This window comes from Melopsittacus undulatus, chromosome 2 (genome assembly GCF_012275295.1).
Source record: "Melopsittacus undulatus isolate bMelUnd1 chromosome 2, bMelUnd1.mat.Z, whole genome shotgun sequence".
NCBI classification, from domain to species: Eukaryota; Metazoa; Chordata; class Aves; order Psittaciformes; family Psittaculidae; genus Melopsittacus; species Melopsittacus undulatus.
The window spans coordinates 87,375,941-87,446,415 of NC_047528.1; the positions used below are offsets into that span (position 1 = coordinate 87,375,941).

Sequence of the window (70,475 nt, forward strand, 5' to 3'; positions counted from 1 at the left end):
CAGACGGGGAGGGGGAGTAGCTTATTATGTCAATGGTAGACTGGAGAGTATGGAACTCTGTCTGGGGACAGGTGATCAGTAAACAGAGAGTTTGTGTGCCAGGGTCAAAGGGAGAACAGTGCTGGGGGGTGTTACCATGGGGATCTGTTCCAGACCGCCTGATCAGGAGCTTAGATATAAGGAAGAAGTTCTTTACTGTGAGGGTGGTGAGGCACTGGAACAGATTGTCCAAGGAAGTTTTGAATAGTCCATTCCTGGCAGTGCTCAAGGCCAGGTAGGATGGAGTCTTCGGTGACATGGTTTAGTGTGTGGTATCCCTGCCCATGGCACGGGGGTTGGAACTAGATGATCTTAAGGTCTTTTCCAATCTTAACCATTCTATGATTCTATGAATAGCATAGAGTATAGATGGAAATAAGTCCTAGGTTTGGTCATTATTTTGGTGGCTCTATCTCTGCACATCAACAGGTCTACCCAAGTTAAGAAAAGACTCCATTTAGTACACATTATTTTAATCTTTGATTAGTTTTTAGCATTTGAATAATAGCTTTTGTAACAGATGTGACATGTCACATTTCAGGCTTTTACTGGGGCATGATGAGTCTCATGATTTTTCACTTCTCAGGGGTCCCTCAGCCACTGAACTCTGATGCTGCACACTACAAATTCAGCTGGTTAGGGCTGGGTAATCCCAGCATAACATTTCATATCCAGTTCACTTTTCAATGATTTATTTGTAATTTCTGCTAAACTGCACTTAAAGTTATCCAGCGCTTGACTGCTAGATCAGTAACAGGTAACCCTTGTCAACAACACAGTTTGTTTTGAAGGCAAATATAACTAGGAGACTGAGAATAAATTGATAGGTTAAGAGATTGTGGGTGAGAACTGATGCTCATCCTCTGTCTGAATGCCAACTTCCAGAGCATTGTGCTGTCATCCGGCTGACCTTCCTCTCTTCTGCTGCCTGTGGCCTAAAGTAAGAGCACCTCTGTAGTCAGAGCTGAGCCTGAAAAAGAAGAAACTCACCAAAAAATCCTTTCAGAAAAAAAAAAGAAAGGCTTCTTAAAAACAAGTCCTTGTGCTTTCACCTTTGTCATAACCCACACTTCAGTAGTGGTACCATCCAGGGCCCCATGACATTTTTATCCCTCAGATCCAATCCAGCCTGGTTAGTGCTGTCCTTGCTGCAATTGTACTCTGGGAACATCGGCCTCACCTTGGATTACTTCTTGGGAGCCTTCCCCACCAGCAGCAACCCAGTCCCCTCTCTGCTGTGGTAGGTACATCCCTAAGAGTTGCACTCCTCACAGTGGCAGGAGAGGATGTAGCGGTAGGTGGCAGTGAGCCGCATGCCCCCTGAACATCGCAACCGCATGGCCTTCAGCTTGGAGGTCTGGGGCCGGCAGCAGTGGCAAGTGGAGCGGAAAGGCTGCTTCAGAACAGTGCTGAAAGAAACCATTGGTTCTGAGCGTGATGTCTGGCTGCAGCGGCCTTCACAGCGAGCCAGCAGTACCATCTGCAAAGGAAAAGAGACAAGTTAGGAAATATGCCCTCATGGCTGCCAGCACATAGCTAACACCAGCAGATGGGTACCTCCTTCCATTCTGGCTGGTCTTTCTCCTCTTGCTGCATCCCCCACACCGTGGCTAGGGCAGCCAGCCCCACATAGTGCATTGCTCCTGAGCAGAGGAGGTAACATGGGCAGGAGGAAAAGCAAGGCTTCTGAAATCCCCCGCACCAACACAAATAAGGACCAGAGGGGGTTGGATTTCTGAAAGCTGGAGTTGGGACTCCATGACTTTCCAGGCATAGTGACTGCAACTATGACTTTCTGACCCCAGATCTGTGGCAGCCAAGCCCTTAATTCATCAGCCATACTGTTACTTCAGTTGGATTATTCTCCAGTGTTTTGAGTGTATTTATTGATGATCAGCAGGACAAGTCCTCAGGGCTAGTGAACCTCTCAAATGTTTAGATATATAAAGTACAAATATAAATATGATACTGTTTATTGCTTCTAAAGGAGTAAGTTTCTAGCTCCTTCCTTTTACAAAGATCACCTTGAATATATATTTGAAATTCTGTCTCTGTGTGTATATAGATATAATTGCATCAGTTGTATCTATATATAATGCCCTGCATAATGTAAGATAGTGAAAGTGTAAGGGAGTGAAAATGTAAACAAGATGAACTCATTGCCAGACATGAGGGTTCCCTAGTAAGATATTCCAAAAGCAGTAGAGGCTGAGTGGTTCTGAGTTCAGTAATCTGTGACCAGAACCAGGTAACTTGCACAGCAGGAGGCACTAAGAAAGGAAAGCTCATAAGGAGTCACCTGCTCCCCTTCCCAACACCTTGTTGAGCAAAGGAGACAGATAGTTCTCTAAGCCCTATAGAAAACATGGAAAGGATCTTCTGAAGCTCTGAAAATAATGTGGAAATTATCAAGGTAGTAACAGCTGTTACAGAGTTTGAACAAACTCTTGTACCTTCACGGGAAATTAAATATTCAGTCCACATTAGCTAATTCTGCTTAACCAATAGAAACTTCAAAATGAACTTATTATATAATCCAAACAAGGTCAAAATTTGACAGAGGTAGGAAAGTAAGCAGTAAAGCAGTCATAAATTTATTCTGTAACCAAGGAAGAAAATTGTATTTTAACCATGCTACACATCTCATGTTTTTTCCAGACAATCTATATGGATAACTACAGATGTGACAGCAAATATTTTACAATGTCAAACCTTTTTGAGCTTCTTTCACTACACATGCTGAATTGACTGCCGATCTCCAAGTCTTGCAAGCATGTATGCCAACTGTTTAGCCACAACCCAGCTTTGTATGTATCAGCTATGTCTAGCTCCTTAATACCAGTATCTAGTGTACCTGAGAACAGAGAAATGGACGATCTTTACAGTGCTAGCACCATGTTACTGATAAAGATCCACTTTTTTTCACTTAGTAAACAAAACTCACTTCACATAGTGACATGCAGGCAGCTGGTAAAGAGCTACACAAGTACCTAATCCCACCTGTGTTGCAAAGGGAAGACAGCAGATTGGGACATTCAAAACAGTTAGTTTGCTTCCCAGCATCTTGACAGCTCTCGCTAGGTCCCCCATTTTGACCAGTTCACCAGCACTGTCTGTCACAGGCCATTCCCAAGCATTTGGCTGGAGAGTAAAAAGTACTACAATGGGAGCTGGCAACTGCTTGAAGATTGCAAAGACAATGGTGTCAGACACTCCTCAGGGGTAGCAAATGGGGACATGCAAAGGACACATATTGCTTTTGGGGTGTTCAGAGTCCTTTCCAAACAACATTTCTATGATTCTATGATTTCAGCCCAAATAAGTCAGCATGCATTGCTATATGGTGGTGATTTCTAATGGTTGATGCCTCTGGAGCTGGAGCAGTTAGTTATTTCTGATACTGTTATTCTAAGGACTTCTTATGGCACACATCAGCTCCTGAACCTTCAGGTACTTTCAGAAATGCCAGGGAAGGGGAGGAACCAGACACAAAAAGAACCTCAAAAGACACAAACAGCCAAGGGCAGGATTAAGGAGTATGGAAGAGTTACAGCAGTGTAATTATAAGGTAGCATTATCTGACATGACAGCAACTGTATCTCAATACATTTCTTATAATGCTCTCTAATAAAAGCTTTCTAGAAAAACTTTCTAATGTAAACCCAGTCCATATTTCTCCAATGTGCAACTACATTTATAATTTCTTATCAAGCCTTGTCTTTAAAAACATGTATTAGTCTTTGAAGACTAATTTTAAACTCAATTTTATTAAACTCAAGTTTTATTTTGTTTTCATAAGGATATGGTCAGTATTCATGTCGTGTAAAATTACACCGTATTGGGTTTATGCCCTGTGTTTGGATGACAAATGGCACAGTACCATAGGTCTTAATTCAGTTTTCCAGGATAAAAAAAAAAAAAATCAGATTTTCCAAACTTCTGGGCTAACCTGAAGTTCTCAGTAAAATATAACCTCCTCGTCCTCATAAAACCAGAACAGTACCAGTAGATTTTGGCAAGTGTGCAAATGAGCTGGAAATAGCATGTACTTTAAAAGCTCTGCTTTGCCATTTAATCAATTGCACCAGCTGCTGATTACATCGTATACTGTAGCACAATAGAGATTATCACCTAAATAATTAGTAATGCTATGATGGCATAGCACAATAATACAGTGGGTATATATATAGTAAAAATCTGAGGGAAATTTATAACCTGATATGCATGCCTCTTGGCTCCCCTGATCCTCTGCACATGTGAGCTTGTGTGTGTCACCTTGTGATGCTGGATCCAGAAGCACAGCATGCTACAGCATGAGAGTCATGGGGGTCTAGTTTGTGAGCAGCTAGGGAAGAACAGGTTTTCTTACTTAAAGTTGTCAGTCTAGGCCAGTATCTGGAAGGTCACAAAAACCAGCAGCTTGAATGTGAGGCACCATTTGACTGATCATTCAAGCTCTGTTCTGGAAATTCAAAAGCTGTGAAGTGGTTTGTTATTAATGGTGTTTATAGATTCTTTTCCACACTTTTCAGCAACAAGTTGAGGCCTGAAAGCAGATGGGCTGAGATGTCTGAGAACAGACTTGTACACATTATCTGTGGTCTGGATGCAAGCGAGCATTACTGAAAATTTACTGAGCTATCTCATGAGTATATCATCAAATATTTGCTAAATCTCTCTTCATGTGGTCCGTGTCTGTCTGGGATGAACTCTTTAGTGCAAAGCTGTCAGTGGTAGCACACTTCTGGCACATCTGAAGGAAGCACTTTTGACAGCCAATACTGTAATTTAGCAGTCTCTGGTTGCAGTGGCAAGGCAATCCAGCACATCAATGAAGACCAGTAGGTCTCTGTGACAGAGGTCAAGCAGAATCCAATATAGTCAGGAAAGGCAATACCTCATCAGCTGATACAAACATTTCCTTGAAGTCAAAGGAAAACACTGTTTTTCAGGAACAAATAACCTTCTTCCACCTTTCTTTTGTTGTACATTCTGTTACTATAATGGACTACATTTCTGAAGGCTTTGGAAACCTGTTTTCAACATCTGCCTGAGGTCACAAGCAAGAGGGATTTTAATGATTAAATTAAATTGGATGGATGTTTCCAAATGTAACAAAACTACTTCCCATGTGAGTACAATTGGCAGCCTCCACATAGAAGCACAGTGGACATAATCCTTTTTTAACCAAGACAGACAGCAAACATACTATGTCTTGCAATTTCTGAAGCCATTTTTAACTTCTGTAATTCTATGCTGCACTAAAAGAGAAAACACATGGAGTGAAAAAGAATGGCTTGGTGGAACCAATGTATAGTGCCAAAAAAGGGCAAAGTCTCTGACATCAGTTGGCAGTCCAAGCTTCACAATGGAAACTCAGTGAAAACAAGAGGTACCACAATTCCCACAGCTACTCCCACAGAACGTTCCTTTATTTAACTTGCTTATATTTTATCACAATATATATAGGGACAGACATTACATCTAATTTTCATTAGCAAGTCTAATATTGGTCTGTGTTTATATGCTAGATCCAGAACAGAAGCCATATGTCTACCAGCGTGATTCAGATCCCTGAGACCTCAAAAAAAAAAAAAAGAAAGAAAAAAAGGAGCTTGATTTAACAAACAGAAGTTTTCTAGGAAATGTCAAAATTATTTTGTTTTGTATGGAAACTGTTTTCAATTTCCACTTCATAAGAAAGTCCATACAACTTGCAGTATTGTTAAAAAACTGTTCCTGAAACTGTTGCAGAATTTGGCATGTCAAGAGATGTGATAATATTTTTAAACATGATTTCCATTAAAGGCTTGAATTTAAAAAAAATCACTGACATTTTTACAGTCAGTTACAAATGTTTATGTCAACAGCTTTTTTCTTAAAGCTCAGTTTTGAAATAATGTGGTTTTCATTATAATGCATTCTGTGTTCTCATTTCTATCAGTCCCAATCCTAAAGGCCTGATTGCTTTTCAGTGTCACTAGGGATGGTAAGAAATTGAGTTCTTGTTGACTTTCTGTCTGTTTCTCTTTTTCTTTCTCTCGTCTCTTTTTTTCTCTTTCTCTCTCTCTCTTTCTTTCTTTCTCTCCCTTTCTCTTTTTCTCTTTCTCTCCTTGCATCCCTCCCTTCCTCTTTTCCTCAGAAAAATAACCCTCTATCTGATGTCTGTGGCAGCCCAGAGTGTAGAGGGGAGAGGGGGATCAAGTAGTACATGAGGTTACTGGTCAAGCTCAAGAGCAGTAGGGCCAATGTCTGATTTCCCACCACTGTGGATCAGCCATGGTTACGCCAAACTGGCCAGGCAGCACTGCTGTTGAGACCAGTGTAAGCAGAGAGGGGTTTTCCCCAGTGCCCCATTTCAAGGCTGTCAGCCCCTCTCTGGAGAGCAGGCACAGGGCAAGCCCCACTGAAGATTCACATTGCACTGAACAGGTCTCATTTTCTGTTGACCCTTCTTTCTGTGCTTTTTTTTTAATTCTTATGGCCTGCTACCACCTCTGGTATTACCTTACCCCTGTGCTAATCATGGGAAGAAAGTAACTCACTCTGCACGCAAAGGCATCTGGGGATCTTCTCAGTTAGTGCTGCATCCATCTGAACTGCACAGATCCTCCCTCCTTGGAAATCCTCTCAGGATAACCACTGCTGGGGTCTGTTATTAAGTAGCCCTTTTGTCCTGAAACCCATCACATAACTATCTCCCATTGCTCTCTCACCCAGCACAGGGCTGGCAAAATCGTTGGTGCTGGCAGTTGATCTCTTTCATTAATCCAGGGATGTGGATGCATAAAGCAAAGCTACTTTCTGCTGGAGAGAGGAATGGGCCAGTTGGAAGCTGTACATCTGAATGTACAGTATGTGTTACCTCAGCCAGAACAAATTAGGACAAAAAAAAGGGGGACCAGTAAGGATTTTTCCATTGTTTTTTCTCCATTCTTTTCCTTCACACAATGAAATAGATGACTGTAGGGTACATGTGCAGACTGCTAAACCATTTTGACAGAAAAAAAATCAGGCTTAAAATCTCAAATGAAAGGCAGTCTTTTATTTCGTTCTGCTTCTAACCCTGACAGTAAACATCTGATTGTCATTTTGCATTTAAACGAAGGCCTTGAAACTAAATAGGGGGAAAAAGTAACACTGGTTTTCACATTTTATTTTCGCTACCATTTTACAGCTTGATTCTTTATCTCTGTATTTCACCTCGAAATTTGTAAGTTTACATACTCTATATTAAAGACTCAGTTGAAGGACAGGGTGACTGGAATGGTCTAAACTTCCAAATTAGCCCATCTCCTTGGCACTAGTGGCTGAGTCCCCAGTGTGCTCCTTTGAATATTATCATTTAGCACATTAGCCTTACTATCATGGTGTATATCTCCTTCTGAAAAGGTGAAAAGAGAGTCAAGAGCCTTTCTCTCCAGTGCCAGTTCTAATGTATACACTCACATAGCGTACATCTACATGTCTTTGCAACTAGATTTTGGTAGTAAGAAATCTGTGTAGAGAAAATCACCCCAAATGGCTCATTTTAACAACCCCTGTCAATGCAGCACCGTGCTGTGAGGGGGTAAAGGAAGTCCTTACCTTCGAGCTACACTTGTAGAGTGGGTGGCTGATGGAGTCAACATAGTGATGCCTCATACAGCGGCTGGGGTCGGGGTCGATCATGAAGGAGCTGTCTGTTTTACTGTCTGCATCTCCCATCATCGCCAGGAGTGAAAGCATAGAAATCGAAGCCGCAAGTACACGATTTCCCATTGTCGAGGAACTTCTCGCTGATAACAGCAGAGGGAGGTAGAGCATTAAAAAAACTCCAAACACTGGAAGCCAGTTCCTTTCCAGGATGGTGAAAAGTCTGGTTTAAGTGTCTTAGCTGTCATTCTTCTTCTCAAGTTGGAGTTAGCTGAAATTGTAATCCGTCAAAGAATCTCCTTCATAGCTGGAATAAAAACAGCATCAATCACAATCCTGACCAAAAAGACCTCTGAATTAAACCAGACATAAATAATATGAAGGCACACAGGATTTTTGCTAGCCAAAATACATGCTCTAAGTGAGCATCATTCCCACATTAGGGAGAACATGTTAAGGCCTTGTTACTTTAAGCATTGCTCTATCATTTCACTGGGGAGAACCTTTTGACTTTTAAGAGAACAAGTGGTGTAATGCTAATCTTTTTCACTGGCTGATGTCCCTGATGGGTTCCCCTCAAAACTGGTGATTCAGAACAACATCTGAGATTTCTGTAGATTGAAAGAACTATGTATCCACTCAAGGCATCCAAAGGGGGCAAAGCTAGGCTGCCTCTTGCATTAGAGATGGAGATTTCTTTCCTAGGTAGCACATGGGAAGGATGAAGGCAGATTGACCTCTGGCCTCAGGGCCTGTATGTAGGCCTCCTGCAAGGAAAAAGGAAGCCCCAGGATGGAGGGATGCTGAGGGTCTGAGTCCAGGCATGAGCAAAGTGGTCCCCAGAAATCTTGCTGAGCAATGACGTGCACTACACGGAGAACTGCTTATGTCTCTCTTACTGCTTATGGCTTCCCTGCCCTCCTGACTACCAAACTCAGACGCATGTAGGTCGGCATGCTTTATTTGGTTTCCCATCAGCCTCCACTTGCTCAGTGTCAGTCTTTTCCCCATTAACTAAAGAGCAGCATCTGAAAAATATACTATATTCCATAACATCCAAATATTATGGATTCTATAATATCCAGCTGCCAGCTGGGAAAAAAAAAAAAAGGCAACATATGCAGGTGGAATCACGTGTATATCCATCCAGTCATCCAGATTTCTGGTGCATGTTGGAGACCAGGAGATCCCCCAGAATAGGTGCAGGATAGCCCCTGAAATGCTGCCTGGGGCTCTGTGCCAGCAGGGAAATGGGGGGGGTATCTCCTGCATCTGCTTCATTACAGGCCCTTGATCCTTCTCACAAAGCCTGTAACCTCAATGAATGATTTAATTTCTCTTTTTCTAGAAACAGCTGTAGCTTGAAAAAGTTATGAATTATCCACCTAAATACAACCTGATGAAGCAAAGGATAATCATAAGTAAACTTAAAAGCATGAGAACTTTCTGAAGAAATGATAAAACAGTTCCCTAGTCACAGAGAAATGCTCCCCCAGAGCCTCTTCCCTATTTAAAGACCTGATGTGTGCTTTTATTGCCTTATACAAGCCTCTTTCCAAACTGTTTTCTGGTTTTCTGACAATACTCTAAACCAAACGATACTCACCTTCCAAACAGCCTGAAATTACAAGGCCTCCCCACCAGAGTGCTTGGCGATTTGTGTACTGCTTTATAGCTTGCTCAAAAAACTGTTGTGAGAGGAGTGCATAGCAGTGAAAACACTTCAAGAGTTCATCCAAGATGGGAGTCAGGACTTGTCGGGCTAAAGTGACAGAGCCTGGTATATTTTCCTCAAGCAAATGCTTTTCAATGTATATGGCATTAAAAAAGTGCTATGTCTTTGCAGTATAAGGAGCTTAAAAATCATTCACACTGAGGATCTTGGATACATTTATGCACAGTCTCATGCATGTCAATAAATATCTCTCCAAACATTTTAGGAGGGTAAGAAAAATTTCTTGGTCATGGGAACCGGGACTTCTTCCCAGAACTGAACTGTACTACTCTGGTTCAGGCAGATGATGCCCAAGCATTAGCTAACAGGAGGAGTGATGCACTTTTATTTTTTTTATATTTAACCTTTTACCTACATTCCTATTCTTCTTTAGAAAGAGGCTGACCAAAACATGCTGCTTGGCAAGGTCTCTCTCCAACTTAGTTAATCAGCATTACACACCCAGTAATTCTTTCTCTGTCCAAATAAATTTGTTTGATATTGGACAGTCTCAGCTCATGTAATATTATGTCCAGGGATCCCCATTTCCCACTCTCACTGTCCCACTGTTAATTTTGTGCTTCTATATCTTTCTATGGTTTTGATCAGTATGATTTAATACAGTGAGAGAAGTCTGAAGTCCTGGCTTGGTTTTCAAAGGCTTATCGTTCTAGTTTTCTTCAGGAAATAATGGAATGACATAGAGTCTGCCTCGTGAAAACACTTTGAAAAAGCTGGAAAGAAGTGGGGAAAAATGTGAGAAAAGGAAGATGTCTGTACCTTCTTCAGGGTAAGCGCAGCACAACACAGAAAGTATTAACACTTTCACAGCCTTTTAAAATTTCCCCAGTACCTCCCTGACAAAGAAATGTAGCAGGGTTTAGCAACAAAACTTTGAAAGAACAAAAAAGTGCTATTATCACATATTTGTTAGTAAAAAGAGAGACCATAGATGTAAATTGGACGCGTATTTTGTAAAGAATCTGTGTACAGTTGTTGACAGACATACTGCCAAAATGCACGTGCAGATATTGGAAGCAGGACTGCAGACAGCACCAGGCTGTTTGCACATGCTGGTATCTCTTAACATACATATGTAAAGTATACAAATACATTTTTCAAGTACATAAGCCATGTATAACTGAGATACATGGGAAAAAATGCATCACAGGGACATTTAAACATATAGAAGTTAGGATGTATGTTTTTCATTGTGCAAAAAAGTCTAAATATCTTCACTCAGGTACATCACTGTGATGAAGTATGTTGACATGTCATTTATGACATCTTCCATTTCCGGTTGATATTGTACAACATTTCCTTTTAAATTAACATTCTGTTGTTTGGGCTTGGGTTTTGGTTTGGTTTTTTTGTTGTTGTTGTTTGTTCTAAACAAGGTTATATTCTTTTTGAAATGCTGTCTGAAATTATAAAATTCTATGTTATTGAGTCATATATGTAGCTTCCAGTTTATCCTTCTGTCTAAACCAGAAGCAAGACCTGTAATCATTAATCACTATAGCTATACTTACAGTAACATTTTGTTTCCTTTGAAAAATATATTTTTTAAATAAAAATCAACAATTTCACATAGAACTTTTTTCTTTTATTTAAGTTGGTTTTCCCTTAATTTCTTTTCATGTGAAAAACTGTAGCAAAGAGCTCACTTCCCAGGCTAACAAAAAGGAAGCTAAAATGCTTCCTCTTTACAACATCCATTAAAGAAAAAGATGCAAAGGTGACTTCATGTACTCAGGCTGAAAACTGGCTACAGAAATATTTGGCTTAACAGTGGATGAAAGCCACTAGTTCCTATTTTTTCACAATTCACTGATATGGGCATTACATGTTGTCAGTAATAGGCTTATACTGTATTTTCCATATAACTAGTATTCAGGAATTCATAAAGACATAACATGCTAAAAGCTGTTACAGCTGTTACCTAAAACTGCTACAGCTGTTCCCTCAAAACTGCAGTGAAAAATAGAAGACATCTCAAAGAAAGACCGTATGAACATACAATCTGACACTGTATTGCATGTGGACATAGGGGTAGAATTAGGGTTATTTTCCCAGCTTCATGTTATTATTAACTGCTTTTGAATGTCGAAATAAAGATTTTTTTTTCTAATAGTCTTAATATCATTTAGAGAGTGGTGAAGGTTAAGATTTTGTTTTGCTTAAAGGACAGAAGAAAATTCCATCATCTGGAATTATTTAGCCAGTCACTTTGTGAGAACATAAACAGAAATTCCCTTTTTGCTATGTATCTTGGAAAAAATAAAGAGCTGAGCAATTCTCCAAAGGTCTATTGGATCTGTACCGCTTTTACCCTGGAAGGTAGGAAGGGAGCAATGGAAAAGCTCATTTATAGTGTATTTCTATTTAGCTATTCCCCACTCCCGAGCCCCCTGAATTAGGCATGCACGTATGTTCAGCTTGGCCTTCATTTGATGTGCATTTTGTCTGTTTGAGACTCCTGCTTGACAATGAGGGTACAATTCAAGTCACTCACTGCCTTTTATGTTTTGGAGGCTGCCAAAATGCCCTTGGAGCAGCAGTGTGTATATATAACTAAGCCTGGCCTTGCACGCTGTGCATATTTAGTAAACACAATTACTTGGATCCTACCATGTGGTTCCCTCATTCTGAATTTGTTATGTAAACAGAAGAGTTACAAGACTACTCAGTTTCTCCAAACTCCAGCCCTAAAAAAGTGTTAGTAACCATGTATGTGTATACATATGTGTATGTGTGTGTAGTTTGGAGCTGCTGTTTGGAGAAAAAAGCCACAAAGATCTTCATGAGACCAAAACAGATTTCTGAAGAACTTTACCCAGCCTGGAAAAGTTTAGGCCAGAAAGATGAGGATGTGGGGGTTTTGTGCTCCAAGATCTGGACTAAAGTGGAAATGAGTGTTGAGCAAACTACACTGTCAGGTTATACCAGGGTTTCTTCTGCAGGATTAAACCCTCCATGAGGAGGGCCATGAAAGGAATGGGGATGGGAAGGCATGGGGTAGTGCTGTCATGCTCCACTGCTGGGGATTTCTGAATAATGGATCTGTGCTTTCAGGGTATTTGAGGAACTATTGTTTCTGCTCCTGCAATAAGTTGCCAAGACCTCAGCTGGCCTGTCAGTTGGGGGTCCCTAGAGCTATTCCATGCTCCACCAGAGCTACCAGATGACAACAGCAGCCGGACTGCCCTATTGCCTGGGCTACCCTTGTGAAGGAGTACCTGTGTCCCAAAGCCATGCACTGTTCTTTATATCCAGAGCTCAAATCTTGCTCTAAGGACACATCTGTGCTGTCACATTAAACCCCCTTGTAGTGGCTCTTCAGCCCTGCAGCCACATCACATGGAGAGGTCTGTTCTCAGACCTCCACCCTCCACAGTAATCAGAAGTCTTTCAGCTCCCACAGCCACCGACACCATGCCTGGAAACCTCTTGGGAAGCACTGTGGGCTATGGGACAAAATTGTATGAGTGACTTAGCAATTTAAGAGAACAGTTTATCTAGTAGGAGAGACCACCTAAGATGTTGTGCCTGATCCTGCTTTCTGTTGAAAACTTAAAGGTTTTATCAGCTCCAGTGTGTGTTTTAGCTCTGTAAATAAATGTAGCTCTCGTCTCATCTAGTTACTTTACTGTGGTCTTCTCTGTTCCAGCAGTGAAGTGGCTGGCGTCCTATACATGCTGTCAAAATCCTCTCTCTGCTCTGCAGCTGCCTTTCAAAACACCTGACAAAGTCACCAAGCAGCCACGTGGCAACCGTGAAGCAGCAGGTGAGCACACAGAACTCCAGTTGTTTGTGAAATGTCTCCATGCAGCATCTGAACAGGTTCCTTCCTCTCCCGAGACAGGGTAAATACCAAATACCTTCCAGGTATAAGTAACTGAAAAGCCTGCCCAAGGCCTCATTGTGCCAAATGAGCGTTTGCTCTGCTGACACCCAGCTGTGTTGAAGCTTATCCCCTCTGACACCCAGGGGAATGTTCTCCCTCATTGTACAGGTGCTTCATCCCCCCGTTGCACAGTAGGTTGCAGGGCAGCATTCACCTGCATGGAAGGTACACAGATAACACACACTCCTGGCACAAGCTGACAACAGCAGGTGGGCAAGAGGAGAGGGGAAGAAAAAAAGCAGTAGAAAAGAAAACAGGCTCAAAAGAAGGGACTGAAGCCTCTTCACCTTGTGTCCACAGGAGGGGAGCACATCTTCTGGTCCTAGCGAAGCTGTGCTGTCCTACTGCCTGCCAGCCAGCAGCTGCAGAATATTGTCCCATAAAAAACAAGAAGATAAAATAGACACTACCTCTGAGCAGTCAGAAATGTCAAACATGCTGATGGTATTTGAGAGAAACTCCTGCACATCATTTCTTGCTGCGAGGCTTCACTAAGTCTTTTAGTATTTCAGGAGATGAATATCTGTGACTGTAAGCAGACTGAAAAAATAAAAAGACCATTGTATTTGAAGCATAAAAAATAACATAGTAATTGCAGCAAATGTAATGGAAGAACACACTGCTGCAAGCACCCTGGGAGCACGAGCGGGCATGGGATGAGCATGTATGGGACGGGTTCCCCAGGCTTTGATGGGGCGACTTGTGCAAGGCTCCCATAAGTGTTCACTCAGCAGGGACCTGATGCATGAGGTGGAACAAATTAAGCTGAACAGCACTTGAGCTGGCTGAGTTTCCCTCTCCTTTTGAAGTTTCCAAGCACATTTCCAGTCCTTCAGGTAGCTAGGAGAGGGGGAGCTAACAGCGCCTTCCTGCTCGGGGGCTGAAATAACAAACTCTAGTGGGTACTGCAAGCTGGCACCCTGCCAGCAGACAGGACAACATGGAGAAAAGGTTTTTAATATACTTGCAAAGAATAACTACTGGCGGACAAAAGAGCACTTGTATTTTTGTTCTTTCCTTTTCCTGCTTCCAGGAAACTTTAAATAGATTGATTAAGGGCATGCATGGGATCTCTCTCTAATGAGCTAGTAGAGCCATTTAATGGTGAGGTGATGCCAGCCTTAGGTTCTTTCTTTATTCTTGTGTCTCGCCGAATATCAGAATAGTCATGGTCTTGAGTCTGAGACAGGAATTAAGAGGAATACAGTTTTCCACTTGCTCATCCAGAGAGTGCCGGATGGGATCACTCCTCACTGAAGCACCAGGTGCAGAGCTGAGCTAAGTAAGGTTGCCCATCCCTCTCAGAAGGCAAACCAGCAAAGGTGGCACCTGGGTAAAGTGCAAATATTCCCAGCAAAGCATTAGCTATAGGATTTGTTCCAGTAATTACCTCTGCTTTAGTCTTATGACCCAACATGAGGCAAAATGACTCTTGGCCAAATTACAAGTTGCTGAGAGGCCTAGGGCATTGAGGCATGTCCTCTACCTGTTGGAGTGTGTTACAACCAGGTGGGCAGTTTTTATTCTGTCTTTTGCATATTTTCTAGAGAACACAAGGGACTATAGTGGTCAGTAGATGCAGCAATAAGAATGGTTTTCTTATTCTTTAAAACTAAGCAAAGACATCCCTGCCACTGGCACCAGCAGACAGTGCTATGCATGCTGGAGATAGCACATCATTGAAGGGCATGTTTCTTCTTTCCTGACCCGAGGGGCAAAATCCTTTCTTCTTTTATACACAGGCAAAATTCAGACCACCATCCATATACCTCAGCCTCTGATAATTAGGGAACCTAAATATTTGGCTCATGGTAACAATTTAATGTCTTCTAACATGGGAAACAGCGTTCTCCTAGGTCCCACTCTCTTTGAGCGTGCTGCTATGACAGTAATGCGATTGTCACTGCCATGGTATGCTTAACCTTTGCCAAACCAGAGCTGAGGCATTAACTCAGATCCTCAATTCACATGTCTTAAAGGGCAACATAACCTGTGCTGCCTCCACACTGCCAGACCGACACAGTTTGCAGCTCAGTAATAATAAGCACATAAATGTGACAAGTGTAAGCTGTAACAGTGATTGATGCAAGTAGAAAAATAACAAAGAGAAGCTGAAAATTAGCGATGCAGTGGAATTCCTAGGACCAGTGTCTCCATGGCACCAGCAGCCTGCTACCCGGACACCAGAAGAAAGGCTACACTTCTCTATGCTAGAAAGGAACTCCATGCCATGCAATGAAATTCCAGCAAACAGGACAAGGACTAATGGTGTCTGGAAGTGGTAGTGCCACAGCTACCCAGATAATAGTCTGAATTAGATTATGTGAAAAAAGGAGGAATATATAGACAGCCAGCTGCTCAAAGGCTTACTACAACCTTGCTTTTATTGTTCTGCTAAGTTAGAGGTGGGGCATCAGAGGGATTCCTAACATACCACTACTGAGAAATTTTAATATGTTCCCCTCTGACACATATAAAAAGGAAATAACAGCTGATCATAGTCAGCACTGAAGCATCTCTTCATATGCATGGGCAGAAGTGTGAGCAAAGTGGGGTACTCTTGACCAGGGAGACTCAGGCACCCACGCTAACCTGACCCAACTAAACTATTCTTCTGCCATTGAACTGAGTTTCAGCTAAAGGGCTGTCAAGTAGGAAGCAAGACAGCAGAAAATAAAAGCAATCTAGGCATGGCTACTCACCCCATCCTGAGATACAGGACATGGAGAAGGGCAGGGGAGCTGAGAGGCTGCACATTTAACACTGATGAAAAGAAACACATGTTTACACAACTGACAATGATCCAGTGGAACAAGATATCACAGAGGGCAAAAGTTTAGCTGGGCTCAGCAAAAGGACCTGTTATGTATGGGAGGGTTACAGTTGCAAGGGTTTTATTTTTAAAGAGTTTCTGAAAGGGATATAAACTCTTAGGACTCTGAGAATTCAATTGATAGGGTTAAGGAAAAATCCTTCACCACAGCAAGTTACACTGTAGCTGCCTACCACAGGGTCTCTAGGACCTTCTTTGATGTGGCCACTTGCAGCCACACTCAAGAGGTGGATTGTTCAAATAACATGGGACTGTGCACAGTCTCATGTAGCAAAACTTCTCTAAAACTCATAGAGAAAACTCTCTCCTCACACTCATTTGAGGCAGAGGAATTTCTGGTATTTATAATACATCTATCTAATATTTGCAATTGTAATGACAAGAGTAGTATTTGGGGGGGGGGGGGAGGGAAAGAGTGGGGGTTTTTTTCTCTTTTTTTTTTTTCAGTTAAACAACCAACCACCAGGCTTGTTGCAAAAACAAAAGTCTCAGTGGCTTCATGCAAGTTTTGCACCACGGATAGTCAACTCACTTCGAGGTCCAAGAACAACCTTGAGCACTTCCTAGTGCATCTGAGAGCAGCCAGGCCAGGAAGGGGACACAGCTGGTCCCAGGAGAAATGAAGCAGATTCCAGGAAGAGTCCCTGCCAAATGAGTCAACAAAGGCATCAACACAAGCCCCTAAGGAGCTAGCTCTCTTTCCTGCCACCAGGGCAAAAAAGACTGCTATCCTGGCAACTCAAGCAAGCAAAATGCTGCCACAAGCCTCAATGGCATGTGAGAGATTATTCTGTTGGGGCAGATAGCTTTTGTGGAGATAAGCCATGCATAGGAAGCTACCTGTATTGCTACTGTAAACTGTACCCATTCTACCTGTAACAAGTATCCCTCTCTGCAAGGGAGAATCATCAGCATACATGCATCCAATCAAAGCCAGGTGCTATGCAAACCCAGGAAACCTACATGGGATACTTTCAGGTGAAAATCTGAGCTTTTAAGTAATCAGCAGCAGCCCTTAATTATACCGCTTCACTAAATAAAATTGCATTTCATTTTATAAGCTTGAAATACCCATTGCTTCCATATTTGCTTTTAAATGGAAAATCTTAAGACATCTTATAAAACTAGTATATTTAATTAATCCAGCAAGAGCATGTCTATATAAGTCACATTAGGAACCCCTGATTCAAGCTGGATATGACTCACCAAATAAATAGTTCTATTTAGGCTGAGGGAAATTATTCATGTGTATAACTGCTCACAGATATGAGTAAGGTCCTACAGCCTGAACATCTTTGGTAATTCAAAGGAGAAAGAAAGAAGAAGGGAAGGAAGGAAGGAAGGAAGGAAGGAAGGAAGGAAGGAAGGAAGGAAGGAAGGAAGGAAGGAAGGAAGGAAGGAAGGAAGGAAGGAAGGAAGGAAGGAAGGAAGGAAGGAAGGAAGGAAGGAAGGAAGGAAGGAAGGAAGGAAGGAAGGAAGGAAGGAAGGAAAGGAAGGAAGGAAGGAAGGAAGGAAGGAAGGAAGGAAGGAAGGAAGGAAGGAAGGAAGGAAGGAAGGAAGGAAGGAAGGAAGGAAGGAAGGAAGGAAGGAAGGAAAGGGAGAGAGATGAAGGGAGAAAGAGAAGAAGAGAAGAAGAGAGAAAGAGAGAAAGAGAGAGAAAGAGAAAAAGAAAAAGAGAAAGAAAGAAAGAAAGGAAAGAAAGAAAGAAAGAAAGAGAAAGAAAGAAAGTAAATAAAAGAAAGAAAGAAAGAAAGAAAGAAAGAAAGAAAGAAAGAAAGAAAGAAAGAAAGAAAGAAAGAAAGAAAGAAAGAAAGAAAGAAAGAGAAAAAGAAAAAGAGAAAGAAAGAAAGTCCCAAAATGTAACTGCTCTTTTGAGGAGAGACAAATAACAGCACTGTGCTTATTACATCCACATTTATTGACCCCACCAGGCAGCTGGGCTGCTTCTATCAGAAAATAGCTTTGCAGTAAGGAGCTGATTTGAAGCAAACCACTCTCTGTTTTAAATAATCATTTGCCTGTCCTTTTTTAATATGCAAAGTTCTCACCACTGGGTGAGCAACTCTATCAGCCACTGGGACAATTACAAAGCTTTAGGAGCTGTTAGTAACATTTAGCATATAGAAGGTTTGATTTTTTATCTTTGAAGAGCTGCAGAGACCCTAACAAGTTATTTGTCATGCCATCTGTCCCAGGCAGAAATAAATAAGATGTGTTATGGGGAGGCCATGGGAGAAATTCTAATGAACTTGAGGGTTAGGATGAGTAATCTGCCTGACAGTTCCACAAGAGTCAGAGCACACATACACCATCTTGCGAATGCAGATTAGCCACAAGAAAATTACTGCATCCCCCCCGCCCCAACATGTACTCTGTGTGAGCCTGCCTTACTGACATTAAAAGTTAGTTAATATTGAACTGAGATTAGTCTTCACATGGTTCATCTTTGTTACTCTTTTTTTGCTGCTGGACCTATTAATTTGAACTCTTACAGGATGAATTCACTCACCTGAATCCTAGCAGGGAGACAGGGCTTTTGTCTTCAGTCAGGCTCTCTCAGGGTAGTGTCTGTTCCTCTGCCTTCAGTTACACTACACCTTATCACTGGGCTCAAACCAGGTAAAACTCTTCTGTTGTCCCAAAGACGGAGAGAACAGTTATGCTTGTGCCTCTGATGCTGATACACAGTGAAATATCTGCCAGCAAATGAGGAGAGTCTCCCTCTCTCCTTCAGCAGGCGGTCTGGGGTCCTGCAGCATCCTCCTGTGTCAGCTACCGACTGCACAGCCACATTGCATTACGAGTTGCACTGACAAGAGTCGACTTCCCACTAAATATACCCCTCGGCAATACAGCAAAGGCAAACACTGTGGCTTTCCTCATCTTTCAGCCAGCCAACAGTGTACGTTAAATCTGTTCTGATCCATAACCAGTGCTGTCCAGTCCATTGGAAAGGTTTCCAGAAGTTTGGATAAATAATAATGTGCAAATTAAGAGTGCTCCTGCAAAGCATGACACACAAAGCTAGAAATAAATATTGCCTGTTGTTTCAAATTATTCTAAGCACTCTGACAGATGACTGGCAAGAGAACAGCATGCATAAATAGTGATAAAAGTAAACAGTCCATCTTTAAACTAGCAGGCTTGACTGTGGTCACAGAGCCCTATTGTAATGGGACAAAGACAGTGCTGGCAATATCACTGCTCTCTCGAATTCAGAGCAGAGTCCAGCATGTCCATTCACTCCAAAGCCATACAGCTAGGACCAGCTCAGAACTGCAGATGTGATTGCAGCATGCTCATGACAATAGACGTTTAACCAAGTTACACAGAAGCACACCAGACTACCTATTGAACTGCATAGAGTCATTCTTCAGCCAGGAGAGATAAAGATAGAATTCCATATCAACACATTTTAGTTTTAAAAATGGTACAAGGAGTGCATGCATTTGTCAGATAAGGAGATTAAAAGCTCATTTTAAGTCCCTATAGTACTCAAAACCTGGAGGAATCTATCTGTGTGCTTACCTTTGGAAAATGCACTGCTCCTTCTTCCCCTCGAAATCTTCGGAGAGCTGAAAAGACGTCCTGTTACTTCCAAATGCTTTTGTTCTTCTGTCCCTCTGTCACATGGCTTGCCTTTTATATTTGCAACACACAAAAGTTAGGGCTGTTGTTTAAGAGAGAGAGAGAGAGAGGGAATGTCAAATGGAAAAGTGCCATTGCAGTCATATATCAATCAGGGCAGCAGCAGCAGCAGCTCTCTGGCAAATGGGAATTCCACAGAAATGTGAAGCTCTTGTTATCTGAGAAATCACAAAACACCACCAGCCAAGCTCCCCTCTGCAGGGACTTCTTATTATTGGCAAGCCAGGAAATAGAAGGAAATGTAGGCGCTTTTTTTTTTGTTGTTGTTATTGTTTTGGATATGGAGATACGTATGCTGCAGCATGTGTAAGCCAGTTGAATATAAATCAAATTCCTTCTTAAACAAATGCACTGCGTGCAAGATAAAGCAAACTACTGAGAAGCAAGGTAACAGAGCTAAGTGAAGAATATGAAAGTAACAATTTAAAAAAATTTATATCCCCTGCACTTTGAAAATATCCACCTTTTCCTTGGTTTGCTCACTAATCTCCTTTCTTCCTGGCAGGCTTTTCTCAACATTTTTGTGACTGCAATTGATCTCAGATACCTTTAATTCAAGCAGTGCTGCTTCACTACAATTGGTCACCTAAATCATCTGACATTCCCTGGCTCTCCAGTTGGGTAGGCAGACAAGCATTTTCTGTGTAAATACTTGTCTGCAAATCTGCAATTCTGATGCTTCAGATAACCTGCCCTGAAAGGCTGAGGTTTCTCTCAAATAAACTCAAAAGTTTGCTCACAGAAGCAAATAACACCTTTCTGCTTTACCCACCTTCCTCTGAAGAATGCCAAGTTTGAAAATTGTTATTATTCAAACCTTTTATATAAATACTGTGGGTTTATGCAAATAAAAAAAATAAAAAAAAAAAAGAAAAACAAAAACAAGGGGCTGAAAGCAGACTCCATCCACTGGAAAATCCCACTTATAACAAGCACATTACCACACTGGAAGCACCAAATGCTCTTCTCTCCACATTTCCCTTTGGAGTGCCCCCTAGTTGTCCTGTGGCATCATGGGAAACACAGACCTTATCTGCTTAATTAAAAAATAAGCAACATAGTTGGTCATTCACAAGCTGGATCTGTTCAGAGGCACTGTCCAGCAGATGGACAGGGTCCTGTGTCAATTGCATTTGAACTGTAAAGGAAAGTTGGTATTTGATGGATGATGTTATTAGCTAAATGTCTTATGTGGTATAAGATCAAAGAACAGATGGAAATTATGCCTTAAAAATAGACTAATCTAAAAGGGGAATGGCTAGTAGATGATTAAGCAGCATGGAAACAATAAAGGAGACGTTCTTTGGCTTGCTTTGCCGCAGAGCCAGGTTTGGTGGTGGGATAAACAAATGATCCACTTAGGACCCAGATTCTCAGGATGTGAGTTTTGGCAAATATTTTCTCCCTTATATTCAGTGTTTATTGTTTTGCCTCTTAAGTCAATCCTGGGTTTCTCTCACCAACCATATGTGTACCCACTCTCTGCTTCCCTTGCAGATGCTACTGCAGCCACGCAGGGTGGATTAGGGCAGAGCTCACCAGCATCTTTGCCTTGCTGTAGCTGCAAGCTGAAATATGGCACTACATTTACCCTAAACAGACAGACTACACATAGCAATCTTTTTTAATTTAGACAACACCATCTTTTAAAATTGAAGCTATCTGCCCTTTGCTGATTATACTGCCAGGTTGTCTCTCTTTTTCCATGGGCAAGAGAGTGGCTCACATATTCCAGTTGCTTTCACTAAGGCCTGCCATGTGCAACAGACAAAGGCCTGACTAAGTAGCTCCTGGATTAAATTATCCAGGAAAGAATAGATATCCTACTCATGGTCCTTACTGAAAATGATGCTTACGTTTTTTACTGGTGCAGCTTAGATTTCTTATCATTAAGTCATCTACAGGTAGCAATATCTGTACTAATTGTTTGCTGGGTGCTAAGCATACTTTAAATAACACTTATCACTAGTACCTCAAACAGTGGTATTTTTGAGAAGTAATGCTCAGCAGTTTGCTACCACAGCTACAAATTCCTAATACAGGAAAATCTGCAGATATTAGACTAAAAATAAAAAATTAAAAAAAAATGGCTTTCAATTTTTTATCTTCAGCTTCAAAGCCATGTTTAGCAGAAGGTGGAACTTAGCTGGAAGTTAATTGACCTCATAGGCTGGTGAGTTATAAAGTGACACTCTTTATGATCTTCTGAATGAACTTACACATTATCACAAGCACAAGAGTAGGGACATCAAATGTAGCCTGCCGCCACCTCAAGAACACTATGGCCCATAACTTTTTCATAGCTGTTCATAAATCTTCAGGCTCTCTCAACCACAATGACTTAATCCCATCCATAAAACCAGTCATTTTAAAGAAACAAATAAAAGCGGAAAGCACAGGACCTCAGAGCTCAGTTTTCAAAGACGATTAGACATCTGAGGTGACCCCAGATATTAGATAAGGTTTCCAGAAGACCTAAGGTATTCTACTCCCATCAGTTCTGATCTGAGTTCCCTTCAAAAGGAGTTTATCTCACTTAACAGTAGTTGCCTGAAAACTAAGTTTAGGATTTCCCAGCAGCAAATTGAAGTTTCCTTCCCAAATTATCTTGAATTCAGACCCATTTCAGGTCAGCATCAATAATAGTTTTTCTCTCTGTGAACAACCAGATATTCTGCTGACTCAGCTGGACAAAATACTTATTTTCTTAAAGAGGTAAAATTAGGGTGAGACAAATCCATCCCTCAAAGACTCAGAATGTTTTTTAAGAGGTGAAGAACTCCATGCATTCACCTCTTCATGGAGTTCTACCAACCTGCCTAGTTCCATCCTCATGAAATGCATTGCAGACATGGAACCCTAATTTCCTAGTTTCCTTATTCAACCACTGTATGACCTACAAAACTCATGTTTGTCCTCAGAAAAGCATTGTACTACCATCACCTGCAATTCAGTGGGACCAAATTGTTTGCCCCATTGTCATCATCATACACCCTGTTGCTTCCTCAAAGGAGCAGGATTCCAACTCTCCATCATGTGCATGTTGTGAAATGCATTCAGACTTCTGCAGCAAAATCAATCTTCTGTTTTCATCTACAGGGTTTTCAAGTGCTGCCATTTTTTAGTTTTCCCCAGATAATTTTTACATTCTGAGACAGTGGGTAACAGACCTCCATGCCATCAAATGTACTGTCAGAAGAGGCATTACCTGGTATCTGTGCTGGTTGTGTCTACAAAGATCACAAATTGAGTATGCATGCAAAGATAATTTTTAAGTGCAGTTATATACTCACACACAGAAAATAACATGCATGCTGTTGTTGCCAGCAGTTAGAGGGAGTAGGATGTATAAGAATGCAGTTCAGGGAAGGATGATCCTTGTGCCATTACTGAATTGTTAAAGGGTGGTTTATATTTGGGTCTTGGTTATTGGTGTTCTTTCTGTAGTTGGGAATGTAGAAGGAGCTGAAAGTGCAATGATGGTCTACAGTAAAGAGCATCATAATACTTTTATAATGAATACATACTTTGTGCAGACAAGAGGTACCCATAATTCTTAGAGAAATTATTTTCTATCACAGAAGTCTGTTTCAATACTCAATGCTTTACTCAATGCTTTTAATTTCTTCTTTCTCCCCATTGTGTGATATCTCAGATTCATTTTGCAAGGATATTTTATGCTTAAACATATATATTTTTCTGTAACTTAGATGGGCTTCTTCTTTCAATGTTTATATGTATCCATGAATGTGTGTTGTTAAGACACAGTATCTGGAAATGTTTATTCAGTGCCTTACACATACACCTTTATTACAGCAAGATTCCCTTCATCTTGGAAATAAGATGGAGAAGGCAGGGAGAATTTGGTCCAAACTATTATTCATTTTACGACAAAAGTCAAAAAGACATCTTGCCTGTGGACTACACTCTAGACTTCAGATTGACTTGAAAATGTGGATGCAGGAGGACCAGAAGGTGGTGTTCCCTTGTCTCCTTCAGCAAGAAGGTGTAGTCAGTCAGGTTGGACTCCCCTGAGGTGTGCTACTTACAAGGAATAAATGACATTGGAGTATCGATGCTTAAAAAAGACAAGCTGAAGAGCTTGGAAAGGAAAACAATATACCAAGGAGAGATCTTGGACAAACAGTGGCTTGAACACGTCTGTGGGAGAGAGACAGGTGGCAGTCAGGCAGAAGGTTAGCACTGACATCAGGGCAGGCAGACAAAATGGCAACTCAATCCTATGAGAAAATCATAAATAAAAGAGTAAATGTCCTTTTTTCTGCCTTCAGACTGCTGGTAGGTAGAGTCTCTTTCTCATAGAGAAGACTGTGGCCACCATGATCCCTGTCCTCATCACCTTTGGAGTGACCAGCTGCACCTCTCTGGTGTCCTTTGCCACTACTTTATACCCAATGGAGAAAAACTACTGTGTTTCTCTGAATCTCACCAATTTGTATCAGCAGTTCTGCAGACACCCGTGGGATTTATCTGCCCTTCCTGAAGCTGGATATCTCAATCCCAGCTAGGATTCTTTCATTGTCAGTAAAAATCACAAATAGGTACTGCCCGAAGGGATGAGGTGGAATTGCCTTTTGACAGTATCTATTTATTAATAACAAAGGGAGCCAAGAGTGAGTAGTTCGGATTTAGCCATCCAGATGTTGAATGACTTGGTTAGGGCTGATGAATTCCACCTTTATGGCTGTTTCAAATTATTTTACAAGCATATGTGGTTGATACATAACGTACCAGCTATCTGTAGTTGTAAGTAGATCAATGCTACAGATCTTGCTTTTTTGCCAAGGCTGCAGGGACAGTTTTGTGTCAAACTGTGGGATAATGACACTTATGTGCACTATGCAATTTGCAGTGTATTTCTTCCACCTGATAGAGGTAGAAAGAGTCTCTTTATGAACATTTGTAATCTGTCAAATATTTATCTGCATATCAAAGAACAGTTATGATGTGTTCTACAAGATCCCTAAACCACATCTAGAAGCAGTCTGTATCAACTCTAGTCTCTTGTATGAATAACTTACAATCATGCCCTCCAGGTTTCCAACAAGGAGTCTGGGACCTTGGGATATAGGTTACATGTAGTGTCTCTGGCAATTTCTCCCATGCTTCTCCAGCATTAGCATCTCCACCTCCCTATGTGGGTGACATATGGCACACCTTGGGTACCAATGTTGGTCTCTACTCCACCATGCCAATGACAAACAATAGCATTTCTGCTGTTTCCTGTCCATCATATTCCTGAAGAGGTCAGAGTTTGTCAGAAAGTCCTAGACAGCACCCAGTGCCACAACTGGATTCAGTGCCACTCGGTTTTTCCTGAGTACAAACTGAGGTTAATGTTTCTAAATGTGATGTAAAGCACCTTCACTGAGCATGGGTCAGATCCTGAGGGCTTCCTTGTAGCTCGCATATCTCTGAGGGTCAAATATAGCTTCATTTCTAGGATGGTTTGCATGAGAGAGAGAAAATGCTAAGTTGGCAGGAGTATCTCCACTTACCTGAAAAAGGCACCATTGCCTTCTTCAGTATAATATCAGGTTAGGACTGTGATTTGAATAAAACTTTCATAATGACAAAAACCTTTCCATAAATTCACTTAGAGCTGCCAAAACAACATGTCAAGATACAACCAGATACTAATAATGGCAACCTTATTTTATTGCCATATGATGTGAATTTCTGGAGGTAAAATTGCAAAAAACAAAATGGAGAAGACTTTTTCTCCGCTATTTGCCATGAAAAATTAAAGCCAATTTATGTGTCTACCACTCAGGTTTGTAAGGCCACTCCCTGTGCAAAATCTGATGTTTAAAAAGGAAACATTAAATAAAAGTCAGTCTCAGCTAAATAATTTGGGTTAAAATTGCAGAGGAGTTTGCTGTATGCAAAGTTGCTGAAAAGATATGCTATTTAGAGCAGGAAATTGGTGATTCATAATTGACATTAACTCCAGTTACCTTCCAATGTGCATGCTGTACTTCATGTGAAATTATTATAAGCAAAGAAAGGCCATTCCCTTGAGCAAGTTCAAGTTAATGTTTAGGAAACCATTTAAGTTATTATTAGGACAAAAGTCATTACAGTGGAATGGTCAGATGCTCAGACTGCACCCTCAGCTACAAAACCTGTGCATTTTAATACCTTTTTGCAGCTAGCTCTTCAGACATATGGTCATTTTGGCCAATTCACCAAAGCCACAGTTTCATAAACGTCCCCACTCGAAACTCCCACCTACCAAGCCAGGCCAGAAAAAAAGTACTTTTTTTCGGCTCTCCTTGTGGGCAGCTTTCTAATTGCCCTGAAATCTATGCTGGTCTCTAGTTTTATACAGACACAAGTCCCTTTGAACTCAGGTGAACTCCTGGAGCTGCAGCAGTTGGTGGGAGCAGAGCCACAAGGACATGTCTGTACACAGCTGCCTGTGGACCCCAGCTTCTATGCAATCTATGCCTATATTGGTAGATGCCAAAATTGCAGAAGGGAGATTGCAATAATTCACACTATAGGAAGAGAGCGGGATCCTCACCTAATGAGACAGCAATACTCTGTGGCTTTTGGTGCAACCTGTGACCTTGCACCAGGTCCAGATTTGGTGCCATCACTGCCTGGTCCTTGACAGCTCGGGGCTTTGCTTTCAGTTCTCCACAGCAGAAGGGAAGCTCACTGAATTTCCTTAGAGTATTGCAGCTTATTCAGTGAAATGAACATATGAACTTAATTATTCCACAATACCATAAGCCCAGAATAGGAATTTAAATAGTTTTTATTATGTATTTTGATTTGAGTGATGTTCTGGCATCTTATGCAAATTTTTATGATTTTTTTTCCCCAAAATAAAAGCAAGAACATTTTTCTTATATAGAATATGCCTCAAACTACAAATGTAAATCAGAGGCAGACTTTAGGTACAGAAAGAGAGTAAAGACTCATACAGTTACAAATGTAAGCACCTTTGAACTTGAGAAAAACACTTTAAACCACGGCCTTGTTACTACCTTTACAAAAGAGTGATTTGGATTCCTCTCTACAAAGAGAGACACTCTGCAGGTCCAACACTGCTCATGACCAAGGACCCCAAAGGAAATCCAGTCACTCCCTACAGCTGGTCAAGTACCTGGGGCCCTGCTGGCTGTAGGGGGTTGCTCAGGGCACAGAAGGGTGAGAGGTCACAGAAAACCAAGGGGCTCACTGTCCTCCTTGGCCCTAGCTTGGGCTGTGATGAGCAAGCCAAGAGGGACTTTTGCGGTCACAAGGACATCAATACACAGCCCCGGGAGCAAAATAAATGTAAAAACACATACTTTCTGTAAGACCAGTGGTGGCGAAAGACCTGGCAGAGCTGAAACACACTGGAGCTGAATAGGACAATGAAAGAGGTTATAAACTGTGGTGAATTGAGAGTGAGAATAGTAAGGCTAAGAGAGGTTGCGGCATAAGACAGGAGAGGCAAGAGCCATTCCTTGGTGTTTCCAAATAATCCTCAAATCTGCTGGGCAAAGGAAAATAAAAAGTAGAAATGCAAGACCTGTAATCTAAAAGCTAAAAAAAATAATTTGAGGGTTTCAGAGAGAGGGTACAAAAAGGAAAGTTTGCCCTCATGTGGCAGAGCCAAAGCTACAGCTTCAGGAGCCTCAGGAGCTTCAGGAGCGGACCCTATCAAGTACCTCCCTTGCAAATGCTGTCTGGGGCAGAGACTGCAGGCTACTGAAGGAAGCAGAATTAACTCTGGAGAAAGGAATTATGATTTGCCAAGCAAAGGAAGTGAACTGTAACAGAATGAGGCTGGTGTAAGCATGTCAGAGACTCTGAAAGGAGCCCTTAAATTAAATATCTACTGAGCTGGAAGACACTGAAAGATCATGTATGATACACATGCCTTGACAAGACACAGCTATGCACACCATTTGGGAAAAGATGCAAGAATAGCAACAAATTACATTGCCTGAGAAAGAAGCAGCATTAACTTATGGCACAGCACGGGTAGAGAGGCTGGTGACAGCACCATTAAAGGGAAGGGGCTTACTCACAGGAGCCATGAAAGATGCTGTGCACAAGATAAAAAGACAACCAGCCCGAGGCAAACAGCAATAACCAGTTTTCAGCTGGACAGAGCAGAACAAGTTGATAAGGTGTCTGACAGGGTTATGAGCACTGAAAGAAAAGCTACAGGCAACAAAAGGTAAGGAGAGGAAGGGCTGAGAAGGGCTATTCTACACTGAAGGAGATAGAGGCACATGCAAATGAAAGAGGAGTTCATAACTGTGTCAGGGATTTTTAACATGTCACATCCCTTGATCTCATCCTCCAGGTGAATGTACTCGGGTCAAAACGGTAGCAGAAAAGTCTGAGGGACTTTAGAGGGTGGAGATACTCTCTTCAAACTGCAGAACAGAGCACAAAAGCACCTCACCCTTCTCATCTCTGCACTGGGGCGGGGGGAATGGAGTCTTTCATCACCAGACCTGCAAAGATGGATATAAGTGCACTGCTCTGGGAATCAGTGGTCCAGGGAGAAACTCAGCCCTGAAGGCACTCCACATCCATCCACAGGAGGACATGTCACTTCCTTAACAAATAAGGTAAATGAAGTCAGTATGTGAACGGAGCACATTTTCCCCTCCTCCAAAGGGGAATGGACTTTAGAAGATAGTTGATACCACACACTACACCTGACACACCAGAGAATGCATACAGCATTCTCATTTCACTGTCTGGTGAGGTAAATTAGAGGTGTTTCTCAGGAAAAGAAACCTCTCAAGAAAAGCCACCTTTTGACTATATAAAGCTTCCTGGTCTCTATACACAGTCTATATTGTCTGAAGGGAAGAAAGTCTAGAAATCTGAGCTTGGGAAATGGCTCAGCCTCCCAGGGCTGACAACTGCCAACTCCATGCAACAGAAATCACATCCTTGGCAGGGGGAATAGCACAGTGAGGGTGCAGGCAGATCCTGTTAGAGCTGAAATCATAATACATCCCAGCAGACAAGGACAGGATGCAAAGAATCTTTTGAATGGTGACCTGTATGGGGAGCCTACCTGCAGCACCAGCAAGCTGACAAGGGCAGCTCAAGGGCAGCTCAATGCTCACAGTGTGTATATTCTGGTAAAAACTTTGTGAAAGAAAAAGAAAGCTTTTAAAAATCCTTGACCTCGCACCACTGTGAGAATAAGCTGAAAACTAAATTTCCCACAGACACCTCCAAGGAGATGAGTGAGTCTCCTGCTTGGAGATCAGTATTTTGTGCATTGTGCACTAAATGTGCCTGTCCATAGCACCACGAGCAAAGGAAAAGACATCTGAATGACATTTTACAGACCATGCACTGATTGCCAAAGCCTGCCCAGGCTCTCACCCTACAGTTCAAGATGTTGGCCAGGATGAGGGGACTGGGTTTTCCCATTACCTATGAAGCATTAAAGGGAAAATTTTCGGTCCTAAAAGAAATCTTTGAAGGCTGAAGGACACAGGAAGGGCATGAAGTGTCTGGGCATGCTGCTAACTAGAAGAGGCTGATGCAGCAAGCTTAGGTGGGGTTTCCTGCTGGTCCATGCTACACTCCTTGACCACCCCAGCTGGCTACCTCCAAGACAAACCTCACAGAGAAGGAAAAAGTATTTACCAGTGTTACTGTGAGCAACATTAATTGAAAATCCTTGGAAAATGGGTGGAAAGATTTGAGATTTCCCACAGGCATAGTACCTCGTCTAGGAATATCTGACAAGGGCACAGCCTCATGATGACAAGCCAGACCCTGAGGTATGTGTTTGGAAATGCAACTGTCCATCCTTGTAAGCCCCTACCCAGTTGTCCCATTGCAGCAGGCTGGGGGTGAGCTCCAGGGCTCTTAAGGTCAGAACAGCCAGTGGGTTTGCTGCTTTCTAACATCACTGGTGCAGATATCTCAGGCAAAGTCAGCAGCTTCACTCAACAGCCACAATGCAAGCAAGCACCACTAATTAGTACATTGCTTGCATGGCAGTAATTTCTGTGTTGTTGGTTACTCCTTGTTACTTTTATTGTTTAACCTGGTAGGAAAGAAACAGGAAACTTGTTTGGGATGCTTTTCTAAAAGCTGGTTGGAATTATGGTTGTGAGTTACATACTTCCTTGCTGGACTAGGCCAATCACTTGGCAACTCAGCCACTACATGAACAAATAAATGAATGAATGGAGAAATTAATTACACAGGTCTTTGTCAGATCCCCTGGTTTCTGGGCTTCACAGACATGGCTGTGGCTGCCAACAGCTCTGACTGTGGACTGGCTTAGTCATAACTGGTCTAAAGCTCATAAAAGCTTCTGTTATTCATCCCCTCCTCAACTGCCCCTTCACAGTTCCCTTGTCTGCACTGAGACCCTGGGTAGCTACACCCTTTGTAAGATTAGGTTGAGGTTGTAATCTTCTAACAGCCTATAAGATCTGATCATAATCACTATAAGAAATGCTCTGGAACTTGAGTGCCTCATCCTGCCAAGTTCACCCTTTCCATTTCAAAAGGCCATTCTGGCAATTAAAGTGGCAAGGCCATAGCCCTAGTTTGCAAAATCTGAAAGCTTGAATTAATCCTATCAGGGAGACTCCTAAATTTACACCAACATAAAACTTACCCTTTCAGTCACATAGTGTTAATATTTAATTTGGTGGTTTCAATATTTTGATCTACCTAATAAAATTAATGGGATGATGCAGTTGTATTTTTTCAGTGTTTAAAATGTAGTGCTGTAGGATGTTGATTTCTCAATATAAGTTTGGGAAGGAATCATGGCTGTGCTCTAAGCTTTCTAAAAAAGCTCTGGAGTTTGGGAACATGGTTCTTGCAGTTTATTGTACTACTGTTCAACACAGGAAAGGGATGCTCAGTCTAATATATTGTTGCCATTTTGTTCTTTATGTGTTCTTCTGGCTTAAAACAAGCAGCCTTAAAAATAGGTATCAAAAGAGAAATAAACTCACAACCAGCAAGACCAGTCATTTCAGTGACACTGAACTGTGAACAACACTATGATAGAGCTGCAGCAGCCAGCAGAGCTGTCTGTTAGTGCGATGAAGGCACTCTGAGCTGTGCATGCCATAGGTGCACCTCAGCCTCTGCTGTCACAGCTTCACTCCCTGTGCATGCCTGAGCTGCCCATTCCTGCGTTTGTCATCTGCTAATAGTCATGCAAAACCACCCTTCTATTGTATCTGAGATATAAGTTAATGCTATAGAGCCACACTGGAAGTAGGGCAAGCCAATTCAGCTATCTGGAGGACTAGAAGCTGTAGCTTAGACAAGACACTAGTATTTTCGGTACTGTTTTCTAAAGCTGCTTACAGCACAGTTAAATAACTTGGCAGGAGAAATACCCATCTTCCTTTCTTTATCCAGATCTCTCCCCTTTGAGAAAGGGGGTGAATTGCAGCTTCCAGATCTTCCACAGGAGTGAAGTCATGGTGACAATTAATTACTGCTGGAGACAGGGCGCTGGCTGGGTGGACACCTGCCTGGGGCAGTGCAGCCATGCTTAGGGTTCTATGGATGATATAAGAAGATATGTTATAGCTTGACACAACATGGCACAATATTTTGCTGAATAAAGTGAAGCAAATAATGAAATCCAAATGAAATGTTTTTGCTTCTTCATAACAGAACATCTCTAAATGATTGAAATCAAACTTTCTGACAAAGAAAGCAATGTATCATGGTTTCTTGGTTTTGTTTGTCTGAGATAGCTGAGATTTGTAGTTCTCACAGAACATTTCATTTGCATTTATGTTGTACTTTCCTGGAGAAAATGATGCTGTTAGAAAACAGAAATTATGTCTTTTGAAGGTCTATAATACTAAAATTACAAGTGAGATTCCCTGTTATTGTAAATCAAATCCATTTATTTAAATAGTCTAGTCTACAGTCTGTAACTAAGGAGCATCTTTTTCCAGCACAGCAGTCTCAGACTGCTCAAGCATTGATGTCCTTCTGTACAAGCAGTTACTTTAGATACTATTGCCAGTTCTGATTTTGCAGGTGAAGGCAGCCCCTTGCTAAAAATGGTGAAATCATTTATCACCTGTCGTAAAGGAGAGAGTTTGTTGATATCCTCTAGTGCTTTGATCCCAAAGTATTCCATCTATGGTATATTAAAGCAAAGCTATGAAGCTTGGAAAACTATAAAAAGTTTAATTCATGTACATTACCATCTTGTCTGACATAGGAGCATCATGGAAGAGAATAAGAATAATAATTAAAAAAAAACTATAATTTTTGTGGCACACACAATATCTAATTTATGGCAGAGAGCTGATAAGATATTTTTTCTTCCAAATAAACAACTCCCCTCAGAAGCTGTGCAGTGACCTCATTTGTATGGTCTTGGTCTTGAATGAAAAGATTGTCTGCAGTCAACAAATCAACTTAATGCTACCAAATCAAAAATGCAAAGATCCGGAAGATCTGATAAGCCTGTGTGGTAATTCGGCTGTGTCTAAAGCACCAGAAATCTAAAAATAAGAACTAAGCCCACCAGTCAACTGTTAATTCATTTGCAGGTCTCCAGCTGGTAGAACTCCATCAGCAGCAATACCCCACCACCCTCCCAGATGCACAGAAACAGGCAGGAGCATCATTTGGAGAGACAAGCTCTAGTGCTCACTAATACACATGACCATGTCCAAGTCTACCTGATGCTCCAGAGTTGCCATTCAGGTGGTGGTGGGATCCAAAGGCAAACTGAAATCCTGCTGCTCATTAGCAGTTTCTAGATGGGCAGGGGACATCATAAGAAAAGTGGTTGTTACTGTAGCAAGCTGGTGAAAGAGGCTTGGGGTTTGGGGCTGCAGTGGCAGGGATGGAGCAGTCCCAGCACCACTTCACAGCCACTTCACTATGTTAGTGCAACTCCTCATAGCACCCAGAGTACCAAGATCCTGCACTTCCATTCCTTCCATTCTTCCATTCATTCATTCATTCTTCCATTCCTTCTTCCACTTCCTTCTGTTCATTCTTCCATTCCTTCCATTCTGTAGGGCAGTGTTTATCAGACACAGACCAAAGGCATTAATTGCAATGACTTGGGGTATTACCTTGTCATCCCTGCTGTGTCCCTCAAATTGTTTGGCTTTGTACCTGAAGTTAGGGGGTGAAGGTCCGTGATAAATAGCAAATCCCTACTTGCCATCATGCACACTGCAATACTCAAAGCTGAGACACTGCATAGGCTTGTGAACCTCATTTGAAAGTTTTTATTCTTGTCTTTAACTCATGAGGAGGATGAACAACCACTTCAGCCTTCATGTGGGGAAGTCTGGCTGAAGCGTGGTCTGCCATCATGCTTCACCTATATGAAGAAGCTGGGGCTTGACAGGGTCAGTTGGGAGCATTGTTTCCCCATAATTTACCTCCCAGCTTCAGCCTTTGTGTGCAGTGCCCTCCTTAGGGACATGAAGGGGACACTGCCACCCGCAAAGTGATGAAGCAATTTGGGCATCTGGGAACTGAAAGCCCATGTGGGAAAGCAGAACAGAAGGAGATGGTTAAAGCATCTCTGACTTGTGCTAGGCAGCAATGGGCTTTCTCAGGAGGGCAGCTGTCCCACAGCCCTACAAGGGAGGTGAGAAAAGGGCTTATGCTACCTCCCATGATGTCCATGGGATGCCTGCATTGTCAAGCCACTTGCTGGGCACTAAAATGGCAGGGACCAGAAAGTTACTGCCTTTGGTGGCTATTGGGTCTTGCTGTTTTGACACTGCAGGTCATTAATGTATAGGCCTGAAGCAGTGGATGCAGGGTTGGAAGTTTTCAGGAATCACTGTGTGACTTTTTTAACTTGGTATATCTGCACCACTCATTTTCCCAAACAAGCTACAGCCTTCCAATGAAATACGAAGATGGCATAACTTTTTACCTCTTCCTTTCCAGAGTAACTGCAGAGACTGTACACGCAGTTCAATCCAGTGTACAGTTCTCATTTAGATGAAGCACAGTGATAGTAGCTGTTAGCAAGGGTTACTCAACCCTGCAAAGTCTACATTTTTTTTCTTATTTGCTTTCCAAATGAAGACTATATTTTAGTCCCTTTTTTGATGGGGAAAAACAACCCATCTATTGCTCTTTTCTCTTTTTGTTGGTTATTTTTTCCCCCTCAATAGTAAACCCTAACCTCAATGCAAGAATTTCAAAGAAAGCCAGAGTGATTTTTTCATGTTAAAAGTTTGCCCAGACATTAAACATGCTTAAATGCCTTCTTCCATTTTCTGTTACATCCTTATAAATTAAGTTATCCAAATACCATTCTGCACATTTCCTCTCAAGAAAAAAACAGAAAAAAAATCCGTCTGGTATATTCCCTTTGTTCCATTTCTTGCTTTCTATTAGAGTTTGAAATTTGTTGTTTGAACTTCTTGGAATAGGAGCAAAAATCATTCAATTTATTGCTGGGTCAGGAAGCAAAGTGTTGGGTGAGAAAAGGGCATGGAGATACTAAGTAAGAGCAAACAAGGCAAAAAAAGCTTGTATTTACTGAATCTCTAACTTTCAAGAGTCCAACCTACTATTGGTATTGCCAGCTGAGACCAACTTTGCTACATTTTCTTTTGACATTTGAAGATTAAGTAGATCATGTTTATGTGCGATAGTACCAGCAGACACTCAGCTCCGATCTCTCCCCACCTCTTCAGGACTTGTCACCAAAGTGATACCATGGAAACAGCATCACAGAGATGGCAGGGAATATGCACCCTTGCAGGAGACCACCACTATTAACTCATCTCCTGATTTAAGGGAGCACTGACATAATCTCCAGCCCTACCATATGAAGTGGATACCTGTTAGACATGTGCTTGTTGTGTCTAGATTTGTATTTTATTTGCCCCTTCAAATTTTAGTAAGGATAAAATTAAGGATACCAGTTAGTGGCTGCTGTTTGTTTTATAAAGTAAACATGAAGCAAACGACTGCAAGTATCAAAGTCCATAGTGCTTATGGAGCACTAAAAGTCTACTTAAAAGTACTCCACTTCCTAAAGGTTTCTGAAATGTATCTGAGATTTGCTTGCAGAAGCAGTATATTGACATGGTTTTTATTTGTCATTAACCTTTTGATCTTCCTTCTTGCGTGTACAAATTCATTTCAGCAACTTTGCTTGATGGTAGGTGAGAACAACCTCAAGGTTTTCTTTTTCCTGAGGATTCCCTCCTCCTATATGGCAAAAGGAAACAGATATATGAAAGATGGAAAGAAGGAGGGAGGGAGGGAGAGAGGGAGGGAAGGAAGGAGGGAAGGAAGGAGGGAAGGAAGGAGGGAAGAAAGGAGGGAAGAAAAGAGGGAAGAAAGGAGGGAGGGAAGGAGGGAAGAAAGGAGGGAGGGAAGGAGGGAAGGGAAGGAGGGAGGGAAAGAGGGAGGAAGGAAGGTGATGGAGGGAAGGAGAGAGGGAGGAAGGAAGGAACGAAGGAAGGAGAGGGACAGAGGAAGGGAAGAAGGAACAGGAAGAAAGAGACAGAAAGAAGGAAAAGGAAGGAAGTGGGGGAATGGAAAGAAAGAAAAGAAAGTGCAACCTTCTTTACAACCTTGATTTAACATCCAGTCTGAGCCAAACCTGTTTTACAGAATATGTTTCCTTGGGGGCTTATAATGCAGCTACTACAGAGAAACCACCATGATATGACACAGCAGGAACTATTCAGCAGCCTGCTAAAAATGAGTAGTTCACGATGACAGAAGAATCAAACTGAAACTGCCTGGAATGTGAGATTATAAAATGTGAGATTATAAAATATTATGATCCAGGTTGAAATTCAATATATTTATTGAAGTTGTCAGCAAAGGCACACAGACTATTGGAAAATAGTGCATTTTCTACAGTTACTAACTGTAGCTGTTGAACAAGACAAGAATTTGCAAGTTTAAAATTAAACTAGGAAAGGGGGTTCTGATACCAATCCAAAATATTAAAAAATGGAAAATGTAAGCAAGTAGTGAAAAAACAGCTCTGGAGGGGGGAACAAAGGCAACCACAGCCTGTAGCACTGATGTCTTCAAGGTAAAAGGCACATTACCCTTTCCCAGAGAAATCTTCAGAAGGTACTCCACTGTACAGCTGTGCCCTTGCAAATTCTGTGCTGCCTAGGGGTTGCAGTATGTAAAGGGTTTTGCTATCAGCAGCTCTTAGATTGGACAATTTTACTTGCATCAAGTTAAATATCAAAGAGAGAACTAGCCAGCCTGCCAAACTAGCCACTAAGGTTAATGAAGGTAAGTAAAAGTACAAAAGTATTCCTACCCAGGTAAGCAAACAGTTAAAGAAATGTTTGGACTTAGAACACTGCTTAAGCATTTACTTAGTTTAATATTCTGAGGCCAAATTCTGCCACACGAAAGTGTTCTCCATACCATAGATATGAAAGCAAATAAGATAAAAGGAAAGACGAAATAAGAAAAGAGGTGCTACTTACCTGTGCTATGTATTTTGGGTTTTTTATGGAGCCATTTGTAACTGTTCCTAGGCATGCTTTATATTAAGGCTGGATCACAAATGACACCATGCAGCTGTTTCTATCTGGCTCACAAGTATTTGACTGCTGTTTGCCAGAGCAGATCAATGCCTTAGAGGGACCTTTCAGCCCTGACAAGCAGAGTCAGAGAGGAAGAAAGGGATAGGGTTCTGTACCTCTCTTACCTCCCTATTAAGCCTCTTATTACGAAAGGCAAGTCAACTTGAACAGAAATTCTGGTTGAAAACCTCTCCTGATTTTCCTCCAAGGTAGTGAAAAATGCAGTGGTGAATACATGCAGGAGTACAGGGCTAGCTGACTAGAAATAACAGACAGTATTCACAATATTGCATGGCAATTCAGGTAAAGCCTCCAGCAACAGGAACTCCAGGTACAGCCTTTGGCAGTACTGGGATTGCAGAGCATGTTGTTCCAGCTCTGTGTCCTGCCCCAGGGGCCAGAAACGTGTGCATTACACTAAAAAGCTGTCAAATGCTCCCACGTGCCTGGCAGTGTAGATTGTTCGTACACCAAGCAGCCTTCCACACAAGCATTAAAAACCTTCCTGTGTAATGAAGAGGTTAGTGCTTTAGTTCCCCACAGGCTGAGCATTCAGCCCCGTTTTTGAAAGCCTGGTCACCATCATCTGCTCAGAGACCGGATGCTAGGCTTGACGCGTCTGGAAAGCAGGACTTTGCCCACCTTGTAATGTGAAAGCTGGTGAAAAACATGGGCTGTGAGGGGGCTGCACCACCACATCTTGCCTGCATTCTCTCACCCATCACAGCATGAGTGAGATGAAAGCTATGGGGCAGGAGGATGCAGAAGGCAGGACAGGAGGAATGAGCAGGAATTCACCCCTTTCACTACCAGCCTGGCACGTTCAGAGCCAAGCAGCCGGGACTTTGGCAGAAGAGTTTTGTTCGAGAGAAACAATGCAACAGACACGAGTGTTACAAAGAGACCTTTGTGAACACGACTGGCCTGTGGTACCGGATAAGGACTTCTTTTCAGGATGGCTGCCTGGAATACTAAAGGAGGACAAACAACTTCCCAAGTCAGGATAACGTGACTGAAAATCCCAGTATATCCCCCTAGCTCCCTGCCTGAGCTACTCCTTGGCCATGCAGCAACCTCTTCCTTCACAGGATTTGAGTGAAAAAGTGGGGCAGACTGTCCTGGTTTGAGCAGTAGCAGTCATTTTTCTCCTTCTTGGTAGGTTTAAACCACGACAGCAGACGCAGGAAGTCAGGGAGCAGGCACAACAGGCAGCTCTTTGCATGCGTGCACACGTAGCAGTGGCAGCCAGGAGCCTGGCGGCTGGCGGAGCTGGGTCAGCTGCCTGGCTGCAGCGTTTGGGAAGCCCTGCAGCGCACAAAGGTTGTACTGAGACAACAATTCTGAATTCAGTTCTCTTGCTCTCCTGAGCCAACAGCACACAAAAAGCACCCAACTGCTTCCAAGTTTCTTGAACAATTACCACAAAGCAGAGGAACAATCCTCAGCCCTTCCTTGCACAGAAAGCAGAGGATTTTTTCCATGGGCTGGGTAAAATAATGCACCCCAGATTAGCACCACTCATGCTACCACAGCCAAGCTCCACCTACACAACAACATCCCCAGAGAGAGCATTGCAGACTCTCTTAAGAACCTAAAAAATACAATGTAGTCACAGGTTCCCAGACCAAACACAGCACCAAACTCATCTACTTCATCCCTGATCCCACCAATTCTTATAATTCATAAACTCAGGCTGTAGGCACCCAGTTTTTCACCAACTTCTTTATAACCAATTTGACAGAAGATTTTTCATTTTAGATAACTATGCTTATAATACAATATTATGCCTATACCAATCCTATGCTTTAACCAACATTCAGAAATCACATGGTTGCCATCTGGATTAGAAGCCTGTACTCTGTTTTCTGTTCCCATAGCAAATTACTAATCAGCAATGCCATCAAGCTGTCTCTGAAATATTCTTACACCTCTACCATCTTTGTAGGCACTGTCATTACACAAGCAACACATTAAATCTCCCATGCACAAGCATGCCTGCAAGTCAACACATGTATTTCCACTGAGCTTAGAACCATCCAAAACAAATTACACTGCTGAGCCTTAGTCCAGACCCTCAGGGACCACAGTGGAGTTCTCCCTGGCAGGAGCTGGCAATTATTGCTTGAGGATGGGATGGGCATCACGGAGTGGTGAGTAACTGTACTGTGCATCAATTTTATTTCTCTTTCTCTCTTCTTCCTATTATTACTGTTATTATTTCTTTTAGTATTATATTTTATTTTATTTCAATTATTTAACTGTTCTTATCTCAACCCATGGGCTTTACCTTTCTCCAGTTCTCCTCCCCATCCCACTATGACAGGAGACAGGGAGGAGTGAGCAGGTGGCTGTGTGGTACTTAGTTGCCAGCTAGTGAAATGCATGTTATTGCACTAACCTTGCATGCACTTGAGCCCTTCACCCCATGACAGGGTATCCAGGGTTGCTGGGGGATGAATGTGTCACATGTATGCCAGGAATGTGCCTCTACCAAGGATTAAGTAAAATAAATGTTGTCCAGTTTCATACCTGTTTTCATGTCTGCACATGCATACCCACCTGTCCAATGCTGAGACCTGCCAACTGCACCCAGTTCTTAGAGAGCATCTCAGTTTTACAGGGTCACTTTACTTTTCAATAGCTTTTTCCTCAGTGCATTGCTACATCTGCCTTCTCACATTCCCTCCCTAAACTTACCATACAGAGAGTTACAGCTCCCTAGAGAGGCACTTCTGGGACCATCCTTGCATTGCAAAGACACAATGATTTAAAAATAGAGTTTGCATCTGAAGAATAACAACTCCTGCAAGACTACCTTGGGTGTGCTAGTGAGATAAGGCTGCCCAAATATTTTTTCTGTGGCATGTAGGTGAGCTGTCTTCTTAGCCTTTTCACTCATATTTTCCTTGAATATATTGTCTTCTCAGCCATAATAGCACAGCTTCATTAAATATTGCTTTTCCAAGGGACTTTTAATTGATTTACAAGCTACTGCTTCACAAACTGGTAAAAGTTTTCCACTAATTCTCACTGGTGTTGCCAGTGACATCTGCAGAAAGCTGCTGCCCCAGAGTTCTGCCTGTGGTCTTTAGGGAGCCGAAGTGTGCTAATCGTTAGTAGGCCACATTCTTCCTCTTCCCCCACCCAAAATTTGCAGCCGTGACATTTCCTGGGTTTCTGCATAGAAAACTCCTGTTGACTGAAAGGGAAGAGAACAGCTCTCTTTCTTGGACAGAGGGGGAACTGCAACATGCCTTCCTTCCCTGCTCATTTTGGCATGCTGCAAGGGAACCCTGGGGGGCTTGTAGCTCCAAACTGAGAGAGGTCTTCCTCTTCAGCCTTGCCAGCAGAAAACACCGTGCAGGTGGTGCTGCTGCCAACAGGTTTGTCCTTACAGCCAAGAGGTTGAAGACAAGCCGTAAGCTTGAGGGGGACACCAGCATCCAGTAGAGCAAAGTAGAATTAAGCTTTGTCCAACTTTTGCTGGGTGAAAGCAAGCTCATAACCACCTTCAGTGGTGTAACTCCTTCCATTCACACACCATTTTTGGTTAATTGGGTATTTGACACTCCCTTGGTTTCCGCTGACAGAGGCTTTGTCCCGGAAAGCATACATTATTTTAAGAATCATGGGTAGCTCTTAAAAACATCTATGGACACATGGTGTGTCTTGGGCATTTCTGAGAAGATTTCAGAGGCAGCTTCTCTGCAGCTGTAGGAAGCTTCAGGGTGGCTTCATCATGCAGGCAAGTGACAAACTTGTACATCACAGCATGCAGTTATGAGAGAGCTCCCCAGATGCTTTTTGTGGGAGGTGTCTGGCAGTGTATGGGGCAGAACATTGTAGGTGATGCTGAATGAAATTATTTGCCATTGTTTCTCATGGGAAAAGGGTGTGAGGAGACAAACTATCTCAGTTTCCAGACTGGAGCAGCAGCTACATTTCATGACTGCCCAGACAACTTAGTCACATGAAAATAACTAGATTGTCACCTTTTGAACATATATAGATGCTGTGTGTCAGGATCCAGACAAGAGCTATGTGTGGAGCCCTGAATATATGAGTCCTAAGTGTGCTGAAGCACTTTTTGGCCCCATCACTCAGCTACTTACTTTGCCAGGAGCCCAAGCAATGGTGCTTCAAGGTAGATTATTGAAAAACTTGTCCCAGACCTTCAGCTGCTCCTGCGGTGCAGCACTTTCCACATGAGACACATGTGCAAAGAAGACCATTTGAAGTCCTCTTTACCAATATTGCATGAAATTCAGCCAGGGGGACAGCACACAGAGGTGTTTGTGGCAGTTGTGGAGGGTGAGCAGTCCTCAGGGTGAGAGCAGAGGGTTTGCTCCCCTTTCCTTCCACTCTCTACACCACGATGTCTTCAGTTCTGGGTGATGCATGTCAAGATCAGGAAGAAAACCTTTCCTTGTGAAGAAGCTTGCTAAAAGAACCACAAAGAAGATTTGTACCTGCCAGGACTGCAAGAGGAAAAAACAAAAAATAAAATATAAAAAAGAAAACATCATCCAGCATGAGAGTTGTGAGAAACACATTGCAGCCCCAGACAGGCAGGGCATTACCAGGCCAGGCCAGGCACACTCGCTGCTCTTTGGCCATGCACCCAGAAAAGAAAGGATCCCAGTTTCTGACAAACGAGCCATGGGCAGGAAGCCAGCAGCCTCGTTTCTGAGCACTGAAAAGGGGAAGAGGCTGCTCCTCAGAGAAAGGCTAGACCCAGGGTGTGAATCGGTCACTGGAAAGATTTAACACTTCCAAGGCTGCTCTTGCAGAGAGTTGAAGCAACAGCGAGTGTGCAAGGCAGGTACCAGAACTCACCAGAATGACAAATCTTGGTTTGCATGGGCCGATGAAGATCATTTTTATCAGTCTTTGCCATCAAAGACTTTTACAAGTAGCTTTGGACCAGATAGATAGCCATATATTTAACAATATGCAGCATGGTGCCACATCAAAGACACATCAGCAATTGCACTATCCCCATGCACTTAAACAAAGGCACTTACCAGATTTCACAGGGTGGTGTTGCAGTCTCCATAACTCTTGTGCAACAGTGTGAGCAATACTGCCCAACAGTGCTTTTCATCACTCTTTATTCCATTCATCTTGAAAAAAAAGATCAAGAGCCAGTTTGTGTAGTGCTGCCAACTTGCTTGTCCTCTGCGGCCAAATGTAATTGGTGCTTAACTTCAGATGTTAATTTTAAAGTTTGTTTCCCCCCCACCTAGTTTGTTTGTTTCTCAGATATGTATGGGAATGCTTTTATTTACTTCCTTCTTTTGTCCATCCACAGACCACCCCTCTGCTGACTTGCAGACCAGCACAATGGGTGTACCAGAGACTGAAAATCTCTTTCCCTTCCAGAGCTCTACAGCTTTATATTAAGAAAGAGTAACTGTAAAATCCTAAGAAATTAACTAGCAGAACACCTGTAACAGGTTATAAAGGAAACAGTAAAACATGTAGGGGCAAAAGACTATTGCCTACTTCAGAGAAAATGCAAAAGAAACTTTTTTCTCAAGTTACACACACTTTTCAGCAGCTTGTGCATGCAGGAGGGGGCTGATGCAGCCTCAAGATTGCACTAAGATTTATTAAGGATATGGAGAGAAATGCATTAAAAAAAAAGAGAAAGATATTACTGGTCACTTTGTTGGGTCCTGCTTACAGATGTGAGGTTCACACGGTTCCTGTATCTATGAAGTAACTCAGGTAAGAGTCAACATTTGATTTCTTGCTGCATCCTACAATAATTCTAGTCCCCTCAGGCTTGCCCATATTCCTGACCTTCATCTCTGCTGTTCCCTAATGCATTCACACTATCTTTTCACACTGCAGAAAGTCTTCTCGGGGTAGTCCATGCATTATGGATGATACATGCCTTCCAGCACTGTGCTTAAAAGACTAATTGTTCACTGCTCAGGAAAGCTTGCTGCATGACCCCATGCCCTTCTGTGATTACCCATTAAAACACTTATCCTTCACATTGCATTATAAACTTCTGTAGCTCAAAAAATAATCAGTGTCATCTGCTTTGGAGCTCTGAACCTTAAGGCATCATCTGAGAGTGCAGGAAAAAGACTGTTCTCCATTAATATGAAAAAATACTTTCCAGGGTGAAAGCTTATATAGAGTAACTTCACCTTGAGCTGTCTATGCTCCACTTTTCTTTTAAAAGCAGATGATTCTGGTTTAAGTGATGTCAGTGTAGAAAATTTGTAAAGAATATAATACCAACATATTATTTCACCCCCTTCCTTAAGTGGTTGATGATAGAACAAAATTTCAAGTTACTCTAGCAACAAGTTTAAACAATACACAAGAATTTGTTGATTTTTATCCCGTGATCTAGTGGTTTGTTGACTGTGCTACTCTGCAAGGATATGGCATTAAGTCAGAGCTTTATGCTTTTAACATGTGGTCCACAGCAAAGAAATTTTGCCTTGTGCTTTGTATACTACAGTTATGTGCACCAACAGTAAGATTCATAAAGAAGGGCATTAGTTACCTGTTATTAAATCCCACAGCCTAGGTATGGATTTAAAATTTATGGAAATAAAATTATGGACATAAAAATGAGGTTGCATAGATCCAGATGAGTGTTAACGAGTGTAAAGGACTGCAAGAGTAATGTGTTATTTTACTGTTATTACAATATATGTTTATCTTTAGAGAAGGAATCTGTAAAAGTTATAACACAGAGATTTAAGTCATGTGGGTAGGTGCAAGTAGCACAGGATTAAGCGGCTGGGGGACCAGGCTAAGATGAAGGAAATTACATCATTCCCAAATGCAGAGAACTCAGCAGTGTATCTCAAGTCAACGGGGGAGAACTCCATGAAATGAGGCTTGAGGAGAGGTGAATGTGAGGATGTTGCACTATAGTTTTGTATTTTGGAGGAGCTAACTCCCTATGACACTTTCCAAAAATATAGCAAAAGACAGCAGTTCTGTTGGTCAGCTCAGGCATCACTCCCAAAGCTGTGTATGGAGACCCACCTCCCATGAGACAAATTCAGCTCCCAGGTTTACACAGCAGATTTTGACTTATTTGCAGCAGCCTTGTTCCTATGACACCATTTTTGCTACATGTTGGAAAACAGCAAATTGGGTTTTGGGAGCACACAGCTCATTGACAGCTCTCCAGCAAGTGTATGTAGATCTACCCTATGGGATTAGCCACATACTCAATGCATGCTGCTGGTGCTCCCAGCAATCGCAGGGAAGGAGCTCCCAGTGAGCCAGGTGTGAATGAGTTTTGAGATGTGGGATTCACTAACTGAGGGCAAAGTGTGGTACCCAGCTTTAGAAAGAAAGAGAAAGACCACCTATGTAATGATAGAGCAGTGTTCTACCAGTGTTTGACTGAAAAATACTCAGCCAAATTATTAGACAATCAGTGCGTGACTCTCAGAACATGACAAAGGGAAGGGAACCAGCCAGTGCAGATCTGTGAAGAGAAAATCATGTCAAACCAACTGAATTTCTTTTTCTGGAAAGGTCACAGGGCCAACAGGTAGTGATGTGCTGTAGCTGTGGTGTATCTTGGCTTCAAGTAGTTTTTTAACAGCCTGAGGCTGGAGAGGCCTGAGCAGCACTTTCACAGACAAAACTGGAATTCAAAGCAGTCCCGATCAAATAAAATGAAATAAAACAGACCTGAAATCAGGAGGGTGAAATTCAGTGGGACAGACATGGAGGGCAGCATGTAGGAGGGAAAACTCAGGTGCCCAGAAGGACAAGCTGGAAAGATGGACTGGGCTGCTGTGAAAACCAGTCGGGATAGGAGCAAAGCAGGGAGTGAGCATGAATCAACAATGTGATACTGTTGGAAAAATGGCAAATGTCATTTTGGGACATGCCAGCAAGTGCTGTAAACAATTACTGTGCTTTGCTTCACACTGGGGAGCCTAGAGGAGCAGCCCTGTGCCTAGACCTTGGCACCAGGCTATGCAGAGGATGCAAGCATATGGGAGCACATAGGGAAAAGAGGAGTGAGAGGAGCTGTGAGAGGCTGAAATGCATGATTTATGAGAAAAAGATGAAGGAATAATTTGTTTATGCTCAAAAGAGGGTTATGCTGTAAATAACACTTAAAAAAAATATTAAATGCTGAAATTCACAGACTTGCTGGCGTGGGGTGGCTAAGCTGGGGATCTCTGAGAGGGGTTGGGCACAGAACTGGGGAGCTGCTCCAAAATGCTTTGGAACAAGCAGGCTGCCAGGGGCAATGCAGATGCTCTTGGACTTTCTTCAGAGTAAGGAATGGTCACACTGACCTTCTAGGCCACCCACCTGTCTTTCCCTCTCTACAGCTTCTCAGTCCCATACTCCTATTGACAGAGATCCAAACCCATCAGAACTACCATCTTCAGTGAGTTGTCTGCCCTGAGCTCACATCACTGATGAAAGGAGTGAAGGGAACCAAGCCCCATACCCTACCTTTCAACACAGGATTTTCTTAGGCAATGCTGAGCCCCTGAGGGTGCTGTGATGTGCTTTGGGTGCGCAGGTTGGGAAGGAAAGGACCCAGCTCTCAGTCTGTCTGCCGCATGGCACCCCAGGGTGGCTGCACAGGTGTGGAGCAAGCATGCTCTACTGCAAAATAAAATAGAGAGGAAATAATTTCTGGCTGTGGAGCAAAGGACATCTATGGATGGGTTAGCTCCATAAACAGAGTGAATCAGGCAGCTGAGAAAGGTTGAGTGGGGGGTGCTGCTGCTGTTCAGGACTCTTTTCCTATGTACAGACAGTCTGGAGGATGAGGACAGAGTACCTGTCCCTAGTATCACTGGTAGGGGGTGTTTCTACCAAGTACAACTTGTTTTGGGGTGGGAGGGGGAGATATTTATGTCTCAGGCACTTGCCCAAACCATGCTTATTAGTCTTTGGAAAACCAAACTCCCGCTGACTTTGCCTGTGTTTCACATGACGTGCCCCTGCCCTGGTCTTTTTGCAAAATCAGAAAGCAACTATAAAGTTTGTTTACTTTGTTGCACTTGATAAGAGCACAGGGTATCCCAGGTTGGCTGGGTGCCCTTCTGTACAGACTGGCAAGTGCACACTGCACCTTGGCTGCTTTTATACTGCCCTTCAGTCTTCCCTCACTGGTACATTTCTTTCCCTTACTCTTCTTGTGAAAGAAGGTTTTTCATAAAGGGTTGGAAACTCCAGCCACCCTGAGTGGTAAGGCGCTCTATCTCCCAGAGATCTCCAGCATAGACACTGCAGTGGCATAGAAAGGCCAGGGGGGCTATGTGGACCATCAAGGTCCTGGTGACAGGCCTTCACTTTGCCCAGCGGTACCCATGGAAGGAATATTTGCACATCACATTGTCAGGCATAGTCTTCCTCAGCCAGGGAATGGAACATAACATGCAAAACTGTACCTTGAGCAGTTTTGTATTGGTTTATGTTTCTGAGCAATAGCAAGAGCTTACCCTAATAGTAACTGCCCCTGCCAGTGGTACCATCTACATCTAATTTCCTACTGCCACCTACATCAGGCTGCTGGCATTTCAATAAGACCTGCAGGCAGCAACACAATTCAGATAAATGACAGGAACTCCCACAGGGATCTAGACTTCTTTGGAACCAAAAAGGACTTCTTTTATTATTTCAGTTGGTTTCTGGGGTTTTTGTGAACTTGCCATTTCCATACTCGTTTTCTAAGTACATGTCCTCTATAGTCCAGAACTGGATCATGTTAGAGAGTTTCACTTTCCTCTGACAATGGTCCAGTCCAAGGCAGGTGTAAACTTTCCTTGCCTCTGCATCACAACTCATACAGAATACTCAGGTTTTTCCATGAGCCCCCCACTGCCAAGCAGTAAATCTGCAGAGCCAAAGACATGATCTTACCTAGGGTAGAAATGTCTTTCCCATCAATGGACATGATTTAATGCATGTCTGGTACATTTCTTAAGTTGTGCAAAGTGTCGTATTTTACTGAAAGCACATCCTTCTGGGATCATGCATGCCTTTGGAGTCTCTTGGAGGTTTCCCATTTCTACATGTTGAGGGAATGGGAACCCTTCTCTGCAGAGCAAAGTCAGCTCCTCATTGAACTGAAAGATGCCCCCCCCCGCCCTCATACCCATGACTCCTTCCTCCTAAAGAAAAAGCAGTCTATACAGCCAGGGTTTCTGAGAATGGAAAAGAATCATGTGATAGTGCTTTTAATGTCTTCTGGTTTTCCATGCCCTCCTCTGTATTTGTTTATGAAACACTGCAGCTCCTCCAGGCTTAATGGGTTTGCTTTGTTGTTGCAGTATAACCATTGGACTTCACAGTATGCTACATAGAGGAAACAAACAGGGACCCAATATGCAGCAAGTGAGGATCTCACCCCTTGACAGGCATTAATATGCCAGAAAGAAATGTGAAGTTGACAGATATATTCATTCCCCATTATCTGAGTCTTCTGTTCCCATATTGACTCTCAGATGCAAGGCTGTCACAGATAAGAAAGTGCTGGCTTTCCAACCAAAATACAAATGAAAAATAAACCAACCCAAATCCAAAATGTTACTGAAGTCAACATATGCTTTACCACAGGTCTTTGCAAGGCAAACAACTTAGAATATGTACAGTACATAAAACATTACTATGTAAAACGAGATGTGTTATATGGTCTCAGTAGATTTCTGCATAACCTTAGGATTGGATGGGAAGTCTGGTGTATGAAGTATTTTAGATAAAAGCCCACTGCAAGATGGAGGATTTTCCCACCATTTAAGAACTTCCCAACATTCAAGAACTTGTTTGCTTGGGGTCTGGAAACTTTTTCACACCAGGTAGCCCTAGCAGATTCCATGGTTCACATAGCTGCATGGGAGATGGAGTTGACACTTCAGAGAAAAGTCTCCTCCCATAGAGGTAGCAGAGATCAGTGTCTGTCTTTTCTACAGCACACTACCCTAAAAGGATGAAAAACTAGAGATCTGCTGTGAGACCTCTAGGGTTCATGATAATCTCCTAAAAGTTGCCTGTCATAGTGAATCACACTTCTACAAATAAGAAACAGGTATGTCATGGCTTCTGGCTGGACAGATGGATAGCATTTATGGCAATAGATTTTTCCTAGGAATTGCTGATACAGATTGACCAAAAAAAATTCTAATTTATGTCCAACTTTGCCTAGTTGGACAGGTCATAAAAATAAGACCTTAAAAAACCCTGACAAAGTGAAAAAACAATTGAATGTTAGCATTTGCAAGATTAAATGTTACACTTTCGTGACTGAAAACAGGGTTGCAGCTTCACTTAAATACTTGTAGTGTTTGATTTCATGCACAATAAGCCATTTTGTTCATCTACAAATTACTTTTTTCACTCTTCTTTCACTCATCCAAAACACTCTGAATATTTCCATTTTGAGGCAACCTGAAGCAAACTGTGGCTTAGTTCTTCCAATACTGCCAATGAACTGAAAAAAACCTCTTATGATCCAAAGTCTATTTGCAGATTCTATGCTCTGTTTTAATCCTTCAAAGCTTCTCTGTGTTTTCTAGCAATTGTGGGTGTTTCAGGTAGAGCATATATGTACCTTTATCTGTAAAACAAATTCTGGCACAAAGCTTTAGTATGATGGGAAAAGCTTTCAGATTTATGACACTGAAAAGCTGCTTGGCTTTGTTTTTTCTTCTTGAGTACCTGAAATGTAGGCAAGACCAACTTACAGAGGACTTAAGAGGATGTTTTATTTTAATCTAGGATTATAGTCGCTTTGGCTAATGACATATAAGAACATTGAAGTTTAGAGATGTGTTTTCTGTTTCTGTCTGAAACACACACACACAAAAAAAAATCTTGTCCTTGTTCTAGAAGTTTTACTGGTGTTATGTATTTCTTATTTGTCATTTTTTTACACCTGCCTGCGGAGTGTCGGATGGTTTGAGTCCTTAATGGTCCCTTCTATAAAGAAGTGGTCACTGAGTTACGTGGGTGCTGATAGAAGCCAAAACCAAAACTGACTGTTGCCATAACAGGAGACATGTTGAATTAACACCTTTCAGCAGGGGAGAAATTCTGGCCCAGAGAAAAGCAAACCTTCTGACTAAGCACCTCTTCCCTTCCAACTGCACTGTGGTCATTCTCCGGTTTTTATAATGTCACCACTCTCTCATCTGTCCCATGACTGTAGCATCTTCCAGGAAAGTAAAACATGCAGAAGAACACCCCTTATAAACCAAAGCAAAGCTGATGCTAAAAGAAGAGGCTTGGAGAATGGTCTCTGAAAAGGGGGAGGGTAAAAGTGAAATTAGGTATGGTTATGTCTCACCTAGCCCCTGACCCCTCCAGACCATGTACTTTTTGCAGGGTATTTTGTACACAAAAATGGAAGGTGAAAGATAAGCAGTTTTAAAGCACTGGTGTCTGGCAGCATCTGTGAAGAGGCTGTCTGTACGGGATGTCTTTCCCACCTGGGCAGTTCTGCTGGGAACATAGATTCATTCACTCATCTGCTTCACTAACAGATAAAAATGAGTGCCGAAAAAACATCATGTTGTCTCCTAAATGGTGATTCTGACATGGAAAATACCTGATGTGTGTGTCAGGTATTCCCAAACAGCTCACATTCCCTTAAATGGCCAACAGAATTAGAGAAGCAGATTAAAATGTGGTGTCTGAACAAAAAACCCACTTACACCTTTTGTTCCTACATTTTTACAAACCTGTTTTCATAGAAGTTATTTCCTCTAACACCCTGCAAACTCCTGTCTGTATAGATACATGTTGTGGATGAGTGCTTTTATTCTTCATGGCTACAATGACTGTAAGAGAAGCAATAGCATGTTTTCTTTTAATCCAGTTCTTCCTTCAGTTTGATTCCATGGTATACAGAACTAAAACATCTGCATTTCTCTTCCATGTACTTCTGCCTTGGCAACATCAGCTGCAGCATGGGAGTGTAGGCTCCCCAATGAAGTACAGTTGTATTTCTGAGTTTAATATCTTTCAGACCCAAGATCCCATTTCAGCTACTAGAAAATTCAATGGGAAATGTGACAGATGTATTGGCTGCAAAATTTGCTTTATTTATGTTAAGAGTAGAGGAGTTTAATCCTGGTTTCATGAAAATCTGTAGCAAAGCCCCTGCTGTCTTCTGAAAAGCCAAGCTTTCATTCGCTGTATGTTTTCTAATGAGCAGATGAACAATGTCACTCAAATAGGAATATTTCTGTCCTTACTAACCTTCCTCCTAGGAAAAATCCTACAAGCATCCTCAAACTGTGACACAGCTGGCCACAGATAAGGAATTTGTGTGCTGGTTTTTTTGTTGAAGCACAAAATAAAATATGGTTTGTTGTACTGCTTCGTGCAGTAAATATGGTTTGTTTTGTGCTGACTCTTCAGGGACAGCAGAAGAAAAAACACAGTGCCACCCAACTCAGCAAGCCCTGCTTTGAACTGATGCAGCAAGCAATGGTGACTTCTTGGAGCAGAGCATTATCATTTAGCTGGATGAATGCATGAGACAGAAAAGTTGTTCTTAATTAAAAACAAATATCAAGTATGGCAAGAAAGTGAGTAAGGATAAACAGTGATTAAGTGTGATATGTCTGAAGGCTTCCCACAGTATAAAAGCCATATGTGGGAGGCATGATCCTAAAATTAAACTCTAAACAGTGTGAGTTAAGGTTTCTGAAAGAGGCACCTGACACAATCAGAGGGGGAAAGTCTGAGTAATCGGCTCATCGAAGGAGGTTCTCACCAGTTTCCCATGATCTACACCTTCTTTCTTCTGCTGTACTCATCCAAGACAGAAAATGCCATTCAGGGGTCAGACTGGACAAGCTGACTTATTCACGTCCGAAGGAGTCCCTGTGCAGAGCCGAAGAGAGGAAGCAGCTGTGGGCAGCCCCAGCTAAGCCACAGACCAGGCTAACCCAACGCTAACGCAAGCCCAGGCAGGCTGGAGCTGGTATGGATGTTAAAGTCAAGTCAGCCTACTAGCTGCCTCCCCTTCATTTGCTCAGGCAGCTAAAGCCCCACACCACAAGCTTAGGTATGGGAGAAAGAGTTTATTTTAAAAAGAGGGAGCAGAATTTTGAGCAAGCAGCCACAGGCTAATCACAACAAGCAATTTCTTAGGACAACAGGCAATTAACACAGAGTCTTCCTCACAAAAAGTAAGATACCAGTTGTTGTCTCGGTGGTCACAAAACCATTGTAAGCAGAAAGGCAGAGTGGCGTGTTTGTAAGGAACATAAACGTTTTACCAATTTCATTCAATCCACCAAATCGTTTTCAACTGAAGCTGTCACAACTTCTTGATGATGCTGGACCCTTGGCTTCCACAAGAAGCCTGCACATCTGACAGGAACACCAGGTGTCTTTCCCACCACTGGGTGGCCAGTGGGGAGGCCAGTACCCACAGAGTCCACGTTGTTGGCCATCCTTTGCCATGCAGCCAGCATCCCCCCATCCTCCTCCTCCCCCAGAGCTCTCCACTCATCAGCAGATGTGGGAGGCTTAGCAGGGACCTAGTATCTCCCAAAGCTTTACAACAAACCACTTGCACTGCTCCTAAAGCCACATTTTCCAGTAATGAACAAACAAGCAATGTTTCACCCAGACCAGATTCAATGGCTGTGTGTTCCTTTAGCTTGCAAGCCACTCAGCTCTGTTGGTTTCATCTTGATTAGTTTTCTTTATAGACCAAATTAACATCTTCTGTTTTCTTCACTGAAGAAGAAATACACGAGATCCAGTTAGGTAAACCTGTTAGTGGGTAAGAAATCCTGAAGTTTCAAGCTTTCCCTGTGACACTGAGAGCCTGACCTCTGCTGCCTGCTACCTCATCCCAAGACCTTTGCAGAGGGAGTCTGCACACACTACAAACATTCCCTTGCTCCCACAAAGACTTGTTGTGACCATTCCAGCTCAAGCAGAGCCTGCAAATAAAAGCCATTATTTTGCAAAACAAAGGTCTAAATTAACTTCACTGAGAGAAAAATGGTTGGAGAGACCAACTTCAAGCGGCCTCTATGGCTCCAAGAGTATGAGCAAAACTTGCCAGCCTTCTGTCACCAAGCCCTTTACCAGTTACACAGTTTTCCTCTTTTTGGGGGGCAGACTCTCCACTTGGGCACTTTGCAGTGCACTTAGCCCATGCTTTGGTAGCACCAGGATCCAAGCTGTGGTGCTTGGAAGAATGCTGCACAGCCACAGGAAATGCATGGGTTCACACCCGACAGCAAGATCAGCCACTGCAATCACTTCTCATAAGCAAATGCAATGAATGGATTTGTTATTTAAAGCTTTCAGCTATCCCATGTCAAGCATGAAATTAGTAAATGGCTGGGGAGCTTTTCCTCTTCTCCCTCTGTGAGGGAGCTGTCTTGTCCAAATCCACACCGCTCCAAGATGAAGTAATAGTAATTTTGGCTCTCTGCATTTTAGCTATTTGAGATAACAAACTCAAATTTCTTAGTCATCCAAAGGCAAAACTGTCTTTAGCTCCTTGCTGGTGTTACAGCTTCACTTTTGCAATAAACCGTGCTCTGGCTGCAAGCATCTGGGTCAGCAAGACACAGAAGCTGCTTCTACATGAGGCCATCTTCCTATATGAAATATTTGGGAAGGGCAGGAGGAGAAATTCAAACATTATCAGTAAAATTTCCATGCAGTGCCCATACAGCTGTTCACAGGAGAATGCAATTATCATAAAGTATAACCCCAGAAAAATTATAGGAGACAGTACTAGGTTTTGCATTGTATCTTGGAGGCTGCACTGTAAACAAGGCCTGAAAATCTGTGTGCACCTCTGAACCCTGGGTGACATTTTGTTCCTATCTTTTTGTTTTGTGTTGTTTGTTGTTTAACAAGTTTTGCTTTTAGAAGCAGTAGGTAAATCATAAAGTAGTTGGTGGATATTTCTGACTGGACTAAACATTGGGGGAAAAAAACACTATCAGCATGCTAGTGTAAAATGGTCATAATCAGCATCACCTAGAGCTGGATGCCAATCTCTCTTTACAAGAGCATCCTTCTAGGTTGGGAGCACAATCAAATGTTAGGGATATGCAGACAGGTCATCATGGAGACAAGAGTTATTTCACACACCTCCCTTAGTCATATGTGTTTCTTGAGGCTGGGCACAATAAAGGGATTAAGGAAAAGAGCTTCCAAACATAAAATTGCTACTAGAAACTAGGACACCCAGTATGCTCAAAAAGCTAAAGGGAGGACATCATTTTACCATCTATGTTGCACATAAAATCTTCTTATACAGGCGAGTCTACCTTTCTCTATGCTACATCATAGGTATAGCTGGGTAATAAATATAGTTGCTAGAAATCTGATGCTTTAAGCTATACTTCCTTAGGTAGGTAGCAGAAGCATGGTACATGGTGAAGCATGCAACCAAAGCATTGTAAATATCTATCACTCACTGTGACCTGCTCTAGCCCAAAAGAGTAAGAACTAGGTTTTGAAAGTTATCCAGAAAGTATTGCTGATTAATGAATGCATTTAAAATACTGAGCTCTCTTGGAAACAAAAAAAAAAAAAAGATTAAATTCATCAGATTGATTTTTGCTACCAATTATTAGCCCGGCTTTGTGAAGTAGCAGTCTAACTGCAAAGGACTATTATCTGCTTTCTTTTAATTGTCCTATTATTTTCTCTTGGTTTCCCAGTTATATAGAGCACTTTTTTACTTCATTCAAGATTCAGAAAATTCTTTCCATCAAAAATGTTGGGTTTCAGTTGGCTAGTATGAGGATTACTGATTTCCTCACTCATCTTAATCACAGTGGTCTGCCAGAATTTGGAATCCAGGAGACTGTGTCAAATTAAGAAGATAATAAAGCCAGTTGATTTATTGATGACATATGTTTATTTTTCAAATTAGGAAAAAACAACAATGCAACCAACCAAAAACCAAATAAACAAACGAAAAAACCCACAATCTAGAAAAACCTGTTCTCCTGAAGACAAGAATGATCAGCATCTGGAAAGGAGCTCTTTACAGGTTACAACTTTTCTGGCTGGCAGCTGTTCCCAAAGCACTTGGTCAGAACTTCACTACCTTTCCATCCTCATTATCTCCTTTTATGGTGGTCTCATGGTGGTCTCACTTGTAAACCTCAGTTCTCCTCCAAAAGCCCACCTATCCATAAAGTTCAAATTCTTGAACTATCTGTGGCTCCACTGAGTGTGGTAGTCGATAAACCTGTTGTCTCCTGAAGAAATTATATCACCCAAAACGTGCTTTCTGTCCTACTAAAAAGCTGCTAGGGCTAGCTTTATGGACATCTACAAACTTGTATACTTAGGTGTCAGCTTAGGCGAATTGAATTTTCTCAGATCTATTTTAGCCATATAAATATGCACCAGACACTTCACATGTGTACAAACATGTACACCCACAGACACACACACACACAAATGCACTAAACCAGTATCTTTATATTTGCAGGAGCACACAGAATATACTTTCCTACAGTTACACCCATATACACCTAAGTGTTCAGTTCATCAATTTTTATTTACTATTTTACCACCAGACAAAAGGTTTTAGATGTTAAAAGTCTGCTAAACCCAGTAAGGAAGAAACTGATGGGTGCTGGGCAGATTAAGATGCCTACAGCTGGTGAGGAAGCTGATGGTTTGTGGGGTTGCTGCTGACAGCTGAGTGTGTTCCGAAGGACAGGTAGGAGAGAAGATCATACACAGATGTACCTTATCATAGGAATATTATTGCTCTTGTCATGGTTTAACCCCAGCTGGCAACTAAACCCCATGCAGCTGCTCACTCACTCCCACCCCGATGGGATGGAGGGGAGAACTGAAAGAGTAAAAGTGAGAAAACTCATTTGCTGAGGTAAAGATAATTTAAAAAGTGAAGCAAAAGCCACTCACTGAAGCAAAGCAGAATAAGAAATTCAATCACTGCTTCCCATAGACAGGCAGATATTCAGCCATCTCTGAGAGAGCTAGGCTCTCTTATCCCTGGGCTCCATCACACATAATGGTTACTTGGGAAGACAAGCGCCATCATTCTGAATGTCCCCCCTTCCTTCTTATTCCCTCAGCTTTATATGCTGAGCATGACCCCATATGTTATAAGATACCCTATGGGTCAGCTGGGATCAGCTGTCCCGGATGCATTCCTTCCCAACTCTTTGTGCACCCCAACCTATGCACTTGTGGAGTGGTGTGGGGATAAGAAAAGACATTGGCTCTGTGTAAGCAGTGCCCAGCAATAATGAAAACACCCCTATATACTAGCACTGTTTCCAGCACAAATCCAAAATATAGTCCCATAACATCTACTATGAAGAAAATTAACTCTACCCCAGCCAAAACCAGCGTGATCTTAACCAAAACTGTCCTCTTGGGAAGGTCTTTCTTCTATTTCCCAGTCTGAGGTCTCCAGTTATGAGATAGCTATAAGATTTTATGGCCAGCTAATGTAGTCTAGGATGGTAAATGCCCATATTCCTCTTTCCCACCATTTCTTTTCTCTGCCCTAAGGAATCAGAGCATGGACAAATCCCATTGACGTAAATGCTATGGGGTAGCAAGAATATTTGCCACCAGGCCATGTCCTGGAATGACAAGTATGCAAGAATTAGCATCTATAACTCTCCATAAACACTGGGGTTAATCTCCAGGGTTTACAAGACTCTTTAAATGTGTTTTAATAGGACAATATGCTTTACACAGGACCCATCCAACACTTTACATATCAGCAAAGTTTACAAGAAGGTAAACTGAGCTGGGGTAATAGTTCAGATGTACAGCCAGGGCTCTTATGAGAAAGCCAAAGTCAAAGTAATAAATGGATTTGCAAGTATAATACCTTCCCAAATGGCTGAAGAACATTCCAAGTCTGGCAGGACAACTGGAAGGGAAGAGCTGTATTGTTCTCTCTCAACTCTGAAATTTAAAGAAATGGATCAAATCATAACACTTCCAGTGCAAAATGGTGGGCTGGCTTAGACCTGCACTCTGCCAGCTGGGCAGGACTCTGCTCCTTGGGCAGTCCTGTTGAGGAGACCAGCGCTGCCCACAGAGCTTGGGGCTGCTGAGAACAAGTAATAGGGGTTAATCAAAACTGAAGACTGTGTGGACACCTTTGTGGACACCTTTATGGACATATACTACAGGAGAGGATGAGTGAGGCCCTGGACAAACCTACTTCTCCCCTCTAATAACAAAAGCTTCCTTCTAGCTTTCTGAAGCCAGGTGAGATGAATCCTGCCCTGTGTTTATTCAAGCCTTGGGTATCTACTTGCTTCAGGTAGACTCCGCATCTCTGGTGAGAGTAGACCATCAGACCCAAGTACAGCTTGGTTTCATTTTGGAGAGTTATTTTCAAGATGACTGGCCAAAGCCTCACCATTAACATCCAACAAACATATACAAAAGGAAGAGTAAGCCTTTGCTAATAGATGACCAGTTTGTTTCGAGTTAACTTATTCTTCCTGTGCTTTTCACACAAAACTGAATATCTACAAGCAGATTTAAAGAAGTGACACATTCCCTTTAAATCAACATGAAAAGCAGCCAGACTATCCTAATAAATGTAATAAATGAATTAGGCATTCAAAGGAGAATGACCTCATGTTTTATTTCTTTATCCTCATCCTAATTATCACAGAACATTGGCCCAAGCTAGACACTCTTTCCATGCCTCTGTAAAGACCTGAGGGGACTTTCTGGAGGGAGCCAGCCAGTATCTTAGCTGCATTCACTCTTATGTCTGTTTATCATTTGGCACAGCTGTCAGAATATGGGTAGATTTGCAGTAAAAAGATGATTGCTTCATTATAATAATTCAATCAGCACTGAGACAGGCTGTCTCCTATGCTATGTGAAAAACAGCTAGAAAACTCATTTCATAAGTAGAATTACCACTGACCATTTTAAAATGCCAAGAGCAGCTAGCATCAGATTGTGGTTCTGCTCTGTTCTCTAGTGCAGGGGCTGCAGTGGGCTGGGCCGCCTTCATCTGAGGAAGGAGCTGACCTTCTGGCACACTGGAGCAAAGGGGTTCAACTGGTCCTTTAGCACCAACTCAATGTTCAGGAAAAGTATATTTATAGACCAATAGAAGACATTCTGTAGTTGCTTGTATAGTAAATTGGGAGCCATTTTTGCTCCTTTAGAAACACAGTCTTGACCTGATCAATAATGCTGAAATTTGGTGGGGAGATTCCCATGGCTGGAATGTTTAAATCAATCTTTACCATGTATTTCAAGAGAATCAGCTAAGAAAAAGCTAAGGAGGACTTGCACAGTCTGTGAAAATGATTTTTGTCTGTTTCCAAGTTTTTAGCAACTCAGGAGCAAATGTTCTCATATTATTATGGATTAGTGTCTTCAGAAATGGTGCCTGAGATGCATACAACAAGCATCACCTCCAAAGACAGAGTGAATCTATCTCCCAGGATTATGGTACATATTGACAAAAAAAGTGCATTGTCATGAATGCTGCAGTCTGTGTAGTGCAAGTGGGAGACCTCCCATGGTATCTATCAACACATTTATGGTATGTCCAGACATACAGAAGGCATCACTTAAATATATGTAGTGTGTAATGCGGTGTGTGTAGAATCTGGTGTGCAACATGCTATTTGCTAGATATTTTTTTTACAGGTTACCGACGAATCAGACAGTGCCGGGTAGCTGCTGCATAGATACAAGCCATCATGGTTGGATAGGATCATCGTCATCATCAGATAGCCCCAGCCAGGAGTGCGTATGCTGAAAAGCCTGGCTTCAGAAAACTGAAATATTGAGAAACGTGGCTGATTGACAACTGCTTAATGACAGCAGATCAGTGATGACTAAGATGAATGAATCCTGGTTTGTGAGAGTGTCTTTCACCACTAAGTGACTGTTGGTGTCTGACAAGGCTTGAGCGTGGCTCATTGTTGACTGTTCATAAGAAGTGTCTCTGGGGTAGGTCCTCTGACATCTAGTAAGTTGACAACCTGTACCAAAGGCTTAAATCCAGAGAAGTCACTAGTCAAAAAAGAGTGATTGATGGCAATGAATAAGAATTAATATTAATATTATATAAATTATATCAGCATAGTAAGAAAAAGACACAAATAGTCATCTGTGGTCAGCAGGAGCTCAAAAAAGTTCTTCAGAAAGGTATCACATTGCTTCTAAATGGATGTGCTAAGACCGGCAATAACAAACCCAAAGAAGTGAAAACACTGAGTAAATATTTTCCACCTGTATTTGGAGAAAAGCCAGGAAACACACTGCATCTTGTTTAAGAAAAACAACCCTTTCTTTTATAACATTAATTTCTAAACTTAGAGATTCTTAATTGGCAGTTCCTGTATAATTTGCATCCAAGAGGCAAAGATGTTCGCTGAACCGCTGTTACTGGTTTTGAATAAGTCCTGGAACACTAGAGAAGTTAGAGATGTGAAGGAAAGATAATGTTGTGCCAACACTTAAACACAGTAACTAGGATGACATGAATAAATATAGGCCTGTCAGCCTGATATCAATCTGCAAAAAATAACAGAACAGTTATTTGGGAACTCTATTAAGAATTAAAGGGGGAAAAGTGGAATTACATTTAAATAATCAGGAACTTTTTAAAAACAGACCCTGTCCAAATAATATTATAATGATGGAGCATGTACAAGTTTAACCAATACAGGTAATACTGCTGATGTAAACGATAGTGTTGGACTATTTACCAGCTGGTAGGTCTTCAAATAAAATTGTCTTTGGGGAATAAGCAATCTCATGAGCTGAGTTGTTGGCCCTTCACTCTTTAGCAACCTTTCCCTGCTGATGGAGTTGGAAAATAGGACAAAGACTGTGAGAGACGGGTGAATAGCAAGGATGTAAGAGCTGATCTGGGAGGTCAGTTTGGTTTGCCCCATAACAGACAACGCACAAGTAAGGGACAGCAAAGGAGGCCAGGTTTACCAAGTGAGGTAATCCATGTTTCCAAAGAGATTTCCAGATCCTGGTACAAAGCCAGCTGAATTCCCATGGCACAAGTGTTGGAAATAGATGGTCTTTAAAGTCCCTTCCAACCCAACCTATTCTATGATTCTACAAAATCAACTTCAGTGTTTAAAGAGGCTGAATCAGCCTTTGGCTATGCAAAACAAGGTCCATTAAGGAGCAAGGTATCCCTTGTGTTTCACAATGGTGTGATGGCTCCTTCAATTGTTTTGATGTTCAGAAAAGGGGTCCTGAAAAAAAATTGAGAGGATTCAGAAAGAAACACACTAACTTGATAGTTAGTTATTGATAGGATAGGAAAACATGCCTTATTCTGAGAGACTCAAGAGCTCAGTTTATGTGACGTCTACAGGAAGGCTGGAGGATGCTGGAGGATGACTTGATACTAACGAGTTATGGCTGCACAGACAGCAGAACTTTCACGAGGTGTGTTCCTTCACTTGTTGGACAAATATTTAACAAGTATCATGGTCTGACACTGAAGTTAGTTTCATTCTGAATGAAATAAGACATTGTTTTTCAGAGGGAAGAGTAATTAACTGCAGAATTACTCACTAATTGGCTCCTTGTTATTCTTGTCATTGATCAGTTTCTAATAAAGCTTGCAGGATTCCCTTCCTCTCTCCCCCCCCAAAAGAAAATAATACTGTAAAACTGAGACAGTTCTAATGGGTTGTGCATAAGTTCTGTTACAATGGAGATATGTCAAGAAGACCCTCAAATATATTCTAACCTTAAAAAATCTAAGAAAATGGATTGTCAGTGGGAAAAAAATCTTCCCTAAGAGGGTGGTGAGGCACTGGCACAGATTACCCAGAGTTATGGCTGCCCCATCCCTGGCAGTGTTCAAGGCCAGGTTGGATGGGGCTTTGAGCAAGCTGGTCTAGTGGAAGGTGTCCCTGCCTGTGGCAAGCGGGTTGGAATTAGATGGCCTCTAAGGTTGCTTCCAACCCAAACCATTCTATGATTCCATGACACACACTTTCAGTGAATCTTTCATCTAGCAGACTGTCTTGCCACTGAGACAGCTAGAAAGACCTTTCTTTACACAATAGAGTGCTCAAACATTCCCCAAGTTACTGTTTGCTGCTAGATGCTCTTACAGAGAGACAAAACAAGATGAATTGTCTAGTGTAGCCACCAAATTTAGTCACTGTCAAACTTTTCATCAGTTGTTCTTTTAACTCAATCTTTAGAGTATGTCAATTTCTCCATGCTAATAGAACTTACAGATCTTGAACAGTAGTGAACATTTAGTAGCAAGGAAGCTAGATGTTCAAAACCATTTATTCAATTTTTTCATACTCCTCAGCTCCTGTTGTGGCCTCATAGAACTTCTTGCCCACTGATTTCATGAAGAAGCTGTATGTATCTCTTGCTGCTTATCAGCTAAAGAGCTGATCTAAGGGGAAGCACCTCTGTGAGTGGATCTGCTGCATTCAGTGGGGAAGTTCCCACTTATAGGACTTGTAGTTCACATGGCCTTGCAGCCCACGAGTTTGACCAAGTCTAAAGTCTTAAATCACAACTCAAGTATAATCACCATAGTTTTTCCCCTTTTCCTATTGAAAATCTGTGAAATTACCAAGTTTTCCACGGCTTTTGCCCAAAACCACAACCTGCTGCAAACTGATAGAAAAGTAATTCCAAACTTAACACAGATTAATAGCGCTTCCAATTAGAATGGCCAAACTTTGCAGTTTAACAGATTAAAAATTGTCATGTTTCATGTCTCTGTGAACAATTTGTTCCACTGAAACCACAATCCCACAGCAAATCACTGCCAAACTAAAGCTAAATAAAATAAAATAAAATAAAATAAAATCCACCTTTGCATTTTGAAAACTCTACACTTAGGTGGGGTTCAGATCTGCAATTTAATTTTGTCCTGTTGCATAAAGATGGGAGGAACCTGCTTCTAGATCCAGAATGATTTCCAACTCATAGCCCTACCCAGATAGGGATATTTGGACCCATATGCCTTCATTTGGATCCTTCACTCTTTTTTGCTTAAAATGGAGGGTGTGCTCAGATCATCAGCAAGTCTTTCAAGCTAAGATTTTCAGCCATTAACCTTCCCTTAGCTGAAAACTATTGCCCTTTGACTGAAGTGTAATCCTAACCCCTGCTCCCTACCAGTGTCATGTGAAAGAGGTTTGCTGGCCCACCCTCATGGAGAGGAAGGACATAGGAAAGGTGAACACCTACAAAGAAGTTGATTCAATCATTTGTGATCACACTGGCCATCCCCTATGTTTTTCTGAGGTTAATTTCTTCCACCAGCTTCTGCATTCTTCTCCCTAGGTAAGCTATTTGGAGACAGAAACATGGGCTGATGATAACTAAAACCAAGCTCCCCTGAACGGGATGGCCCTTGCACTTTCTAGACCAAAGTACTCTCTGGAACCATGCTGAAGAAAAGATTTATAGTTTTTAATCTCCTCATAAGGTATGACTGTTAAGTATGCTATAATATATAGGACAGGAATTAATCCTGAATTTATTTAGTATTCTTCCTTTTTCATCTGTCAGAAGATTGCCATTTCAATTATTTATTAAGAAAATTATGTTTTTCAAGGTAAATGCATTACTTTCGTTATCTGCTTTCAATTAGCTGGGAATTCACTATGTTCAGCCAAATGTCCATTCATCAACAAATTCCAGATTCCTGGCAGTCTGAACAAATTCCCTATTTTCTTCTTTTACGGGTAAAATAAGTGAAGATATTCATGCCTCATGCTAAATTACGTCTGAGGTTAGACTAGCCTGGAGGGAGGTGAAAACAACTGTGGAAGGTCTTAAAATATATTAATAGATGTTTTGATTTAAGTAGAGCTAAAATGTTTCAAAATAATTTTTTTTCAGGTGCTTTGCTATGTTAACTAGATGCCCTGCTGCCCTCCTCCATGGGCAACCTTATGAACTGAGCTGTTCACCCTCCAAAATGCATGCAACAGATTGATGAGACACAGCTACATGGAGTGTGGGAGCCCAACTAGTTTCTCAGCCCAGCACCATGCCATGCTGTGCAACTGAGTCCGTTGCAGCCAGTTCCCTCTCCAGGCAGCTGTTTGCTAGGAGGAGAAAGGCCTCTGCTCCATCCTTGGAGCTGGACTTCTTACAGAGAGGCTCTTCATCCTGAAATGGAAGCACAAGCACTTTCCTGAATGCAAACATGCTTTTCTCAATGCCTCATGCCCCAAGGCACTTTTGCTACCTCTTGCAATTGACACTTCACCAGGTGCTGGGCTAAAGCCCTTTTCAAGGAATCTCCTGGGCAAAGCCAGGAGAAAGGCTCTGCCACTGCCAGCCATGGGGATGGAGGGCAACCAGAAATGCTGGCCTGGCCTCTGCACATGCTTACCACTGCTCTGAGCTCAGTTACTCTCCAGGCACTGCTTGAGGTAAGTACTTCTGTGTATGGTGTTACGGGACCCAGGCTGGAGAGGAGCTGGGTAAAGTGATCCCACTGTCCCAAATGGCTATATTTGCCTCCTTCATCTCTGCGTGGCATCAGGCTCCACACCCAAGGAGGTCCCAGGCACACCAAACTCCTAGCTGGTCTCCATAGCCACCTTTCCTTCCCCATGGGCAATGAGAGAGGAAGAAGGGTAACCTTCAACAGGGAGTTATAATCTAGCTAGGAGTCTGGAGCTTTGATATGAGATAGCCTTCAAATATAAAAAGCGGTATTTAAAGCCCAACTTTTGCCTTCCAAACTAGGAATATTTTCATTCACTTTAGCAATTCATTTTATCTCCTCCTTCTTTCGTTAGTGAAACTGCTGTCACCGCTGGCTTCCTCAGTTATTGTCAAAAATCCCCTGTCCTGGTCATCTCCTATGTGTCATATGAAGTCATCTTGGTTTTGTGCCACTCTTCTGTTTCCCAGCTCAGCCATCAGTGACTCTCCTTGGTCACCTCCTTTTTCCTCCTTTCCACTCACAGTGGATACTTTCTTCTCCTTTTGTTTTCTCTTTCCAATGATTTGTGGTTGGTAAACTGTGGAACAGGACTCTTCAGCCTTTCCCATCATATTCAGGTGTTTGTAGGTCTCTCCCTCTCCATATACACTCTGAGATGGAATTCTCTTGTGCATTGTATTTTTCATCATGTGAGTGAAGAAACAGAGTCAGTGCTCTGCCTGTCATTCCCCAGGCTGTGCAGAAGGCTAACCATCCTTACGTGGGCTGATGCCTTTCCCACCAGACACAGGACAGGCAGGAAGATGAACTTTCTTCCCTTTCATGATTTGTGTTCATCACAGCCAGACGCTGTTCTCTGCACAGGGAGATAATTAGGCTGAGGTTTTAGGGTGAAAGCTGTGCTGCCTTCACTACTTAGTGACACAGAGCCCTTAGAGCCACCCCACCATCCAGCAACTCTGCCAACGGTGAGTGCTTCCGCTGAGGACTCTCCCAACAGGAGAGGCCATTGCCATCTCTTCAACATCTGCCTAACATCCTACAGCCTAGGCATTCGTGAACTCATGTGTTTATTTTACTGGTAGAATACACCTGCAACTTAAATATTGTATGATAAGCAGATGTTCACTTCTATAAATTGAACTGTGCACAAAGATTTATAGACCCCAGAGGTTCAGATTTAGTGAGTGGGAGCCAGGATCACAACTGGACCTTCAGATTCAATAAATCCTGACATTACTGCAGTACTGGGGGAGGGGAGAAAGGCATCGTTATAGACATATAACAATTTTTAAAGTATGCCAGTGGTGATCTGCAAAGCAGATGTAAAACTGATTTCTATACGTTAAACTGACCCTGCCAGGTAAGAGATGAAATGAGTCAGGATTTGATTTGGAGTTACATATGGAATATAGCAGTGGAAATGGTGATAATAAGCCCCTGTTCATGTGAGAGGCAGAGGAAAAAAAATCTATTAAAAAAATAAATGTTTTGTTTTCATTGTATAAGGACACTTGATATCATCAGTGATGAATTTATTCTGATTAAGGCACTTTAAATGACATACCTGTGCTGTACTTTTGTTTCATGTAGTGCACAGATAAAAGTCACTGGTTTAGTTACAGAAAAACCAAAGTCCTCTATGAGCAGAGTAGGTACCTGCTCCACCCCCAATGGTGTCTCCTAGCTCAGGAGGCAGAATCAGTGCTGCAGAGTGCATTTCAAGACCTGGCAAAGAGAACAGGTTGTCAGAAGTCATTCAGACTGTAATGTCCCTTCAGGCCCTGGTTTATTCACTGGAGGTTTAAACACAGACTGGCAGCAAGGATGGAGGGGGAGGGAGGTGAGACAGTATGGCCAACCTGTGTCAATGTCACTGCAGAAGGAGAAGCTGGAAATGGAGAGAGCTAGGAAGAATAAGAGGCAAGTCCAAGTTACCTTCCATTAACCAACATGCCATAGCAGCCTGGGCTGGGCAGGCAAAGCTGGAGCTGGGAAAGCTGGAGGTGCTGCTGATGAACATGGGGTGTATGTGACTGGTTCCTCCCGCATCCCTAAGCCTGTGGGCACCCGTCCCGCTCTACACCTGCAGTTTTGCAACTGCCCGCGACATATTACAACAAACAAGCTCAACTGGCCCATTGAGCAATTCATGGTTACAACAAAAACCCACACAGAGATTTTTAATGGGCGATCATAAATTACACTTGTGTTTTGGTGTTTCTGGCTTTCTGTTTAGAGTAACCCATAGTGGTTTATGAGAATCATCTAGCTAGCAGTTTCTAGGGACTTCCAAAACATGTACTTCAGACAAAAGCAAAGCAGGAAAAACCACTACCAGTAAGGAATTCCCCAGTTACTGAATAATAACTAATAAATACCAATACCCACTCTAGTAGAAGATGGAAGGAGATGCAAATAAGAGCAAACAAACATGAAAATGTACTGAGTTTTCTCTCACTCAGATACATACACATGTGAACAGCTCCCCCAAACTCATGTGTCTGAAAGCTGAGCTCTCTGAAGCAGAAACAGCCCGGAAAATGTGGCATTTGTAGTCTCCTGCGGCAATTGAAATGGAAACTTTGTACCCAAAGTGAAGTTATAGCTAATTGCCAGTTACAATCTTGCAAATGGGAGTGTTCCCAAATAAGACCGGGATATTTCCTAGCTGCCAGCTGTAGTACAGGTGAATGGTCACATCACTCAAGCAACATGACAGGCTGAAGCACCAGCTCAAGATTTTCAAAGAGCTTGTGAAAGGATGCCCTAGATGTCCATGCACAGGTACATAATGCCCTCCTGAAGGGAAATCCAGTGGGAAGATCTGGAGTCAGGGAGGAGTGGTTGGGGCCCAGAGCACTAGCTCTCATTCTGGCTCAATTTTTCACTCCTGGCCTCATTTTAGCTCTCACACTCACGTATGCAAGATATGGGCATCTTTTGCTGCAGAGGATGAAGCGAAGCTCACCTAAAGGCTTGGAGAAGGCTGCTGTAACAATCTGAAGTACTACAGACCTGCTGTCAACCAGCCTTTCATGACCAGTGACGTGTTTTCTGCACCCAGCTCTCAAGACATGGGATAGAGGCACAGGGAGTGTTTGCCTGTCCCAGTGCCACCCAGCGGCCCCAGCCAGCTCCGCCCTGCAGAGATCCCAGTCACCACATCCTCTCAACTGGAATTTTTTTCCACTTGACCACAAGCTCCAGGACCATTAAGGGAAGGTGTTTCTCGGTGGTTTCACCACGGTTCCTTGTGAAAGTCCTGCACAACCAGTGCAACCGGGAAGTGTTTACACTGTCTGGCATGTGTTCTCACATCTGCAAACAATGGCTCCAAAATAATTCTGATTTCCATGCCAAACAAGCACATTGTGGACTCTTTAGTGGTAGGGCACAGAATTTCCCTCCGCTGGGAGTTGCAATAGACAGTTCTGGTATCTGCAGCATTTTTCAAGGGGGTCCTGGTGTCCTTAATGAAAAATTCATTTAGTGTAAATCAAAATTCAGCTTCATTGTCATCCTAATCAGACCAAGCTGCAGGTGAAAGTGAGTTTAGTGGTTACTATTTATTCCCAGGTGACTACTAATCCCATTTCCCATTGCTGAAATAAGGCGTTAAAAATCAACGTAAACTCTCACTGAAAGGAAGACATTCCTAACAGCTGTATCCTTCAAAGGCTCCAGCCTTTTCTTTCCCCTTACCATCTCCCTAGGTAGCCTTCTGGGACACACGGTTATGTGGGATGCCAACTGCTCACTATTCATCATGGCTTTATTCTCCAGGGGCCCATTGACTTTCAATAATTTATCACTTGATGTTTTGTGTGTTGCTGCAGAAATAAATCAGAACTGGGAGCACCAGATGCTCCTGCATCCCACCATACTGTGTTAATTTATTTCGAGGGGGTTTCTCAGCCCAGCAAAGGGGTGCAGGGATCTCCTGTGCAAGGAGTGGTGAGTGTGGGGGGTTAAGGTCCACTAAGCCAAATGCAAAGAGTGCTGAGAGAGAAAAACGTCAACGTGGAAGCCCATGAGCTTGGAAACCCTCACAGGGTGAGCAGGCAGTTGGCTTTCCAAGCAGAGCTAATGGTGACAGTGCTCCAAGAAAAATACATTTAGTCCTTAAGCGTGTAGCTTTTGTTCTGGGCTCACAGTCTCTTTTTCTTTCTTGGACTAGGTTTCGCACCCGGATACGGCAAGTAAATATCAAGCTATAAATCACAAATTCAATGCTTGCTTTTCTTTCCTCAAGGTTGTATAATATAATGAAAAAGATCAAGCAAATGCAAAGCTATTTTACACTGCACATGCAGAGTGCAAAAGGCCCTGGGTCTCTTCCAATGACCCCGCAAGAATGATAGGCCTCCTGCTAATGAGAAGATCTATTTTTCTGAGGCATCACACAAATCCTCTCATGGATTGAAGAATTTCTTCTGTTCTTGTTTTCTTTAATGCTCTTGCAATACAGTTAATTTAACATATAATTACCCTTCATTCAAACCTTCTGCACGTATTTATTATGGTAGTGTCATCAAATACGCCTCTGGCAGAACAGGAAACACAAATTTCCTACGTTCCTTCCCAGAGTCCTGAATGAACATCAACAGCTTTTAGGTACTTATCACCCTTGGTCATTTCTCATCTTCCCTTCAGAGGGGAAGCACTCCGGCTGCTAACACACAATCTTGCCTCTGACGTTACTGCTGGAGCACCAGACTGACCCCACCTGGAAGGCAGGAGGGTTCTGGGACTTCTCCTTGAAGTCCAGCCTTGCCAAGGTTGCGCACTCAGTTCCAGCACTCTCTAATGCAGCAGGGCCTGAAGTCTGATGCTGTTATAAAGTCAGCTTCTAGTTACCTGCACGAGGAAGAGCCAAACCAAGAATGCATTATTCTTCCTAACCCCCCCAAAACATTGTTTAGGGTAATCCCTCTTCTCTAGGACAGTGCCATCCATATGGGATAGGAGCATTCCCAGTACTGCTGATGCATTAGCAGCCTCTCTGCTCATCTCTGGATGTGTAAATGTAAGTGGGACTTCCTGGTGTTACATAAGTAAACAACAGCTAGTTTTTGTGGTGACAGCAAGAAAACACACTTTCTTGACAGCAGCTCCTCTGCCATGTTTCAGGTCTTTGCCACACCTCCAGAGGGATTTAGCAGCCTTTACAGGAGCGAGATGGCAGGTGAGTTGCAAGCCCCTATTTCTGTCTCCATTCTCTCCTCCTCAGAAGTTTCCATACGCATTGACATTTTCCCAAACTCGTAAGATAGGGAAAGACCTCCAGTGTGCACAATTATGGCCTGAAGAGCTGAAGTTTGCTGATATTATGAGAAACTAAAAGCAAGAGCTTATACTGGGAAGTATTGGGCAATCCTGTCTTTGCGGAAGGCGAAATCCCCTGCTGTGCCTGCCACCAAGATTAATTCCAGACTTCCTCAGAGTCTGTGACATACACAGGGCCTATCCTAGCAGCTGCTAAGCACTATCAGGTCTAATGCTCTCCTTCAAATCTCTCAGCCCTACTATCAGGAGCATTATTGTGAGGAGATTTTTTCCTGAGATCTTCATGAGACAGTATTGGGAAATCCTGATTAGTCAGTAAAGTCATTGTTTATTCTCCTGCTAAAACACAGCTTCCACTAAACCAGAGCCATTCTCTCCCTGAAGATAAGAAATTGTTAGCAAAATGTAAAATTACTGGTTAAACTTGCAGCAAAACACAATTTGCATCTTAACTCTGTTTTCTCTCCTTTAAAGCCATCTTCAAATGTCTTATTTGGCACGGAGAACATTTGTCTCAACCTAAGAGTGAACTTTGGAGGGGGGAGTCTGAATAAAACCCTTACAGCTGCTCTTTAATTGTCCAGGAAGAAAATAAATGCACACTTCCCAGTGTAAACACTATCTTGGTTTTATTTGGGGTTTTTTGTTGCTGCTGTTTTGTTTTAGGGTTTTTTTCAGTTCAAGGAGAACATTCAGTTTATTTAGAGTTAGATTATTTTATTTATCTGTCAGCACAGCACATCTGTGTTTCTTGGTGAGACAGAGGAACATAGGAACCGCTTTGTGAGGTCAGACCAGGGATCGGTCCAACCCTGTATCCTGCCTCCAACAGTGACCGGTAGCAGATGCTCAGAGCAAACCACAGAACAAACATGACCAGTGCCCACGGGCCTTTCCCAGTGTCCCTATTGCACTCCTAGCACTGAGTGGTCACTCAGGGCTTCCTGAACTGGAGCTCCAGCTCGAACGCTGCACTGGCAGTCACCAGCAGCCCAGTCCTCTCCAAATATGTCTAATCCCATTTCGAGCGCCTCTACCCTCTCAGCCTTCGCTGTGTCCTGTGGCAAAGACACATGCACGAGGCAGCTATGCTGCATGTAAAATTAATTCTTCCTTGCCCTCTTTTTAAACTTGATAATGTCCTCGGAAGACTCCCAGTTCCCACATTACGAGAAACAGTGAATAGGCTTTTCCCCCTGAATAGGTCTTTTTTTAGAAGCTGCTTCATCACCCCTCTCATGCAAGCTTGGCCATAGCCTTCCTCATTCTTGTTTTGATTCTTGCTGTACCTGTGGCTCTCCTGTATCCATTTTAGGAGGGCTGAAGCCTGGCATGGCTTGGACTTACAATTCATATACCAACTTCATTTTCTGGTTATATCTAGTACTTAACTTGACTTTTTTTTAGCTCAGTTGCAGAGTATCAGAACTATGCTTTCAGAGAATTTTCCATCGTTACTCCAAACTGCTCCCTAAAAGGCAGCAGCTTGCTGAAAACCAGCTGCTGGCTAAGCAGTGGTCATTTTGTTAATTCCTCTCTGTTTCATTTCTTTGCTTTTACCAGCACTGGCTTTATCCTGATGTTTTATCTCCCAGTCACTCGGCAGTGTGAGATCCTGTTGCAACTGTTTACTACTGGCTCTTCTGAAGAGTTCTGCATCTTCTGCAAATATGGTCAACTCACTGGATATCCCATCTTCCAGATCTTTGATTAATACATTGGAGCACACCATCTACATTCTAGACTGCAACAGCTCCATGAGAGAACTTGGGCCTTTTTCCCTCTGCACTTCGTCTTTCCAATGTGCCTGGAGCAAAGTACCATTTTTGGAAAGCTGGGTACTCTTTATCGGTGATGCTTTGCTTAGTCACATACTGACAAATCTCTGGAAAGAATTTGTGAAGCCTGATTCTCCCCTACCGAAGCAACCTTTCTTTCATTATCTGTCTCACACACAAAATCCATACTTGTTTACCAATTCTAATCTGTGTTATTATTTTCAATACCCAGTATAGAAGGCCAGTACATTAGTTTGAAGTTCTTAGGTTCATATATTCCATGTATATTAAATTAACTATAAGTTACTGTCCTGGTTTGAGCAGTAGCAGTAATTTTTCTCCTTCTTGGTAGCTGGTGCAGTGCTGTGTTTTGACTTTCAGGCTGAGAACGGTTGCTGATAGCAAGTATATTTTGAGTTGCTGCTCTGCTGTTTGGTTTGTTCAAGGCCTTTTTCTGAGCTCATGCTCTGCAGGGAGGAGGGGAGGCCAGGAGGAAGGAGAGACAGGACACCTGACCCAGGCTAGCCAAAGAGGTATTCCATACCATAGCACGTCATACCCAGGATGTAACCGGGAGAAACCTGGAAGGGCTGGAGCTCTGGGGGATGGAGGAGGTATCGGTCGGTGCTCGGTTAGGCAGGGTGGGGTGAGTTATGGGTGGGTGGCTGGTGAGGTGTTGTATTCTCTTCACTTGTTATTGGATTTATCATTATTATTTGTAGTAGTAGTAGCAGTAGTGATTTGTGTTATGCTTTAGCTATGAAACTGTGCTTATCTCAACCCGTGGGGGCTACATTCTTTGGACTCTCCTTCCTAACTCTCTGGGAGCTGGGGGAGTGAGTGAACGAGCTGTGTGGGTTTTGGTTTTAAACCACGACAGTTACTATGTGTGGAATAAAAGGTTTAAGTGTGAGGTTTTATTGTCAAAAAGAAGGACAACAAATACTCCCTGTAGCCAAGTTCCATTGTCTATGTTAGCTATACCTATTAAAAGCCTAACTTCTTCGACAAACTGAGCTAATGTATACCCACAAATAAAACATCTGGAAAGTTTTCCATAAAGTGTTCAGTTTAGCACCACAAAATTCGCTGACATACATACTCACATACACTCCATTTTTGTATTCACAGTTTTGTTTTAACTTTTGCAGGTTAAACATAACTTCAGCTATATTGGTACAGTGGTTGATGCTCCAAGCTTGTCAGTGTTTAGGAGGCATTTGGACAATGCTTTAGCTCTATCAGGCCGTTGGACTAGACGACCATTGTAGGTTCCTTCCAACTGAAATAGTCTATTCTATTGTTTCTAAATCAGAGCTTTCCCTGTGGAATAGTTGTGCGTAACTATTGATGGTTAGCATATTTTCCTTCAGCATGGTCAACCCCCAGTTTTACAAAGTAAACATCTGCATACTTTTAAAATGTAGTCAAATGTATAACATAGGGTAAAAAATTGCAAATCTGTATTTGACTTGTCTCTCTTATACACCTGAGTGTGTACACTTGTGTCTGTGTCAAAAGTGAGCTTCATACAAACATTAGAGAAGGTAAATGCATAAACAAAGGTACAGGAATTGTGTTTTATTTCAAAATATTAATAAAACCCAAAGAGGCAGAAGTTACCTATAGCAGTGAAGGCATCAAGTATTTCATTGTGATCATGATTACAAATATGAAAGCACTGTC

General features: G+C 42.3%; 1 protein-coding gene across 7 annotated transcripts; it reads right to left on the minus strand.

The window, feature by feature from the left end:
* Positions 1-405: 405 nt before the first annotated feature.
* NDP (norrin cystine knot growth factor NDP) lies at positions 406-20,266 on the minus strand. 7 transcript variants are annotated; one of them, XM_031051449.2, is made up of 8 exons: positions 20,240-20,266; positions 19,657-19,798; positions 18,638-19,130; positions 16,661-16,772; positions 15,998-16,058; positions 13,706-13,835; positions 7,627-7,981; positions 1,292-1,519 (listed from the first exon to the last, which is right to left on the minus strand). In XM_031051449.2, exons 7-8 carry the CDS (start codon positions 7,843-7,845, stop codon positions 1,292-1,294), a joined length of 447 nt encoding a protein of 148 aa, XP_030907309.1. In that variant the 5' UTR covers positions 7,846-7,981; positions 13,706-13,835; positions 15,998-16,058; positions 16,661-16,772; positions 18,638-19,130; positions 19,657-19,798; positions 20,240-20,266. The 7 variants fall into 7 exon arrangements, with proteins under 7 accessions (XP_030907313.1, XP_005151776.1, XP_030907309.1 ...); XM_031051453.2 differs by lacking the exon at positions 20,240-20,266 and having other exon boundaries at positions 406-1,519; positions 19,657-19,898; XM_031051452.2 differs by lacking the exon at positions 20,240-20,266 and having other exon boundaries at positions 18,638-18,758; positions 19,657-19,898.
* Between the last annotated feature and the right edge of the window lie 50,209 nt (positions 20,267-70,475).

Coding starts and splice junctions, on each gene's coding strand:
- NDP (XM_031051453.2), bottom strand. CDS start 7,845: ATGCTCTACCTCCCTCTGCTGTTATCAGCGAGAAGTTCCTCGACAATG. Junction 1,520..7,626: donor TCTACAAGTGTAGCTCGAAG/GTAAGGACTTCC, acceptor TTTCCTTTGCAG/ATGGTACTGCTGGCTCGCTG.